This window comes from Natator depressus, chromosome 4 (assembly GCF_965152275.1).
Source record: "Natator depressus isolate rNatDep1 chromosome 4, rNatDep2.hap1, whole genome shotgun sequence".
Lineage (NCBI taxonomy): Eukaryota > Metazoa > Chordata > Testudines > Cheloniidae > Natator > Natator depressus.
In genome coordinates this window covers 61,011,134-61,072,081 of record NC_134237.1, presented here as the reverse complement: position 1 = coordinate 61,072,081, position 60,948 = coordinate 61,011,134, and the positions used below count along the sequence as shown (strand labels likewise).

General features: G+C 40.1%; 1 protein-coding gene across 9 annotated transcripts; it reads right to left on the bottom strand.

The window, feature by feature from the left end:
• Positions 1-402: 402 nt before the first annotated feature.
• GUCY1A1 (guanylate cyclase 1 soluble subunit alpha 1) lies at positions 403-50,574 on the bottom strand. Of its 9 annotated transcripts, XM_074951048.1 has the most exons (12): positions 50,408-50,574; positions 49,885-49,958; positions 27,696-28,093; positions 24,450-24,869; positions 18,708-18,769; positions 17,012-17,070; positions 14,971-15,680; positions 12,965-13,256; positions 12,771-12,877; positions 12,057-12,200; positions 9,570-9,724; positions 403-5,549 (listed from the first exon to the last, which is right to left on the bottom strand). In XM_074951048.1, the coding sequence occupies exons 4-12, from the start codon at positions 24,702-24,704 to the stop codon at positions 5,348-5,350; spliced, it is 1,986 nt and encodes a 661-aa protein (XP_074807149.1). In that variant the 5' UTR covers positions 24,705-24,869; positions 27,696-28,093; positions 49,885-49,958; positions 50,408-50,574; the 3' UTR covers positions 403-5,347. The 9 variants fall into 9 exon arrangements, with proteins under 9 accessions (XP_074807149.1, XP_074807141.1, XP_074807146.1 ...); XM_074951040.1 differs by having other exon boundaries at positions 2,787-5,549; positions 12,771-13,256; positions 50,408-50,573; XM_074951045.1 differs by lacking the exon at positions 27,696-28,093 and having other exon boundaries at positions 2,787-5,549; positions 12,771-13,256; positions 50,408-50,573.
• Between the last annotated feature and the right edge of the window lie 10,374 nt (positions 50,575-60,948).

Sequence of the window (60,948 nt, the reverse complement as noted above, 5' to 3'; positions counted from 1 at the left end):
TTTAATATAAAATGCAAACAGGCAGGGCAGTATTGTCAGGTATTCCTATTGCTCTTATTTTGAGTCTCAGGCCTGAAACTGGTGGCTGTACATCCAGCTGTTAACCCTGGAGGGGGGTAGAAGTTGTTTGTGTAGTTCAGTGTCTGTTGGCAACGAAGTGCAACATTACAGCGATCCCTATTGTACCTTGTCTCTTTGCCTACCTATGTTTGTAAAACCTTATGAATTCATGCAAATTTAATTTTTTTCTGTGTAAAATGAACTGTCACCTCCTTATGAATGCAATTTTAAAGGTTTTTAGTATTAAATATTATGTAACAAACAGAAATAAACCATCAACTGACACGAAAATGAAAAAACAGCTTTTAATTAAGAAACAAAACAATCTTATTATCTAACTGCGAAGAACCTATTTATTACACCAGCAGTGAAACAAAACAGTAAAGTGTAACAGTACAGTACAAGGCACAACACAAGATGCAGGAGGGCTTAAAGTTACAGGCAAGTATACCTCTTCTGGTTCATGGCCTTCTGGCATGGAGTGCTGAGACTTGAATTTACCAAGGGTGACAGAGGGTTCAAAAGAGCTGGGATCCTAGGTGCCACTGTTCTTGCTGCCCTGATTTGCGTGGGGAATGGCCTCTAGGAGCAGTGCTGCGGGGGTACAGGGAGGAGGAGATGCTGTTATTTCCAGCAACCTGTATTGTGCAAGGGCTGCATAACATGGCTGCGTGCTGGTTTGCAGTACTGCATTGCCTGCCTCCCCTAACAGCAACATGTGCTACAACAGGGCACTTCGGCTTTATATGGCCTCCAGGAGTCGCCTCTGCACCTCCCTTTTTCCGTGCTGTCTCTGGCCATGGCAATATTTTCCCTAGCAACTGCTATGCTGTCCTTTGCCATTGCAAAGATCTCCATGGAAAGCTCCTTATCAGATTCCCTTTCTCAATCCTCAGATACTGACTCCACCTCTCTACATTTTTCTATTTGTTCTTTCTGTAGTGATGGCTGCAAACGTTTCATCAAAGTTTTCCATTTTCTCCCCCTCAGGTTTGCTGGCTGTACAGCCACTGATAAGGGCCTGGGATGGGGTGTACAAACTCCACACTAGAGAGGAAGGGTTAAGAGCCACTCTGGGCCCAGGCAACTCTGCCCTGCCACACCTGCAACGCATGCACAGGCTGGAGGATGAGCTTTAAAAGGGAGCAGAGTAGCTCACTTGCAGGCAGCCAGAAGAGGTTAGCAGACTTGCACTGTGGGAGGCTCAGCTGCCAGACCCACTGACTATGGATGGCCTATGGACTATGGATGGCCTACCTGACCTGCTGAGGGACTCAATTGCCTACCTTTGGGCCCTGTATTGGAAGCTGGGGGAGAGGGTGCATCTGGGTTCACCTACCGAACCCATCATGGGGCTGGAGGCAAAAAGACTATCTCTAATACTAGAAACTTGGGACTAGGAAGAGCCCATATCTCAAGAGTCCCGACTCTGGGACTTTAGCTGGGTGAAGCCTGAAGCCCCTTGCTGGGCAGCAGAACTAGCATTTTTTGGACTTTTCACATACCCCAGAAGGGTTGGACACAACTTATGGCCCAGGCAGAGTGCCGAGTCACAGAAAGGGAGAGACTGCAGCATGGCCAGAGCAGCTGTCAACAGGAGGCACAAAGACAGAAGAGGTCCTGTCACGCCCTTGCCTAGCCACTAGGCAGCATCTGTGGGGAGCAGGCCCCCTTCATGGGGCCCTGTCTTTTGAGGGTCTGGCCAGTGCTGTGGGAGTAATAAAAATGCCAGATGATTATTGTTCATGTTCTAGGGAGGCTGTGATAGCATTTTTTTTTTTAATACTAGGTGACTAAGAGGCAGAGAATGGCCCTATTCAAAAGGCAAAAGATCAGGGAGATACACAGTGAAGTTATTCCCCAAGATGGTCCCCCCAGAAGTATTACCGGAGTGGAAGGGAGTCCCAAGCTATGCCGGTGGGAATGGTTGTGTAGATATTTCTCAATCTCTGAACAAAACCTGAGCAACTTCTCAGCTTGAGATTTTTGCTTTATCTCCCCTGCAGACAAATTGAAAGTATAAAGAAAAATAGATAGGTTTCTGCAATGACTGAATGCTTCAGGAACTGTTACCCATCAGTGAAAATGAGTGTTACAGGGCATTTACTGGGTAGCCATTCTTTGTGGCTTTATGGGCATGAAATGCCCATGTCTACCTCATGAAAAGTCAGACCATGAACCAAATTTCTCTTCCTGTAATCACTGTCTGAATAAACTTTTACATTTCACATGAAATAATGTTTTCCTTACTCGAATCTGGTGCAGACGGGCATGGTGGCTGCATCATGCTGCCTGCCCTGCTTCTGGAAGTGGCTAAAACAGGGTTGGGGAGTGGGGGCAGCATTCTCCAGGCAGGACAGCTGAGGGAAAGAGAAAGGAAAATAGGGGACATAGTATATGTACCTTCTGAAAACAGCGAGTAGCTAGGGCATTAACATGAGACACAGGCTGACTGCCCCCAGAGCAGCTGCCATTTTGGAAAGATGTATAAGGTGGGGGTGGCAGGCAGTGAATGGACAGTGTGGGCAGAGGGAGGGAAGTGGGACCTTGGATTCGGAAAAGCTTCTAGCTCACATCTGCCTACAATGGCTGTGGCCATGGCGCACCCAGAACAGAAGATAGCATGGCAGGATAGCATAATAATAAATAGAAATGTAAATAGTAAATTTATTTTAAAACAATAATACAAAATTTACATGCTGAAGCTCCCTCCATGGGATCAGCCCCCTCAGCCCCAATCTGGGTTACAACCTGGCAATCAGGGTTGGTTGCTACAGAGCAGGAACTGAGCTCGATTCTACCTGGCCATCGTCAGGGTCCTGAGTCTTGCACAGATCCTGGATTTCTGGGGAGATCTCTTCACTGGCCTCCTCAGATTCATCCCTCAATGAGTCCTGCTGGCCATCCTAGTGGTGGTAGGGGGAGGGGGGAAAGGCAGCCAGCAGACTCCACAAGCTGCCTACGTTGGGTGGGCTTGTAGTTATATAAAATCCTGTCCAGCTCCTCAAAAATGGACAAGTTACATGTCCCCCACTGGAGTTTCTCAGTTCTCCGTCATTTCAGTGGAGGTGCTCCAGAGCGGTCTGCTCTTTATCCAGCACTGTTCCGCATTCTGGTCATGGTCCCTCATGGACATCTGCCTAGCAATGGCTACAAAATGGTCTTTATTCCAGTGGCTGCCACAAGAGCTCCCTGCACTGACACCTCCCCAGAAGGCGATGAGACAGGATATTGGTGAAGCTGCTCAAGGCATGTTGTAGGTCTTCGGTAGTAAACTGGAATCCAGGGGAGAATGGCCAAATCTGACTGTGTGCCAGTTTATAAATGAGGGAGGGGACATATGGTCAACTTGACCCCAGAGCAGGGGAGGGCACAAAGGTAAACAGACAGGTCAGTAACGGTCACCCACAAAGGAGTGTGGGATAGCCATTACAGACTGTGAAAGTATTTTGCCACAGCATTGTGTGCACATGAACAATAGGCTGGACTAGCTTGCTTCGCAGCAAAATTAGTTCACTTTGAATGAGCACTCCAGAGTTTGCAATAAATGTAGAGTCAGTGCGCTAAAAATGAATTGCATCATGTGTATGCAAGTGTTTTCAAAGCAGATTAACTCGAAAAACTGTGGATTAACCTTCCCCTCCCCCTGACATGTGGACACGTCCTTGGTGTCACTTTTAAAACCAGCAGGACTATACAGCTGCAGAATCTTAATGGTGCCACTTAGCATACACATATGATCCCAGAAATACCCACACACAACTCTTTTCCAAAAATCAGAAGGGGAGTTGGAAAGTAAAGAAGTCACTTTATGATATCTGCCAACATCCTGGATAGCTCAGCAGTGATTAACCATGTTGTTTTCTGGGGCAGGATTTCTAGTACCTGGGCAGACTCAAAGCCCACTGATATTTTCTGTTGGATCAGCCCTAGAGGAAAACTGAAATGCTTTTTAAATCAGTAAGTAAATACAAAAGAATGTTTATGAGTTCAGATATCAGTGTCTCTCTTGCAAGGAACTGATGTTATCACAAATACCCTAGGTCAGTGCAAGGTATGCCGGTCCCAATCTGCTATAGGGGCCAAGTTGTGTGTCTCAGGAGAGTGACTGTGCAAGGTTATTAACTTGCAGTAGAAACAGAATCCTGAAGTCAAGTCTCAATAGCTAAAGAAACCTCTGTTTACTTTTAAAACGTATGTATTAGTAATATGAAGGCTGCAGATGTGTACTCATATATTTCAAAGCATTTGTCTTCACCTTTAGTTCTCAGTGACAAATTTTAAAGTGAGTGAACTGTACATATTTTAGAGTCCATTTCACCTCTACATTATTTCTAGCTGAAGTATAAGATCATATGTTCAAAGCAATATGTTTGTGTCCTACACACGATACAGTCCGCTTGGAATTTCCTTTCTATGTAAACACTCTACATTACGTACTATTACTTCCCTCAAAAGAATTAAAAATTAATTGACAACAAAAAGAAAACATTTATTGCTATGATACATAGTATCAGAGGGAAATAATTTTTTAAAATAGGGTTTAAAAACTCCAAAAACTAAAATCTGATTTGATTACAGAGGCTTTAGTGTGTGATTATACAATATTTGAATATTCTATAAATATTTATTTTATGCACAAAGAAATCAAAGTTCAGGGAAGAGTAAGCATCCATATTCCACTGTATATACTGGCATTAGTTACAAGTAGCAACCTGATACATCAAGGTGCTGAGTGCCTTCAATTACTGTTGACTTCAGCTCCCTCTAGGAGATGGGCAGTACCCCATAGGACTGTAAAGATGCAATGGAAGCTGCAAAGATGCAATGGAAGGAGTTATTACAGTAATGGTTGTTTCCTTTTTCATATGGAGCAACTAAGAAAACTGCATTTTAATAGTCATTGGTATGCACCAGCGAACCAAACTGCATCTGACTGCATCATTTGTACACAACATTTTTTGATACACTGTACGTACAACATGTTTGGAATTTTCAGGACAGGTAGAGTTGAAATGGTCGTTATGTAGCACAGATTACCATGGGGGAAAAAAGTACTCTTAAACAGTGTTTTAAATAGTGAAGTTGAAATATTGTTTTAATGACTATATATCTTCTGGAAAGTAAAAATGAAAAGTAGTATCTGACATACTTCCTGAAATTTTAATACTGGCTTTCAGGTATTAACAATCTAAAGTGCTTTCATGTTTCATACTTTTTTAAACTCTCAATTTATACAAAATTAAAATATTTATAAAATTCTTTTGTAAATGTGTGAATGTACAATTTAGTCTACCCCCGTTGCCTTGCCCAAGAAATTTGCATTACCATCTTCAAACTCTCTCTTTTGAAACCAAGGCTTTGAATTTGTTCCTTGAAGATAAGCGTCCAGAAAGTAACAAATACCAGGAATATCACTGGGAAAGTTTGGAGGAAGTTCTTCTCTTGAGCGAGGTGTGAACACAAAATCTGGATATTCTTTTAGCAGCCTATGAGACAATTAAAATGACTTGATTAAATATGAAATCAAACACTAACTGCTACTGCTAGTGACAACATTCTTCTTTTTACGTCTTGTAAATTGGAGCAGAATTTGTTCCAGTATCTATATGTTATTTTAAAAGAGGATATATTGTCTTGCTTATTTAGCATAACCTTTGCTCATTGATTGACATGCTGGTACATGAGACACTCAAACAGGAACATAGTCTCTCCTTTTTTGTCCATACAAGGCATGTTTGTATTTCTCCTTGTTCTGAATGTACATGATAGATTTGTTGTTAACATTTCAAAGAGACTATTTAGCATTAAATAATAAATCAAATTATTATATAAACCTGGCACCAGAAGTCATCTTTCAACCAATGAGATGCTGAAGGATTTGTCAAGTAAAATATTTAGACCTAATATTAAATATAACCTTTATGCTATTTTACACAAACTTCCACTAAAGCCAGTCATCTCCTCTGGCATCTGAATTACAAACAAAAAGTTTACTTCTACATTTTAGAGATAATTATTGACACAACATATGTGAAGTTTTAAGACACCTTTGTGTGTAAACTATTAAAAGGCTGCAAGAATACATGTAATCAACAACTTACGATAGTGCTGAAATGATAGGGAAAGGAATTCTCCATCTCAGCCAAATCCCTGCCATCACAACAAGCCTGACTGAAGGTCTTACTGAAGGTCAACAGATCTGGGCTCCTTTGCACCAAGGGAGGTAGCAAATTCCATAATTAAGTGCCCCGCATTGAGAATGTCCTTCCCAATGAAGTTGGAGAGACCAGGTGGGTGAATCATAGAATCATAGAATATCAGGGTTGGAAGGGACCTCAGGAGGTCATCTAGTCCAACCCCCTGCTCAAAGCAGGATCAACACCAACTAAATCATCCCAGCCAGGGCTTTGTCAAGCCTGACCTTAAAAACTTCTAAGGAAGGAGATTCCACCACCTCCCTGGGTAACGCATTCCAGTGTTTCACCACCCTCCTAGTGAAAAAGTTTTTCCTAATATCCAACCTAAATCTCCCCCACTGCAACTTGAGACCATTACTCCTTGTTCTGTCATCTGCTACCACTGAGAACAGTCTAGAGCCATCCTCTTTGGAACCCCCTTTCAGGTAGTTGAAAGCAGCTATCAAATCCCCCCTCATTCTTCTCTTCCGCAGACTAAACATCCCCAGTTCCCTCAGCCTCTCCTCATAAGTCATGTGTTCCAGTCCCCTAATCATTTTTGTTGCCCTTCGCTGGACTCTTTCCAATTTTTCCACATCCTTCTTGTAGTGTGGGGCCCAAAACTGGACACAGTACTCCAGATGAGGCCTCACCAGTGTCGAATAGAGGGGAACAATCACGTCCCTCCATCTGCTGGCAATGCCCCTACTTATACATCCCAAAATGCCATTGGCCTTCTTGGCAACAAGGGCACACTGTTGACTCATATCCAGCTTCTTGTCCACTGTAACCCCTAGGTCCTTTTCTGAAGAACTGTTGCCGAGCCATTCGGTCCCTAGTCTGTAGCGGTGCATTGGATTCTTCCGTCCTAAGTGCAGGACTCTGCACTTGTCCTTGTTGAACCTCATCAGGATTCTTTTGGCCCAAACCTCCAATTTGTCTAGGTCCCTCTGTATCCTATCCCTACCCTCCAGCATATCTACCTCTCCTCCCAGTTTAGTGTCATCTGCAAACTTGCTGAGGGTGCAATCCACACCATCCTCCAGATCATTTATGAAGATATTGAACAAAACCGGCCCCAGGACCGACCCTTGGGGCACTTCACTTGATACCGGCTGCCAACTAGACATGGAGCCATTGATCACTACCCGTTGAGCCCGACAATCTAGCCAGCTTTCTATCCACCTTATAGTCCATTCATCCAGCCCATACTTCTTTAACTTGCTGGCAAGAATACTGTGGGAGACCGTGTCAAAAGCTTTGCTAAAGTCAAGGAACAACACGTCCACTGCTTTCCCTTTATCCACAGAGCCAGTTATCTCATCATAGAAGGCAATTAGATTAGTCAAGCATGACTTGCCCTTGGTGAATCCATGCTGACTGTTCCTGATCACTTTCCTCTCCTCTAAGTGCTTCAGAATTGATTCCTTGAGGACCTGCTCCATGATTTTTCCAGGGACTGAGGTGAGGCTGACTGGCCTGTAGTTCCCAGGATCCCCCTTCTTCCCTTTTTTAAAGATGGACACTACATTAGCCTTTTTCCAGTCGTCCGGGACCTCACCCGATCGCCATGCGTTTTCAGAGATAATGGCCAATGGCTCTGCAATCACATTCGCCAACTCCTTTAGCACTCTCAGATGCAACGCATCTGGCCCCATGGACTTGTGCACGTCCAGCTTTTCTAAATAGTCCTGAACCACTTCTTTCTCCACAGAGGGCTGGTCACCTCCTCCCCATGCTGTGCTGCCTAGTGCAGCAGTCTGGGAGCTGGCCTTGTTTGTGAAGACAGAGGCAAAAAAAGCATTGAGTACATTAGCTTTTTCCACATCCTCTGTCACTAGGTTGCCTCCCTCATTCAGTAAGGGGCCCACACTTTCCTTGACTTTCTTCTTGTTGCTAACATACCTGAAGAAACCCTTCTTGTTACTCTTAACATCTCTTGTTAGATGCAACTCCAGGTGTGATTTGGCCTTCCTGATTTCACTCCTGCATGCCCGAGCAATATTTTTATTATGTGCAAAACACTGCTAAGAAAGCAAGAAGACATAATCTGCACTAGCTGAAGTTTCCAGGTGGTCTTCAGGTGTAACCGTAAGTAAAGTATATTGCACTAATCCAATCTAGAAGTGACACAGACATGAATAATCGTGTTGAGGACTACATCTGATGTGTGACTACATCCTCACAACTTCTTTGCCATGTGCATATAGAAAAAAAATCATTCTTGGCCACCAAGGTTATCTTGACACTCTGAAGAAGCTAGGGATCTAATAGACCTCCACTGTGAGCTACAGGAACAAAAGGCAGGGTACCTCCTTAATAGAAGGAACAAATATCACTTCCCTGTTGTCTCTGGTTTTTTCCCCCACCCAACGTCATCACCTCAGACTTTATCTGAATTCATTTTTCAACCAGCCCACTATTATTCAAGCTGTGATCTTGGCCAGATGCTGGAAAAGCCAACAGATTATATCGATCTGGGGATGTGAAATAAAGACTTAGAGCTGTGTATCATCAGCAAATTCAAACAAACCGCATTATTTCCCCTAGTGGCCTCAAATATACATTCAACAGGAGGCGTGACAGAACAGGATCCTTCTGTATCTCACAAGGGAGAGCCTTCTATCTGACTGATTGAATAATCTCCTAACCCTGTATTCTGGGTCCTCCCTGTGAGAAAACAGCAGAGCAACTTAACTGCAACTCTGTGTCTCTCCAGTAGTGTCCACAGAACTGTCAACAATGCCTTGGGGTCAATGGCATCAAGGAAATTTTTATAAATCAGATGTCACTAGAGTTGCTTTGCTACAATCTTCTCAGTTATCCTTCTTAAACAAGGAACATTCAAGATCTGGTGATAGTAGCCATGCTTGTCAATGTCTAGAGATGTTTTCTTAAGAGCCTACCAACTGTTCAGTTAGGCTGTTATTTTCAAAGGTGCCTAAGTGAGTTAGTTTCCTAGCTCCCATTGAAAATCACTTAGCTCAATGAAGACCAGATACCAGGAGATGAAGAAAAAGTACAAGATACAAAGCTTCAAGGTTAGTAGCAAAATGTATTTAAGTTATCAAGACTTTTTATTGTTCTAAATAGGGCGGGGAGAAAATACATATTAGCTACTCAGCCTCACTCCACTCTTCGCTTGTGGCTGTCCAGCTCCTGAGTAAAAATAATCAAGGTACAATCATGAGCAGTAAGGTCAATGGATAAAATAGGAAAGCAAACAATATTTTGAAAAGAAAATGAGGGAAACAATTGTGAAAGTACTAAAGAAACAGTCACTAGTTTTAGATTATTTTTTTGGTAACTATACGCTGTAAATTACTGTACCTGTAAGTTGTTGGACTGACATTTATTTTCCTAGGTATACTGCAAGACTCAAACTTGTTGGCAAGGGTTACATTGTTTCCAAAGAGACAATAACGTGGCATTTTAACCCCAACAACTCCAGCAAAGACGGATCCAGAATGGAGGCCAATACGCATCTTTAAATAAAATACATAAAACAATATTTGTTAGCTAAAATAGTTTAATCTATTGAAATCAGTTCATTTTATTGGTTCATCCTTAATTAGAATGATCATGAGGTGGGGGTCATCTCCTTTAGATGCACGTATTCGGTTTTCATTAGAGGGAAGTAAACCTGCTCAGGGAGAGACTAAACTGCTTAATTTTACTGCCATAAATATTAAACAGACATTCATTTGCTTATATAACTGTGATCAAGTTGGTCTCTACAGCCCTAAATTGATCTAGAAATGACATCAGGAGACACAATAACTCTCAGTTTACCTTCCTGGGTATTTAGAGGGAAGGGGAATTATACAGTGGAAAGATGGGCTGGTGACATGATTAAATAAATGTAAGAAGCATTGGGTTTTGTCTTAAGGTCAGAGTTTGAGCTCTGAAGAAGGAAAATTATGACACGTACACCACAGTTCCAGTGGTAGAAGTGGGCATACCTAGAATAAAGCCTGGTTCTGAGACATGGGAATTGAATAATTGATCAAACAAGCAGGCTATCGAATGCATAGGTCGGTTGGAGTGTGCAGGAGTCTCTTCTTCTGTAATTAGTATTAGGGTTTGCATATTTTGCTTATTTGATATTGTTTTTTGTGTTCCTTCTGTTTTATTTGTTCTCCCTTTAAAGGCCCTCTTATATGAACTATTCTCTCGCACTTAGAGAGGGTCTCTCCAGAACAGTGTTTTGGCACAGTGGTGGAACACTGTGGAGAAGCTTGCACTACTACTACCTGTGTTACACCATTCTTTTGCGTCTCTACAACTCTCAATTCTACACCTTTAACAAGAGCTGAACTGATCTTCTGTATAGTTTTAAACAGAAAAGCAGAGCTCTCTGCAACAAAAACAACATCCACCACACATCAGAGCCCACGGATGTCTGACACTAATGGACACTAATATAGCAGGCTAGCTTAAAATAAGAAATTTGCAGTCAGGCATCTTTTTTAGAAAATTTATTTAAAAAATAGAATAATAAAGCTGAGACACAGTGCACAAAACAGCCAATAATTCTATTAAGAGATCAGAAAAGGAGGAAGCTTCACTTTCATTTATAAAAAGCTTCCATTTGATGCTTGTAACTTCTTATGCAATACACATTATTTTCTGCAACTCTTAAATGACTTTTATAAGTTTAATAGTATCTGTCTTTCAAAACTATGACATCAGCATTTGTGATGGAAATTGTGAAGTTCTTCATTAAATATTGTTAAAATGTTTCCAGCATCTTTCTAACTACATTTTATTTTTTTTAATCTGTTGTGACTTATAATAAATAATGGGACATGTTTACAACAGCAGGGTGGCGTTCTTGCTGATAAAACATGGAGTACATAGCCATCTCAAAATAACTTTTCTTGGACTTCTATCTCAGCCACAAGAATTATTCTAACCCATAAAAGAGGAACTGGATTTAAAAACAAATGAATAAAGATGCAAGGAAATGTACTAAATAATAATAATAATGACTGGGGTCCCAGAGGCCTATAGACTTAATAAAAACAGGATCCAATCCAAATCTCATTGAATTCAATAGAAAGACTTCCCTTGACATATGTATTTTGGATTAGTGCCACATTTAGTACCTCCTGGTGAAACTGATAAAATGTTTAGTTGACCATTCTTTTAATGCAAACATGCACAGGAGTAAATTTGTTCATACTAGTCCCATTTTTTTTAATGAGATGTAAACCCATGCCTAAAATTAAGCACATGCTTTGTTAAATTGGGGCCTTACTTTGTTGTAACCCCACCGTAGCTGACTGAAGTTTTGCCCAAGTTGATGTTAATGGTTTAACAAAACTGGGATGGAAAAAACTGTCATGTTTTAGACACTCTTGCAATAAGGATTATTGTTGTCCTTTTGGTGATTCATATTCACCCACTGCCTCAAAACAGTCCCTTCCAAATGTAATTTTCTCACTGATTTCATTTGAGAGAGACAGGCTTAGTCTCCTAAATAAAGTACCATAGCAGAATATTGCACATCCATGGCAACTTTATTGCTACTGAAACACTGAACAACAGTACACTAATGTTCTGCGAATGATTTCAGAGAATTTCAGCCCTCCTAATGGATTTTTACATTTTTGGTTTAATCTTTCCTTCCTTATAGAACCCTAATCCCTAAGAGAATTAAAACTCTGGTCCTCAGACCATTCCCACACTCTCCCTGTTTGTTCCAAGTTATTAAATGTTACGTAGGTGACATTTCATTGATGACAAAATAATAAACATTTCCACCCCAGCAAAAAAAATCTATACATGAATATGTTTCTAATATATTTGCCTGACCTTGATAGGCTCTCCATGGGGAGACATCACCTCATCTGACAGCTCCATCATCTTCAGTGCCATCAATGCTATTTGAACAGCGTGTGTCTCGCTTTCTTTGTGTAAACCTCCAGCCACACAATAAGCATCTCCAATGGTCTCCACCTAAACATATACATTTGTCTCTTACTGTCTATGCAGTCTGAGATGAAGAAGACATATGGCATAGTTTTAAATGCTCTCAATAGGCCACACCCTGCAGTTCTTACTAAGACAAAACTGCCACTGGATTCAATTGGAGTTTTATCTGAGGAAAGACTGAGTCCTAAAAGATAATTGGATCAAGTCCTGCAAAGAGCAATTGCAAAGACTGCCTTGCACTGGTGATGGTAATTGCTTTATTATGCTAAAATACTTATCCCCTGTTGTGGGACTCTGGCACCTACTTTGATCAAATGCTTACCCCCAATTCACCTGAGAGTGTACCTGAGAGCAGAACTTTAACCTAAGGCCTCTAACTTTCAGCAAATTTCCCACATGTTTGCACAATCAGCTGACTTTGTAGACAATCTCTGTTTCATTTTGTGACCTGTCAAACTATTATAGTTAAGGTCTGTGTCAAAATAATTTTTCAAATCCTATTATTCTCTATACCAGCTTAGTCTCCCTTTCCTTCCTTCCCCCCCTCCTCCTCTGACCCCCAAGATTGCCATAGAAATGCAATAAATTCTCTACCTTGTAGACATCTAGCTCTCCGCACTGGTAATCAAAGCGAGTATAGAGCTCATTAAGCATGGTGATAACCTGCATAGGTGAGCACTGGGCACAGATGGCAGTGAATCCTACAATGTCAGAGAAAAGCATTGTGACATTATTAAATTTCTTGGCTTGCACAACTTGTCCCTGCCACAGCTGCTGAGCAACCTCACCAGGAAAAATTGAGCACAAAAGATCTACTGTCTTCTTCTTCTCCTCTTCCAGAGCTTGGTGGGCCTTCTCAAGAGTAGCTTTAAGCTTTCCTAATCTCTTCTTTAGTCCATCTTGAGCTCTGGCTTGTTCTCCTATCAAAACAACATCCCTCAGAGCATTATGAATTGGAATATCAGAAAGGTATAATCCACGTCCTGTAAAATCTTCTAATCTGTCCACACAGGGAGATCCCAAGAACAAGATGGCACCGGATTCAAAAATATAGATCATTTGGCCTTTAAGATCCATTACCTGAGACAATAAAAGAAAGAAGAGTCATACACAGCTATGGCAATAATTCAGGAAGGGGAAGAATCAGGGCAGACAGGCTGTATCACACAAGGAACGGTTTGGTCCTATGGCCTTGTATTTTTTAAAAATAATTAAAGGGAAACATATGGTGCTAAAGTTCCCTTAAAGCCATCCAGTGGACCCAGGCAATTATCAGAACTACTGTTGGACTCCTAGGTGCCAGGGTAAAGCAGTACTTACTGATAAAATGCCTATGTCTGATATGGCATCAGTAAGTGTCAGTGTATACTGGGGAGAAACCAATAGCCAAGAGCATAATTTTGTGCATTTTTGGTGTGCATCTGTTGATCAGAAATCTATAGATCTGAGTTAACAACTACATTATCTGTTTCATGCACCAACTTGTTTATGTTTGTCTGTGTGTCTGAAGGAAGGGGGGGAGGGAATCCGCTTCTATTTCAATAGAAGAACTTTACAAACTAGCACAATTTAAAAATAAATAGGCATAAGTAACATGAGCATCATGTTTTAATTCTTCACAAAAAAAAGCAAAATGTTTTGCATTAACTATTTTCTTTTGTTCTCTTTCACACCTAATCATATAGTATATGAAGGTATTGCATAGCTTTCATTAACATTGCTTTTATGGGCCAAATTTTCAAAGAGCAGACACCCTATGTTGTTTGCAAATGGACATTTGCATGTGTATGTACCTGCAAAGGCAAATGTATCTTTTGCAGGCACAAACAAATACACATATTTCTGGAATCTGTCATCTCTTGGAGTCTTTAAGATACTGTCTATTACTGTATTTGAGCTACCAGTAAAAGAAACAAACCTTAGATAAACTCACTAAAGCAGCATTGTCATTTCCCCCCACTTTAAGGTAAAAGTTGATTAAAACCTTTAATACATAGGGTTCTTCAGATGGTGGGGCTGAATGGCTCAGTTACTCATTAATGGGGGTTTGGAGCCCATCTCATTTAAGTCATAAGTTCGAACTGAGCACAGGCCAATCATGATCAAAAACCACTGTCTGAGCTACAGTGTCTCAGCCTGTTTGCCAGTGACGCAGTGTCCACAGCACTAAATAAATAAATATATCACTAATTGGTATACATGAGGACACTGTCAGCAAAGGTATCAAAGGCTGAATGAATCTGGAGAGTGAACTATCCTCTCACCCTCTCCAGATCAGGGATAAGGCAGACTAACAGGGCACTGTGTAAAGCTTTCAATGCCACTTTCTCTGCCTCTGTTCTGCAGCTGCTCTGTCCCTTAGCGAATGTAACTGTCTCCAGAGGGACAGTGCTTCCTTGGCTTTACTTTTCATCTCAACAACCACCTGTTACATTTTCTTAACATAAACAAATATAGGGCCAAATCTTGTGGTCCTTATTCAGATTAAATTCCTAGGGAAGTCAAAGAGTTTTGACTGAGTAAAAGCTTCAGGATTTGGCCTACATTTTGTTACACAACATTCTGCATCTGACTAGAGATGACAGTATAGTCTCCTGTTTCCTGGAGATACTCAAGTTTAGAAAATATTATTATAATCATTATTTTGTTGTATTAGCTATTGGGAGGCAGAAAATCTAGGATTACAGACTGTGCCTTCTTTATAGTGGCTATTGATTTATAACCCTGCCTCCAATAAAGAAAAGAAAAGCAAATAAATGCTTCACAGAAATAATGCTTATGCATCAGTTCTTACCCTTGATGACTTCTTAACAGCATTGTCCCATCTCTTCACTCGTACAGTAAACTGCATATTGAGCATTGTCATGATCCCACTAAATGTGCAGTTTATTCTAGGGGTAAGAATTTCAAAGTACTCCTCGAAGTTAGGATTTGCTAGAAATTCTCTCCAGTTCAAAAGTCTCCTTATCCCATTGCCAACTTGCAGAACAGCCATATCCTTGTCAAACATGAAATGAAATGGGAAAGTCTTACAGAACAGAGAGGCGGAAATCACAAGAGAGGACTGTGGTTTACATGGAGATAAGGAAGGTCTTGTGCTTTTGACTAGTACAGAGTACAACAAATATGGCTGGTTAATAAACTCCGTGCAGTCATTACGAAAGCAGGGGGGCATAAGCATCACTTCCACTTCGGTTTCATACAAAATATGAGCTGCTGCCTTAATAATGCCAGGCAGAATGAGACTAGTCATTTTCTTAGGAAAGAAACAGTACACATTTAAGAAGTCTTGATCTTTTTCCAGGCATAATATGGAGGCTTCCTCAAGTTTGCTCTTTTCGTCTGCTTCTTGGCAATGGCCACTCTGCTTCAGAAAGGTATTGAAACTGTTCAAGAAGTCCTTAAGGGTTCCTCCAACAGCTCCTAAGATGTGTTCATCCTCTTCATAACATATTTTGAATAGCTCTTCACCAAGAGATTCCTTTACAGTTTCAACTGGAACACCTACAAATGTAGACCCACATTTCAGTCAATCACTTTGAGTTTCAATCCCCTTCTCCCCCCCAGCACGAACTCATACCCTTCTAGCACTACACTTCCCCATCCCAGCACAGCCATCAAAAGAGACTCTGGGTTAGAATTAACTTAGTTAAGTCATAATATCCAGTGACTGGGAAACACAGAGTCTGGGTAGAGCTTGCACCTTAACCTCTTGTTTTCTCCTTATATAATCTCCCTTACCAAATACAAGTTTTGTCTCAGCTAAACATCTTCTGCGCAGTAGTGCTGAATTGGGCTCCTCAAAACTTTGCCAGTGTCATTCCTAACCAGTTAGTAGGTCTTGCTATTGAAGGACACAAGACTCCACCTTCCCTCCAGAGATGCAGAAAGAGCCGCTCTTGGCTTCAAGAATTAAAACATATTTTGGCACAGCACTTACCTCTAGGTCAATAAGCTAGTCCTATATACAGCACAGCTAAAAACAAGACAGGGACTGTTCTGGTTAGAAAAGAGATGACTAAAGGGGATATGATAGAGGTCTATAAAATCATGAATGGTGTGGAGAAAGTGAATATGGGAGTGTTATTTACCCCTTAACATAACACAAGAACCAGGGGTCACCCAATGAAATTAATAGGCTGGCAAATATACAGAAGTACTTCTTCACACAACCCATAGCCAACCTGTGGAACTCATTGCCAAAGAATGTTGTGAAGGCCAAAAGTATAACTGGGTTAAAAAAAGAATTAGATAAGTTCATGGTGGATTGGTCCACCAATGGCTATTAGTCAAGATGACCAGAGAAGCAACCCAATGCTCTCTGAGTGTCCCTATACCTGTGACAGCTAGAAGCTGGGACTGGTGACAGGGGATATAGATCACTTGATTAAATTACCCTGTTCTGTTCACTCCCTCTGAAGCATCTGGCACTGGCCTCTGTCGAAAGACAGGATACTGGGGTAGATGGACCATTAGTCTGACCCAGTATAGCCATTCTTATGAATTTCATGTTTTAGATCAAACTTGATCTGTTCTCCCCAGACTGCAGTAGGCTGCTAGTTATTTAGAGGGTAGTACAGGTTCAAACAAATCTGGATTTCAATTTCAATTGAAAATGTTTGACCAGCCATATCTGTAATCCACTGGTGAGTATGTGTAACATGTCCCACTCTGATATGAGTCTGTTACAGCCCTACATAAAGCGCTTTGGCTCTTTATCTCAAGTTGTACAACTCATGCTTTTAGTTCTTTTAGCATTTAGTCCCCAGTTCAATCCCAGGTGTGTACAACCAAGATTAGCGATTACTTAATATTATTTAATGGTGTCATATTACCTGCTGCATTTGCATGATCAGTGATTATTTTTTCAAAATCTTCTCTCGCCTCGTATTTCCTGAAAAGACCATAAAAATGTAAATTTAAAAAAAAATCTGCAAAATCAACAATAAAACTTAATGAAGATCACAGTGCAATGAAAAAAATACTAGGAAAGTAACATAAAATATCTTCCCCATGCATGCTGTGTAAAGATTGGCTCTGTTGATCAATATGCAAATTTTCATTTAATCACAAATGGGCCTTGGTACAATATTACATTGCCCTGTAAACTTGTGATACATTCATGTTTTAAGTGGTCTGATCTTGAATTAAATGGTAAGAAATATAGGTCAAATGCTATGGACCTTAACTGACTGAAATTCTCATTGACTTCAGCATTTGGGCCTATGGTGACATTTTCTACTTACCTGTACTTGTATTCTATAATCTATAATATAATCAGGCATTTATTGAATTTATGCATTTCTCTGAATTAATTTACATTAAAAATGCATGTCAGAAAATATTTCTATTTTACTGATAAATATCAGGGGTAACGCCATTGATTTCAAAATTAGTTAGTTCAGTGGAGTTGCTCCAGATTTGCACAAGACAAGAATTAGGCCCACTGAATTCTCTTGAGGTAATCAGGATTCACTGACAAACTTTGAGCTAAACTAAGGATTATCCTTACCTTAATTTAACCAATACATTTTGAACACATTGTACATATACTGTTCCCTACATTCTGAATCTGAAATACCTGGAAATATATATATCACCATAGTACTGGAAGTGTCTACATTCTTCATTATCATCCAGATTTTCAATAGCTTATTTTTTTTCTGTTTCAGACTAACATTCTAAAAGGAATATAAAATTAAAGATCAAGAAAAAAATAATCCCCACTGATGAACCATTCAGGAAGCAGCAATTAACATATACTATCCAATTGGTTAATTTTGGATTAGTCAGTGTTTGTAAAGTACGTTTAAAACGTAAAATATTATTTATATGCTACATAGGAATTGTATATTGTTGTTAGTAGCAACATTTTCCCCTAATTCAGTATTGTTTTCTCCTGCAGATATAAACAATAAACACTTAGGCCAACATTTTCAAAAATATCCACTAATTCAAGAGGCCTTGCTTTTTGAATAGCCAACTTGAGAAACCTTGAGGGGCCTTATCTTTTAGAGATGCTGAGCACAGTTAGCTCCCATTGACTTTGACTGAGGGTATGTCTACACTGCAGTTAAACACCTGCAGATGACTCGTGTCAGCTGACTTGGGCTAGGGGCTGTTTAATTGCAGCATAGGCATTTAGGCTCATGCTAGAGCCCAGATTCTGGTACCCTCTTGCTCTAACCATAACCCAAACATCTACACTGCAATTAAACATCTACACTGCGCATATCTGCTGCAGCCTCTGCTAGCTGGGCTCCTATAAACACTCCTGCTTACCCTACCCAAGGGGTGGTCCCTGCACCAATGTTGTTGAATTATCCCATTAGTTATTTAAGTCAGACAACACCTCTGTAAGTATTTTTAAATAAACTGTTGCACAGAGAAATTAAATGACATGAACAAGACCACATATCAAATCAGTGGTGGAACTGAAAATAGATCTCAGGAATCCTGATTCACCTTCACTAACTACTCCTTTCCACTCTCCTTTACCAAGTGTTATTTACACAAACACATTAAACGTACCTGCTTTCTTTTATTTTGTTCTTTGCTAATGTTCTCTGAAGTGCAAGATGTAACCTTTCAAACTGGAAATGAAAAGTGATAAGTTAATTAAAATGTCAGTTGCTTAAAATTGTAGCTGAGGCCTGTCCTGACATGAGCAATTAACACTTAGCAGGAGGTTTCATTTCTTGGAAGACAGAATGGGAAGTAAGCATAGAATGTCTGAGTCAGCTAAGACAAGAGGGAGAACACTCAGAGAACCATTCACTAGGAATGTAGGTAAGGAATAGGTAGAGCATGTACAATTCAGGGACGGAGCATGCTGCACTGGGAATTTTTCCTGCAGAGTAATCAAGCCAATTCAAAAATGTGTGATGTAAGGTATATTAATTTGAGTGAATGTGTAAATGTACGTAAAGGGAGAGAGTTTCTGTATAACTTTGGAGCTGTGATTTACCCTGCATTCACCCCACCACCCCACCCCCAGGTTTGAGTTGGATCAACTCAGCATAGTGTTGCTGTATGCCAAATAAAGGAACCTCAGTGACAAACTCTGGAGTTGAACTGAGTTTTCTGAATCCCAGAGAACTGGATGAAGTGTTCTGGATAAGCCGAGTAGAGAAGGTCTCAGAGGAATCCCAACAAAAAATGTAATAAAAAGAATTATATTATTATAAAAAGGCTTTATTTTCTTTTTAAGAATTAATATTCCCTTTCAAAGAGTGAAAGTCATTAGAAAAGCATAAAATATCAATTTTTAGAGATTAGTTTATTTTGGTATCTTCAGTTCCAGTAACACTGTAATCAAGTTATCTGTGTCAATGTGCCACTATGGTGGTGTATTCTAAATACTGTGATGTGGCTTTACTTCCATGTTGCTAGATGCTGATAACGAAAACACTGTTTCTAAAATGTAGCTTTTGACATAATCAGCTCTACTTTCTATTGCCATAAATTAAAAATGAAAAAGACTAAACACCATAGCTCAAAACTGCCATACAAAATGTGGCTGTAAGGATAAGAAAAATAATCATAGAATCATAGAAGATTAGGGTTGGAAGAGACCTCAGGAGATCACCTAGTCCAACCCCTTGCTCAAAGCAGAACCAACTCCAACTAAATCATCCCAGCCAGGGCTTTGTCAAGCTGGGCCTTAAAAATCTCTAAGGATGGAGATTCCACCACCTCCCTAGGTAACCCATTCCGGTGCTTCACCACCCTCCTAGTAAAATAGTTTTTCCTAATTTCCAACCTAGATCCCCCTCACTGCAACTTGAGACCATTGCTCCTTGTTCTGTCATCTGCCATCATTGAGAACAGCCTAGCTCCATCATCTTTGGAACCCCCCTTCAGGTAGTTGAAGGCTGCTATCAAATCCCCCCTCACTCTTCTCTTCTGCAGACTAAATAAGCCCAGTTCCCTCAGCCTCTCCTCATAAGTCATGTGCCCCAGCCTCCTAATCATTTTCATTGCCCTCCGCTGGACTCTCTCCAATTTGTCCACATCCTTTCTATAGTGGGGGCCCCAAAATTGGACACCATACTCCATATGTGGCCTCACCAGTGTTGAATAGAGGGGAATAATCACTTCCCTCGATCTGCTGGCAATGTTCCTACTAATGCCATGTTTTCATATTGCAGTTAACTTTTTCCTAAAAAACTAATTATATTTCTTATACATCCCACATTGAAGGACAACAGATAGTGCTTCTCTTAAGCAATAACGTTTCTATGGGCATTAAGTGCTGCAATTTTTTTCCTGGCAATTTTAGGAAGTCACGTTAAAGGGGTCAAGATGAAAAGTCATAAAATATAGTTTCCAAAATAACCACCAACCAGTGCCTCAAATAACCTCTACACCCATTTTTGTGATGATAAAATACCTGAGAAAAGAGAACAGTTTTGAATATAGGAATTCCCATAACCCCAGCGTGACTCTGCCCATTCTAAAAAAGGCATCCTAAGGGTGAAATTCTGGTTATTTAAAGAGCCAGGTAAAAAGACTTGGTGAGAATGGCCAACTAGGGTGCCTGAAGGATATAATCCAACCCCCCTCCAGCCCACACTTGCACATCCACTCTGCAGTTCCTACTCCAGCCTCCAATCTGGAACACAGGCCACAGCTCTCTGCACACACCTAATATATGGCTCCAGACCAGTGAATCTGCCCTGTGACTGGATCTATTGACCATGCCCCAGCACCACTCAAAACCCACACCTCCGTGGTCCAGCACAGAAAACCACCAGGGAGCATGCTATCCTCTCATTTCAGGGTCCCTGTGTGCAGACTCTCTTTGGTCTGGCCTGTCCACCTGCAGTGGAAATGTATCAGTTCCACTGTAATTTCCACTTTGTATGCTTCCAGAAAACAGGCCAGGACGGAAGGATACTCTGCTGGAAAAACAAATATCATAAGGAAGGCAAATAGTTTGGTTTTCAAATAAACCCAAATAAACCTCATTTAATCAAGATGTAATTCACACGAGCATATCAACAGGAACAGATTGTGGAGGGCCATCCAACACTTCACTCAACTCCAAGTACTGTACTCTATCATTAAAAAAAAAAAAAAAATCCAAACAAGCAAGGAAACAAAAAACCCACATGCATTCTCTTTTATCTTGAGCCTAAAGAAAAGTTATTTTGGGCCATATTGTGCTCTTGATTCCTACGCATAAGTCTCACCGACTTCAATGGAAGCGACACGCTTTGATCAGGGACACAATCTGGCATTTTGTTTTGAAGTTTTCATATTGAAAAAAGGGTGACATAAGTCACTGTTAGGCAGGGAAGCACAAGGTAATCTAGTAAGAAATAAGCTTTTAAACAAACTTAAATCCATCTAGAAAGGAGGATGATTGGGAAAACAGGGCCTGATCCTGCAGCTGATAGGATGAAAACAGACTGCTGTGCCTGCACAGAGCTCCACTGATTTCAACCACTGTCGAGTCCTGTTGTAGTAACCTTGGGCCAGGTCCTCTGCTAGTGCACATGGTCACAGCATTAGTGGAGCTGCGCCCTTTTCACCCAACGAGGATCTGGACTATGGACTTTCTATATGGAAGAGCTGTGTACACTTACACCATTCTCCAAAAAACAAAAAATCTATTTTGTTAGAGAGAGAGAGAGAGAATTAGCAGCAGCAAATTAAAAATAAAATTAGCCAAGCAAAATATGCTTGGGTCACAGACAATGTGTTAACAAATGACTGTGGTGGGACCACTGCGAGAAGGCACTGTGGCCAATACATTTGCCTGCAGGATTTAATTTCCTCTGAATTTATTTTAAGTGATGGATGTCTTTCATGTTATGCACCAGGCAGAAAGTAAAAGAAGAGAGTCTATTAAAAATTGATAGGCTGAGTATAAGAACTGGAAGAGCTGTGAAAACAGACATGCAAATAGAATGAACAACATTCCATCGCTTGCTGCAATGTGTGCTGAATGTCACCAGCCAAGCTAACATAGACACTCAGCACATTAACAATTGAAAATTTATTTCCCCCTATTAAGACTTCATGACAACCAACTTAACCACTGATCACCAACTCCCCATCCACTAGAAGGTCCCAGCATGCACTATACACATGACATCACACCTATCATGGTACTCAGCCTAAGCCAGACAATTGGACTATGTTTACACTGCAGCTGGGAGTGTGTCTCCCAGCCTGAGTAGTCAGACATGCGCTAGCTCTCCTCGAGCTAGCATGCTAAAAATAGCAGTGTGGATGCTGTGGCATGGGTGGTGGCTCAGGAAAGCCACTTGAGTCCACGCCCATCCAACCCCCTGGGTCCAATCTTGGGTGACTAGCCCAAGCTGCCACCTATGCTGCAACACCCACGCAAGCTAGCACAAATCTGTCTATATGGACTGGCAGTCTCCCTCTCATCTGCAGTGTACATATTGCCTTGCAGGTCAAGCAGATGCTTTCTAAAATCTGTTTGGTGCAGGTTCACATAGCTCCTTTCATTGAGTCAAACCCTCAGGACTTAATCCAGTTCTCACTACTATTGAAATCAATGGAGTTTGCCTGTGCATGGACCTCACTATTTGGGCAATGTTTAATTATTTATTTTTAGTATTTAAAACAACTGCTATCAATACTTTTTGAAACCGATATTGTGGCACCTGCCTGCTCAGCTAGTTTGAGCAGGGCATGTGAATCCTCTATTTCTTTTTGCACTAGGCTTTAAATTGCACCTGTGAAAATATGTCTTTACTATTTCTGCATGTCACTATTATTTGTATTATTAATTTAGCACAAAAAGAAAAGGAGTACTTGTGGCACCTTAGAGACTAACCAATTTATTTGAGCATAAGCTTTCGTGAGCTACGGCTCACTTCATCGGATGCATAAAGTGGAAAATACAGTGAGGAGATTTATATACACACAGACCATGAAAAAATTGGTGTTTATCATACACATTGTAAGTAGAGTGATCACTTAAGTTGAGCTATTACTAGCAGGAGAGTGGGGTGGGGGGAGAGAAAACCTTTTGAAGTGATAATCAAGGTGGGCCATTTCCAGCACATTTCCAGGAGTTAACAAGAACGCCTGAGGAACAGTGGGGGGGGGGGAGGAGGGAGGAGGAGGAATAAACAAGATTATCACTTCAAAAGGTTTTCTCTCCCCCCACCCCATTCTCCTGCTGGTAATAGCTCATCTTAAGTGATCACTCTCCTTACAATGTGTATGATAAACACCCATTTTTTCATGGTCTGTGTGTATATAAATCTCCTCACTGTATTTTCCACTCTATGCATCCGATGAAGTGAACTGTAGCTCACGAAAGCTTATACTCAAATAAATTGGTTAGTCTCTAAGGTGCCACAAGTACTCCTTTTCTTTTTGTGAATACAGACTAACACGGCTGCTATTCTGAAACCTGTCATTAATTTAGCACAGACATTCGGGGGGAGGGATAGCTCAGTGGTTTGAGCACTGGCCTGCTAAACCTAGGGTTGTGAGTTTAATCCTTAAGTGGGCCATTTAGGAATCTGGGGCAAAAATTGGGGATTGGTCCTGCTTCAAAGCAGGGGGTTGGACTAGATGACCTCCCGAGGTCCCTTCCAACCCTAACCCTCTATGATTCTATGTTCAGTTCAATACAGTAAGAAATGCTTCAAGTAGTTTGGAAGCTAGGTGCTGTAACCCTTAATGAGGCGAGTAGGCCCACTGGTTTCAATACTGCACGCAGGCATCCTGTTGACTTCAGAAGGACTATTTATATGAATAAGCATTACAGGTTTGGGCCCTAAATCAAACACAGACAATATAGTTTAAACAAGCAATATGCCAGAAGGGCCTTCAGGAAAGAAGCAGTATGGAAATAGCTATTTTGCATTTTTATTAAAAGGATTTATTTACCTATCTGTAGTGGATTATGTGTAACGATTTGCAGAAGAAACATATTTTTAAGGAGTGATTTAAATGAAGTGATGGAGGATGATTAATGTAAAAGGCGAAGGGAGGCCTTTGAAGAGTACAGGGCAGCATGGAAGAAGGGATGAAGCGAAAGAGGCACAATGATTCAAAATGGATTTTGGCACAATTACATCCAGCAGCAGTGGGAGAATGAAGAAATGAGAGCAGAGATGTAGGCAAGGACAGAGCTAGGCAAGGCCTTGAAGGAAGAACAAGGAGCTTGAACTTGATTCAAAGACTTATATATACTTTAATGCTTATTTAAAATGCATTCTTTGAACGTTTATCCGTAATGCTCTAATAAAATATCATTATCAGTACACTGTAATCATTTACCTCAGGAAAGAGCAGTTTGCAGAGGCTTTCAGCTAACGTGTGCAGATACACCCGGCTTCTACTGGTTTTCCTTTGTGGAAGGTTCCTGTGAGTGTCTTTTTCACTGACTTCTTTGCAGATTGGCAAAGCTGCTCTAGAACTATTTGGCACTTCTCCACATTCCTCCTCATGTTCATCAGATATATGACTCTGGGTCAGTAAGGAGAAAGGACATTCCCCGGTGATCTTCAGGTCTTTCAGTTTGGTACAGAACATACTGTACAAAGTCTCTCTGTCTATTGAGATTAAGAGTGCTTTGCTTTGTGTTTAATTCTCTTCTGCTGACTAACAGTAGAAGCCAGAACAGTAGATGAACGCAATTGCTGTGGAAGATTATTTGTCGTTATAAATCACTGCAAGAACAGATGTAGCTTTATAACTCTACAAAACAAGAGGAAAAAAAAAAAGAGAATCAAAACATGAAAGACTGATAGTGTACACTAATTTAGTTTGCCTTATGGCTATGGGAATGTCAAGTTATGGTAAGGTCAGTCTTACCATAACCCGGAGGCTCTCACCCAAGAAAGAACTTAAGTACATGCCTAACTTTAAGCCCATGAATAATTTCATTGACTTCAACTACTCATGTACTTTATGTGCATGTTGGATTGGGGCCCTGGTAGCTATTACAGAAACATATTTTATCTGAACTGTAACTGTGCTCATGTTGAAGGAATAGGTCTCTGTTGAAAAACAAACAAAGACACACTGACAACAGTCAGAAAACATGTTTCATTCCTGTTCAAAAAAACTACCTGAAGTGGAACAATGGGATTTGTTTTTACTAACGTGGGAATTTAAGCCTCAGTGCTCTTGCTACTCACAGCATCACATTCATATGCGGTGCAAGTATGACAGAGTTGGATGTACTTCTGGAATGTAAGACCCTGGATGCCAAGATCCAGCCCCTCAGCTCAGGGCTGTTGTCCTGGCCATGCAGGTAGAAAGGCAAGCTGCAGTGGATGTGGTTGAATTAGGCTGCAACTGTTTTCACTTAACTCATCTGGGAATATGCAGCAATACATTGTACGTTGCTGGTCATCTTTCTTTCCTTAATCATTTGAGAGGGCTGCCACCAGCTCTCCCCATTTCCAGTCTGGTCCAAGCCTCTTGCTGGGACCCCACAGTCCTCCCCTCGTATGAGGATTAAAGGGGGGTAGGATAAGAATAATGTTGAATCAGTTTAATATCAATACTGAAGCACTTTGTATAAACACTATATGAAATACACTAGGGTTTAAGAAAATTTTCTTTTTGAAAAGATCTTTTGGAAAACAATGTAGCATTAAAATAAAGTGACCCTTGGAAAGTGGCTCCTGATGAATGAAATTCTTCATTTATACACACTGCCTCTGATCAGAAATGAACTGTATGAAAATTTTAAATTCTCAGCTTTTGAAGAATGAAGGGTTGTGTTAATCCCAGTAGCATTTGAACCTATGGCTCCAGTAAGTCTATTCCAAACATGAGGTTGATCTTCTTTCAACTGAAGTCTATGTCAAACCCTCATAGATTTTCAAGTGAGAAGAATCAGAGCCTTAATTACTCCAATAATATTAATAAAAATATTATTACTGTACTAATATTTAAATTTCAAAACAGTTTAAGAAAAGGCTGAAGCTTACTCCTAACAAAGGTATTCCTAAGAACTGATTTGTTATTACTATCGCTAAGTACATTATCTTTTTTACAAAAAGAAACTGGATGGCCTTTTGGTACACTATATCCCCATTCAAAACCACAGTGCACTGAATTAGCCTAACAAAGTAGGGCCAAACCATGAACCTCTACATTGCCTTACACAGAATCAAACCTTTAATGAAAACAAAGTAGGAAACATAATTCTACAATGTCTTGGCAGACTCATGTACAGTAACATGCCAGCATCCATACACCAACACCTTATAAAAATCACAGAGAGAAATTATAGGAGGACATCATCACATGCATCTTTTACACTCCCAAAACACAAACAAAACAAACCCCTGAATTCTGACTTCTGCTGGAGAAAATATGGGCAAGTGGGATATCAGGCACTCCTGATACTGTTAGAAGACAAATTCTAGTCATATGAACATGAAAAGTTACATTATGTATTTGGCACTCAGTTTGGTAAAAGTAAGAAAATGAAGTTTGTTATGTTATGGAAGACACTTCCCTAATTCAAACAATATAGAGATATAGGTATTTAATATACTGACAGTAGCAAGACAATTCATTATCATGCTACTGTTTACTGGGGAAATATCATCAGTTATAATGGGCCTTAAAAAAGTATGAGAAATATGGGACATGGAGTACATCACAGCCTGAATCAGACAGTCCCAATACTTGTTTGAAGAATGATGGTTGCTCACAATACTTGAACACACCCACTGACAGCAAATAATAATTTAAAGAGATATGAGGAAACCTGGAAAGTTTCTAGCCCTGTCCTTGCTGCCCAAATCTTGCTCTTACAGAGTGCATCCCAGGACAATGTCTAGTGTTAATTCATGTTCTCCCTCTGTCTCATATTAACTGTCATCATATTTACCTTTGGAAGCAAGTTTAAAATAAAAAAACTCACAGCTCCCAGGATCAAACAACAAACAGTAAATGTGTTGATCATTTGACTCTGTCCAAAATTATACCATGCTATGCAGAGGAAAACACTGATGAATTAAACAGGATATTTACTGCACTGCTCAAAATCTTTTGTTTTTAATACTTTTCAGTATACTTCCATCTATACTTGCCTGTATACCAGGTGACGTGCCTTCCTCTGTGCTCACTTGTATTATTTACCTGTGAATTCTTTACTCTAGTAATAAATGTCCATGAAAAATAAATGTTAAGTACAGTTAAGTACAGTTAAGTAATCTTATTTCATGCAAATAGGACAAAAATCATAAGCAAACTGTCTGTAAACCAAAAGATTTATTTTATAATTATGTTGAGTACAGACATATAGTGAAATATGGGGATTTATGGCATCTCTTATCCTCAGTGATTTGAAATTAAGTGAGAGTACTTTGTTTAGTCCCAAGCATCTTAATCAAGTTTCTGTTAAAATACACACAGAGAAGAACCCCCAAACCCACAACAAAAAACATGTTCATCTTTTAAGAACTTTAAAGTATTTGTTTAGTCTCATTTAATCTCATTAAATCTCATATGTATAAAAAAATTAATTGTATTTCTTCATCTGCTTTGTTGTTAAGTTACCTTATGAAGCAGATGCAGACTTCACATATCAGGGAAACATTCATTTGTTTTGGGTTGGTGACTGCTTTCAAGCGCACAGCAGCTCAACAACTGGAGGATATATTCACATCTGCATACAGTATTCTCAGTGTCAGTAAGAGTGGTTTCAGGTGGACAAGTGCCAGTTGCTGTGTTAGGTACTGCAGATCTTGGAGAAGAGTGTGACCCATGTGATCCCAAACGTGCCCATCTCCTCAATGAGATGTTTGTTAAACCTTTTTGCGTCTTTTCAGTATGAGATTAACTCTCCCATTGAGGTGTTCGATGACACCACACCTTGCCTCCTGCCGATAATCTGGTCCTAATTTTAGCAGAGCAAACACATCAGCCAACCTGCCTTGAGGCAATTGCATTAGTACCTAGAAATCATGAAAAACAATACAAAAATTTAAAATTAGGCCGATAAAATACACTTCATAAACATCAGATCCTCATCTGGTATTAACCAGGGTAGCTCATTGATCCCAAAGGAGCTACACCGGTTTACACCAGCTAAGAATCTGGCCCAGAAACTTCTTCATACTCACACTACAGAATGGATATCCAATTTAACACTGGCAACACTACATAATCCTATTTTTATATGTCTATAACATACAAAAGAAAACAATATTAAAAGATTGCACAATTTAGCACTCAAAAGTTAGGAAATGCCACAATCAAGTTTGCTTGTGCAGAACTTGGAGAGAGTTGAGAATCTATCCTTGAGTGTCCTCATTCCTTGCACAGAACTCTCATTAGCATCAAGAAGAGTTTGGCATACAGGCATTTTATGTGTACATATAACATAATCATGATTCCTAGATGAAGGGCAGAATACAGCCTTTAAAAAGCATAACATCTATTCTATATCATGTGTAGTACACAGAGGTTTAGATTCTGGCCAGCGTCCACACTAGCACCATACTCCACAAGGACTGGGACTGTATTGTTTTATTAAATGTAAAGAAATGTGATGAATCCGCTAAGCAGAAAAATGCTATCTGCCTCCTGGCTGCCCTGTGACCCTCCAGGATGGACACATAGATGCAGGCCCTCTGTCTTGACCAATATGGGGAGGGACAGAAACTCTATAAAAGACTCTGACCCAAGAATTTGCTGCATGATGAGCCAATAGCAAAATAAAGATGCTGACTACAGGGAAGAAGTTGCTGAGGAACCACATGGCAAGCAGGGAACAGGCTGCAGCAGAAGCTGGAGAACCAAGTGCAGAGCAGACTGTGATGGGCAGACTCTGCTACCAGATTCAGGGTTCTGCAGAACCTGCAGGGAAACAGCAGAGACTAGGTATGGGACCTGCAGCCAGATGACTGAGCAGGGAGGGGGCCTGGTGGCTAGCTCAGGCTCTTAAATAGACAGGCTCCAGAAAAAGTCTATTGCAGACAAAGTGCCTTCGATACTGGAGATTAGTCTGAGAAGTGGTCAGTGTTTTGTGACCAGGTGTTGGATACATAAGAAGGGCTTACTGACCTTGTACAGGACAATTACATTCAGCCAGGGAGTATGTGGGGGGAGGGGAGAGGAGGTGTATAGCATAGCTGCCACTGTTGTTGAAGCATTCCCTTATCAGAAGCTGTGCAGAAAATGCTGCCACAGTAGCTGTGAACAATGTAAAGGGGCCCCCGATGAGACACACCATGGACTGATTTTATTCAGGAAACCTGCAAGTTTGCTACCTGCTGTTAGCAGGGCACTGGACTGGAGACGGCATCCCAGGCACTAAGGCCGAGCCTCCCAAAACTTTTATTGGTCTGCAAGGTATTTGTAACCTTGCAAGTCCTAGTAAAATATCCCTTGGCATTTCTTGCCTAATAAAATATCCCTTCATTTTAGTCACTTGTCTGAGTACTTACTGAGATCCACCAGGGCTGGTGACTATAGGACCTAACAACTGAAGCACTTTCAAGGCTTGCCTCCAAGGCATGGTACATCCGTTGCTACTGAATACCTTAAGAGGTTGGTGTGCCACAGTACTAAGTAGTCATAATAATTACTGAAATATTTCAGTGTTTACAAACTAATATTTCAAAACATCAATAGTGAAATTTAACATTCATGGGATTACCATTACTTTAAAAGTCTTAATGACTTCCTGCAATAATGAAACCATATTATGAAATCCAAATTGAATACTGAACATCATTCCAGTTACTCCCCTGCTTGATATCTCACTCTGAGCCACAAGAAAGACCTTATCTCAGCCTAGTGTGATAGCTCCTCCTAATTTTTAATATTTTATTCTTTTTAAAAATCTGTTACGTCAGAGAAAACAGGACCAATAATTCTGCTACTGCAAAATTAGCCAGCTGTCCAGCCAAGAGATAGACCATAAGGGGAAGAAAAAACATTGGAGGTGGAGGGAGGGTTTGGGGATAGGGAGTTTTCTAAATCAGATTCTTCCACCACAACTCATGCTGAGTAGCACCTTAGTCCTCAGTGGTTCCATTGCAATCAATGTGAAATGAGGGCTCCATAAAATACATGAGTAGACTTTAAAAATCACAAATGTGTACATTTTAAAGATAAAATGAAGGGCTTTGTATCTAACATGTGACTTATGTTTCTGCTGCACGAATAGTTGATGAACTATTAATATAAGAGAACAAAGATGCATATCATGATTTATCAGTCAGTCTTCTCAGAGATGGACCCAACCCAAATCCAAGTTTCAAAACACCACTGAACTTTGGGAAATTGTATTTTCATACTTCTAAGTGAAATACATAGACTTATATATAATATTTTCCTCTTATTCTCTGGATTTGCAATCTGTCAAAATGCAATAAAGCTTTTAACTGAATAATTGTAATGAATAATAATGGGGAGTCAAAGAAATAAATCTACGAATAGTCCTGTGACAGAATCTTTTCTTGATCTTATAGTGCAAAATCCTGTCCTCAGGTACAACTTCCATGGTAATCAATGGGAGTTATATGCATATGACTGAGAACAGAATTTTTTCCACAGTTCAAACAATGTAAATTGGAATCAACAAATGAGAAAGAGATTGCAGGTCCAAAAACATGAAGTTATTGTGATGAAAACTGTGACATTCAAGTGTTCTGTTGGTTGGCTCCCTCTTCTCTAATTGCATACTTACAGCCTGGCCCCACAAACTTATACACACCCAAGTTACTTTACTCACCTGAGTAGTCCCATGACTGCTCTCAGGAATAAAGTTAGTTGTGTACATGTCTACAAAATCACTTGACTTGCAGTGATACAGTGAATACTTTATTATAATAAAATATGAACATTAATAGCCTTCATCTGACAGTGGCTATAACTATTATTTTTGTTCGATATTCATGATCTAACAGATTTGTTGTTTCTTTTTCATAACAGTGGATGAATTTAAAAACAAGCCATTAAGAGATTCCAAAATCCTACAGCCCTTGAAACAAAAAAAAAAACCCTCTTTTTCATATCAGTAAAGTTAAACATGTATGTTTGCCGTATTAAGCCACAAGCTTGCACAAGTACAATTGCCATTGTTTTATCTAAGGCACTGGTACACTACGTGGTGGTATAAAACATTGATTGTATTAAGACACTAAATTGCTAAATATTTCCTGGTACATATTGTTGTGTTCACTGTTTTAAATTGTAATGAACAGAAAGTTTAAAAAGCAATTGTGTACCAAAAGTTTCCCTGAAATCTATAGATCCCACATATTTGTTCGAAAACTAAGCCCTTTCGAGCAAACAGTGTTTTATAAACAAATTCTAACCGCAGATTTTTCTGACTCAATGTTTGCCACCTGTAGCACTACTGTGTCTTTCACACAGAATAATCACTAATAACTATGAGTAAACACGAAAGGCAGTTAAATGCCCAAGCCAACTCCCATGGAAGTCAACAACAGTTTTCAGAATCCAACAGTAGTTGGATCAGATCCTAGTAGTTTTGCCACAGTTGTCACGGAAATAGATTCAGAGATTTGCATGTTTTCTTCTATTTGAAAGAAAACACATCCATGACTTTTGACATTCTGGCACTTTTGCAGGTGAATGTGTTAGACATGATAGTAGCAACTGAACCAACTCTTCTGAGATCCTTGAGAGCTGGTAAGAGGTAGGCTGCATGGGAGGCTATGTAAGAGTAGGAACTTTCCTAATTAGAGAAGATGGTTTGTCATGTGGGCGGGAAGGTCATGGGTCCATGATTTCTCTGGTTTGGGGGGAAAAGGGGTATTTGAGGCTATATACAGTAGAACCTCAGAGTTACAAACACCTCAGGAATGGAGGTTGTTTGAAACTTTGAAACGTTTGTAACTGAACAAAACGTTATGATTGTTCTTTCAAAAGTTTACAACTGAACGTTGACTTAATACAGCTTTGAAACTTTACTATGCAGAAGAAAAATGCTGTTTTAACCATCTTAAATGAAACAAGCAGAGAAACAGTATCCTTACCTTGTCAAATCTTTTAAAAAACTTTCCCCCTATTTTTTTAGTAGTTTACGTTTAATACAGTACTGTACTGTATTTGCTTTTCCTTTTGTCTCTGCTGCTGCCTGATTGTGTCCTTCCAGTTCCAGATGAGGTGTGTGGCTGACCAGTCAGTTCCAGATGAGGTGTGTGGCTGACCAGTCAGTTCCAGATGAGGTGTGTGGCTGACCAGTAACTCTGGCATTCGTAACTCTGAGGTTCTACTGTAGCTGGTTTAAGAGGTGTTCTCAGAGCTGGTGTGCTGCTGCTTTTGAAGAGCCTGAGGCAGGAAAGCAGCTCTGAAGAGGAGGGAGCCAGGCCCCGGAATAGCACTTTTTCACTTTTATTCCATAGTTCTGAATTGTTTTTTTAGTACGTTGTTTAAAATCAGCAGTTTATACTATAAACCAGTGACCTTTGTCTTTTGTTTCAGTGACCAGACTGACTATTCACATAATACACCATGAAGCAAACCTTACATTACTGATAATATGACAATTTGGGCCGGGACCAACAGTCCTTGCACACCTCAAACTCCCATTCATACCAATAAGAATTTGGAGTATGCAAGTACTGCAGGATCAGGCCCTATATTTGTAGTCCAAAGACACAAAGGCCACCAAAATGGCACCATTTAGGAATACGGTAAGATAACATTTCACAGTTTGTGTTGTCATCTTATTGCGTTTTTAATGCTCTCCTGGAAAAATCAAGGAGATACTTATTGTAAGCAGACAATGTTTCTCACAGAGCTTAATAATTAAATGTATGTCTACAATATGTGAAAAAACCAGGGTGGTTTTTATTCTTTCACCAAATTTATGGGGAAAACAGAAAGTGAAACATTTTTGTGCAGATGAGGCAGGATTAAATTTATCACAGAAACATAGGGCTTAAAGGGATCTTGAGCGGTATCTAGACCATCTCTGGCAGGTATTTGTCAAATCATGTTTTTAGAAACGTCCAGTGACGGGGATTCCACAACCTCCCTTGGAAGCCTGTTCCATTGCTTAGCTATCCTTATACTTAGAAAGATTTTTTTCTATTATCTAACCCAAATCTCCCTTGCTGCAGATTAAGTACACTACTTCTTGTCCTACCTTCAGTGGACATAGAGAACAATTGATAACAGTCCTTTTTGTAACAGCCCTTAACATATTTGAAAACTGTTATCAGATCCCTCCTCCCCAACCCCCCCAGTCTTCTTACCTCAAGACTAAACATGCCTGGTTTTGTTTGTTTGTTGTTTGTTTTAAATCTTTCCTCAGCCACCAGGTTTTCTATACCTTTTATTTTTATTGCTCTCCTCTGTCCTCTCTTCAGTTAGTCCACATCTTTTGTAAAGTGTGGTGCCCAGACCTGGACACGGTACTCCAGCTGAGTTCTGACCAGTGCCAAGTAGAGGACAATTACCTCCAGTGTTTTATACGGCACACCTGTTAATACCTCCCAGAATGACATTAGCTTTTTTTGCATCTCCATCACATTGCTGACTTGTATTCAATTTGTGATCCATTGTCACCCCCAGATTTTTTTCAGCCAGTTATTCCCCATTTTGTAATTGTGCATTTGATTTTCCCTTTCTACATGTAGTATTTTGCACTTGTCTTTATGGAACTTCATCTTGTTTCCAGACCAATTCTCCAATTTGTCAAGGACGCTTTGAATTCTAATCCTATCCTCCAAAGGGCTGGCAACCCCGCCTCCCCCCACGCCCCCTGCATCTTGGTGTCAGCTGCACAAAAGCATACTCTCCATTTCACTATCCAAGATGTTAATGAAAATATTTTATAGTACTAGACTCAGAACAGACACCCTATGGGACCCCAGTTGATATGTTCCCCCAACCCCCCCAAGTTTGACTGCCAACTATTGATAACTACTCTTTGACTATGGTTTTTCCACCAGTTGTGCATCAACCTTATAGTAATTTCATCTAGACCATATCTCCCTAGTTTGCTTACGAGAATATTGTGTGAGAGTCAAAAACCTTACTAAAATCAAAATTTGCCACTTCTACTGCTTCCCCCATCCACAAGGCCAGTAGCACTGCCAAAGAAAGAAATCAGGTTGGTTTGGCATGATTTGTTCTTGACTAATTCACACTGGCAATCACTTATACCCCTGTTATCATCTAGGTGCTAAAAATTGATTGTTTAATAATTTGTTCTGATGTCTTTCCAGGTATCAATATATAATTCCTCGGGTCTTCTTTGTTCCCCTTTTCACAGATAGGTATTATGTTTGCCCTTCTCCAGTCCTTGAGATCTCACCAGTTTATTATCTTGCACACATAATGTTAAGAGAAAGCAGCATAATGGATTGACCGCAGTAAATGAACAAACACTTTTGTTGTCAGCCTTTGTATTAAGGTGTATGCAAAACAGGCTTTACTGAACCTCTGCAACAAATTGGAAAGTAAATAAATCAGAAGGCAAATCTTGGTATTTCTTAGGATATTTAATCTCTGCTATGCTGGCCATTGTTTTCAGTGGGACTTCTGCAGTTATCTCAGCTGCTTTTCTGTGAGATCCTTCCATTCAAAATATTCTGCTTTCTCATCACTGTGGAAAGGAAGAGCTACCGTCAAATGGCACAGTATGCTTCTGGAAAGACTTCTGCACAGGAAAAGTCAGCATATGCAAATGACAGCAACAGGGAGAGGACATGTAAAATGATCTCCATGCTAATTGCCATGTTCTGCCCTTGTTCTGTATTTGCAACTCTCCTTGACATCAGTAGGAGTTTTGTGCAAAGACTGAAGTGAGAATCTGAAAATAATAATAGTAATTCTTATGTGACAACTATATTTAAAAAAATATGTGCAACAGCCTGCAGTAGAAACACAGGTTATCTAGGTCTAAAAATCTGAGATGTTACATCAGAAATAACTAATCATTTCTAAAACTGGCTTCGTGTTTTAATAACACTTTCACTGAAAACCAGATCCCTGAAAAGTCAGTCAAAGAGGACATATATATTACTTTGAACTTTCAGAATTCACTGTCATATTTTCCAAAGTATAGCCAAAAGATTAATTAAGAGACAAAGTGGGTGAGGTAATATATTTTATTGAACTATCTTCTGTTGGTGAAAGAGACAAGCTTTTGAGCTCCACAGAACTCTTCAACATTGCAAATATTGCTGCAAACATTGCCCCAAATATTGTCAAATGCTGATTAACATGATTGATCTATGCTGCTGTCCTAATTATAACAACTAACACATTTAAAAATATTTAGCATATTACAAACTACACCTAAAACCACTTCAAGTAAGTGTAAAAACTTCAGCATTTCACAGAACTACTGAATTTGCATACTGTATCCCACAGAACAATAGACCATCCAGCCTTTTAAAATCTAGTTACTACATTCAGTTCTGGGCATCTTAAGGCCTTTGTTCAGGACAGCACATAGACAGGATTTAGGTATGTAATTAAGCACTGTCCTGAGCAGGGATGGTTTCCTGAATTGGACAAATATTAGCACTCCCTAGAGTTTGCCTGCAAGTGGAACAAAACTGATAAAGGAATTTGGTGGGATTGAAATATGAGGGAAGACCAAAGGACAAGAAACTGTAGAATCATGGATTTAGATGTACAAAAATACTGGACCCCTAAATCGGGACACAAAGTATGGACTTAAATAGGAAGGCAACTGAAATCAAAATAGTTCATCCGGGTTCTATTTCTAGCACTATCACGAACTTCTTGTGTGACCTTGGCCCTCTAATTTTTGCTGTATGTTTCTACATGTGTAAAATGGGGACGATATTTCCAATAACTCAGGGGGGTGATGTTGACACACTAGTGTTTACATGGTGCTTTGAACCTTCAAAAGGAAGGAACAATATTTATTATAAATTATTAAAATAATTGTGTGGTCTTGTAGCTCAAATAAATGGGGTTAAGGTACAGAGCCTGCTGGGCCTCCACTCCGGAAATGCTTCTGCTTGGCAGGCCCATCACACATAGTTGGCATTTTGATATCAGTGTGTTGTGGTGGACCTCACCTTAAGTGTAAGACAATCAGTCAGTAGCTGAAGCCAAAGCAGCACTCCAGACCAAGAGCACTTGGCACATGGAGCAAGCTGCAAGAGGAAATCTACTAGAACTGCATAGTCCTGCACAGTCCTAGGCCTTGATGCAACACTGTGAGTAGTTCTACTGAGTACAATGGGACTATTCACATTGTGTAATCCACATACAGATCAGAGCCCTCGTCATTTCTCTACTGTGGTTAAACTTTTTCCCAAGTGTAAATTATTATTGCTTGACAATAGTTCCTGCTGCTTATCTCACAAGGGAGAAAAAAATGGGGGGAAACAAGGGGGAAAATAAAGGAGAACAAGGAGAAAATTAAAACAGCCAGAAAAGGATACAATGGGAAACAGGTGGGAAAGGACAGAAAAAAGCAGAGAAGAACGATCACAAAATGGCAAAAAGAGGGAGAAAAAGATATGGGAACGGAGAGGGGGAAAACATATGGAACAGAGAAAAATAAAATCAAAAGGGCATAGACAATGTGGGGGTACTCTTGTTATTTCACATTTTTCTCTACTGAGAATTCTGTGAAACACCAAAGCTTAAACAGCTCCAAACAGCTGTGAAACACCAAACAGCTCTCCTACCTCTGAAATGTTTGTTTGCTTCTGTTAACTAATCTAGTTTAGGATACAAGTAAGCTTAAAGGTGAAGTGAACTGCATCAAGGCCTTCGAGTTTCTTCTTCTTCCTTCAATAGATGGTTGTTTCACTAACCAACACCATGGAGCTGGGAGCTGCAGTCTCACAGACTACCTTCCAGAGATATTAGTGAGGTCATTTGCTGCAGCAGGGAAAACACCAAACCCAGAACTCTGGTCTTGGCAGGTAAGTTAAGAAGGAAATTAATTCCTACTATTTTGTTTTAAACTGCATTGATTTGCAATTTAAATGTAAGGCTATATACTGTTACTGATTCGAGATTGTACAGCTTTGCATTTCATTTTTAACATATTTCATTCCACCTTTATGAAATGTCCACAGAGAATCTCATTCCTTTCTTCATCTCTCCTTTTCCTCCTCTACATTTCCTTTTTTCGCTAGCACTTGGATGACACTTCTTCCTGCATCTGAAATCCTGAGAAGGAAACACTGTATATGGGATTTCCTTAAAGATTCTAACCTCCGTTGCCGAGAGTTCATGTGAAACTTGCAAACTCCTGTACTGCAGTCAAGAGTCAAGAATGCACATTCTGTAATATTCTGCATTTCACACCCCAACTCTGCCAGATACTAGGGGAGCCAGATTCTGTCACTGTTACTCATATTGTGTAGTATCTTACTCTGTGAGTTGTCCTATTGATTCAGAAGTATCTGAATTACTTTTTATTAATATTGTGCATAGTTCTGTGTGTTTATGTACAATGGATTATTTGCTATAAGGTGAGATAAAAAGAGGTTGTTAAAGGAATCAAGTAGGAAAGGCAAAACAATGACAAAAATAAAGTAATATCATAGAGAATACCAAGGCTCCTTAAGCAAACAATGGAGGGTGCCTGGCTCCCTCCAATCTGGCAAAGCCTCCTCTTCTCAGGCCAAACCTAATATCAAAGGGGATACTAAAAGCTTACAAGGTACTAGCCTGCAGAAATGGAGGGAGAAGTTGTCTGCTATTGCAAGCTGACACAGACTGAGGTAAGCTGGCTATTACTTGATCCATAAGTGAACAGGGAGGAGCACCAAGGCTAAATCCCATCTACCTAGGAGAGTTTTGGGGAGAATGCCAGGTGTAAGTAAAACAGCATGCATATAGGTCTCTTTGTTGTTTTAAATCAATTTCCCTGAGCAATATGTACATTTTAGAAGTAAATCACACTTTGCTATTAAGAAACTGCTTCTGTGTCTCTGCATATTATTACTTTCCACAGTCTCCCAAAGGAAAATTTTTCAGGTGCCAAATCCACTGGGCCCACTAGGTATCACTGTTGGTAACACCAGGGGTGTAATCCAGAGACCCCCTCGGAGAGCAGCTGGATTACGGGATCCCATCCCAAAGAGAAGTGAAGTGCATGGGGGACTGGAAGAAGGTCTAAGAAGGGACAGCCTACCTAGGGACTTTGACAAGAGTATTATGACATGACATAGAATTGGCAGGCTCCTTTTTTTGTCTGACCCAACAGCTAATGAAATAATAGATGTACTGAACAGAGATAAAAAATTAATTTTAAGCTTTATCAGACTTATAGCCATTCAACACTATTTCCCACTCACCGTTTTAAAAATAAAGCAATTTCTGTGCTTACTCATTATTTTCTTAAGATATAAATTGGGTAAGTCATCTGTTGCCGAGGCACTTATTATTTCATTACATTTAGAGACAGAATGAATTTCCAGAAGTCTCATTACACTGGAGACTTGGGTAATAAGATAATGACTGTTTGAAGACTCTGATATTAAGAGACTAGATGGCTCTGGGAATCATAATGAGGTATGTAAACTTTCTACCTATTTATCTAGTTTTTTTTACCATGTTCATCATAGGTTACCACTTAGATTCCAGCCAAATGATCAAAAGCTGATTTTAATTTGATGGCTCTTTGGTGGTCTTGTAACAGGAAGACCGGTTCTAAGAATCTATGCGTAGGTTCACAGCTCCTCTACTGGTTCACACTGGCACTCCTACAATTAGCTCCAAGCCACGATATAAAGCAATGTGAGTGTCTATCACAGACAGAAGGGAGTAGGGATGGAATCCTGAGGAGAACAACCCTAAAAACAGCCCAAGAACAACCCCGACCCAGCTGCAGGAAAGCATTTAGACAACCGCTTAATCCATTCCTATTCAGGACAGCACTTACACATATGCTTAAAGTTAAGCATGTAATTGAGTATTGTCCCAAATAGGAATGTTTTACTGAATCAGTTTCTCTGGTAGGAAGTTTACATTAGAAACCCCATAAAGGATGGTTAAACCTTATTGTGTGTGTTATGTAAGGAGCCATCTGTTTATAGACACATATCAAATGACACAATGAAAAATCCAAAATTCAGACTACACACATACTTGCTAGCAGGGATTCTATAAAATCTCTTAGAGACAGCTTATGGTTGGAGAAGACATAGCAGCTCTGCTACTTGGTGTGCAGGAATGCTGCGTGAGTGCTAGTTCCCAGAGGACAGAAGCGCAGGGGGAAAGCATGCTAAGAAGCAGCTCTTACATCTCTTTTGTGAAGGGCGGCACACACTCCATTCCAGCGCTGACCCTAGAATTCCAATGGGTACCACAGTGGAGCAGGATGAGGGCCCAACACCACCTCTTTTGGAGTATCTAATGCTGCTGGCAGTATTCTGAATCTTGTGGTATTTATGCTCTAGGATTTGTGACTGTCCCCTATGTAGGTACATAATACAGGGAGGAAAGAAGTCTTCAGCATCCTCTCCAGCTTTGTTCACTCATACAGGTGGAGCCAGAATCAGAACCCTGCTATTTCTTTGTTTTGAGCCCAGATCAGACTGGAATTTTTGTAATGTATTTAAAATATTTGCACCATGAAATTTCCATCGAGACAAAATATCTAATCCCCAAGGGTGTCTTAGGGCGACAGAGAAATGAAGCAGCGGTGCATAACCACAGCATTACAACTATCTTTATAACACATTAATATTAAAAATCTTTGCACAGAGTTTTCAACTCTGTTTATAACAGAGGATTAAATCCTCCGTTGCTAGTAGTACATCAAACTGACAACAGGAGTGAATTCCAAAGTAATGCAGCTCTGTAACTAAAAGCCAAACCTAAGTTTAGCATTGAGGCTCAGAAAGCAGTTGTTAATATTTGACTTAAGATTATGAATGTTTTCCACTAGTTGTACAGTAACTGTTGAAATAAAATAGTAGTGATATGTTATATAAACATTTACATAAGAACTTCGCCTATCACATTCTTCTTCTAACATCAGATAGACCAGCCATCCACAGTACATAAATTACAGCAATAGCCATAAAATTCTGAATACACCATTTTAAAATGGCATTGATTTTTTAAAGATAAGTCTCATGTTCAAGAGTATTAAAATAGGCATATATCTCAATGTTCTTGTTCAGTTAAGAATTTTCAGCCTCATCCTGCTATACTGGAAGAGCCACACAGTGACTGCTCTGAGCAGTGGTAAATCCTATACATTGGTAAAAGTATTGACTTTAAGCATCATCTTTCAAACAGAGAGAGCAATGTTTTCAGATTTGGCGTTGGACAGGTTTAAGTGCTGGGGAGCTACACTTCCCATGTATATGATGCAAACTGTACCAGTCTACAGACCTGTATACTATAATAAGCAAATGGTAAAGAGATGCGTCCTTTACCAGTATACACATAGCTTTTTTCCCTTTGTTTTATCTTTTGGAAGATTGTGCAGTTTTATCTTTTAATCTGGCATTTGGTAGATATTTTTCTCCAATTACTAAAGATAAAATCTACTTCAATGCCTATATCTCCTCTCATCTAGACTATTAATGCAGCTGTTTCTTTCACTTCCCCAAAAGCCAGTTCCCAGTATGTGCAGAATACTTCTACCTGCTTCCTCACATGTACAAACAGTCACATCATACTTCGGAATCAAACATGCGTGGCACTTCAGAATCAATTAAAATTGCCTGCATTCCTATTAAAACTCTCCATGGACTTCCTCCAGCCTCCTACATAGAGCTTGTTCCTGCTTACTGTTCTTCTCACTTCCTCATCTCATCTAGCTCCACAGTACTTCGTCCCTAACCAAAATCTGGCCACAACTGGAACAAGAGGAATCTTCTCTAGTTACTGCCACCTGGAATCTTTAAAGCCAATCTGAAAAGACATCTTTTATTGCTTCCCTTTACCTTTTAATTCCTCCCTTATCTATTATCTAAAATTATAATGGTATTACTTAACACTGTAAAGTGTTCTCAGAAAAGGTTTGTGGAAAATCATGTTCTGCTGTACTGTACGGACCAATGCTAAAGCAACACAGACATATTTTTCTAATGCCGTTCTGTCCTCTCCTAACGGAATAAGATCTACTATGTTAATCTGCTCTAGTCAGTGGAATGCCTGTGGCTTAGAAAGAGATGATTTAATTACTTTTCTCTTAATTTTGGCTAGGCTTACATGCAATCAATGTGTTTTGCATTCAGTCAACAAATGCAAACTCTTTTCTAGCTTTTGCTTAAATGGAAATGCTATTGATTACCCTGTTGTCTAGCCTCAGCTGTGCTTCTTTGACTGAGATAGTGCACTAAAGTTACCTTGCACATGTTAGTTTTACTGTTTAAGGCTGTCATGGATTGTATTATTTTTTTGTATTAGTACTTAGCAAGCCCCGACTGAGATCGGAGCCCTGTACAAATATATTATAGTAAATGACAATACTTGCCCTGAAGAGCTTACAGTCTCAAATAAATAAAACAGATAAACATCAAGAGAAAGGAAGTATTAGTATCCCCATTTTACATATGGGAAACTGAAGCACAGAGGAACCTGCACAAGGGTACACAAGAAATCTATGGTAGAGCCAGGAATTGAATCCAGACTTCCTGAGTAGCTTTACCACATGGTTGTCCTTCCCTTCAGAGCATTCTTCCTGTCTGGGAAAACCAAAATTCTATCTTGAAAACCACACTGTAGAGGTCAATGATGTTTGTGATTGGTTCTGATTGGGTTTTACAGGAATGTCTGTGCCAAACAGCAAGCACGGTCTCATTCCACCACATTTCAATTAGTGCAGCACTTTCAGAACACAAGTTGAGTGATTTTGTACTTTCAGCAAACTAAATGGACAATAGGGGAAACAATTTAGGGAAAACGGGAGCAGTCAAAAGTTGGGTTGACACATATGTTCTCAAAATACATGGAACTCTGGCCATTTTCAGCAGTGAAAGTTAAAGAAACTGGCCCTGCAACAAATATTTTAGGCTTTGGAGTCCATGCAGTGATGAATAGGGAGCTGCACAGCTTTTAGTGAAAGCATGCAACAAAACCCATAACCAAGAAAGGAGAATATGATTGTATATTGTTCTGTTTTTTAATCACAGAAATAATTACACAAAAATGCAGAACTAGCCATTTTTCCATGTAATAAACTGAAAATCTTGCTAAGGTATTCTGCAATCATAAAGCTCTTCCACATGTAAACAGTTTCTGCATTTGATGCAGAGAGAAATCAACTTTCCCTGAACAAATTTGACAGTTTCCACCTACATCAATCCAAAGTGAAATATAAGGCTAAAATGAAAACTAAGTTAAATACATATTTACCTTGGTCACAATTAAAATATCCCTCACTATCACACAATATATCCCTATACTGCAGTTATTTCCTGACCATAGTATCTCAATAACCACCGTGTTATAACTATTGCTATATGATGGCTTTTTTTAGTAGCAACCCCTGTTCTTGTTATGACATCACAGATTCCAGAAGTTTCACTGTAATCTCTGGAATCTGTGACACCCCAGCATGTCACTGAAACAAAGAGCCAGGAGGATTTCTATGAGAGGAAAAAGCAAACTGTAAATAATTACCGGTAGTTATTTTTGTGCTGATCATCTGCCATATTCTGATTGGTGGAGACTTCCATTCATAAATGTGCATTTAATTCAATTTTAATTTCAGCTTTACATATAGAACCAACTGGAGAGGGGAAATAACTAGAGGACTGATTCCAAACCTTTTCCTCACATTGACTAGTTTTTACTCTCACCTAACTTCCTGGATTACGTGTATGAGTTGCTCTACATGATAATAAGCAGTGCAAATGAAGCCCTAAGGGCCAGACTCTGCCGCATTTAATCAAGTCTTTGGAACTGGCTCACACCTGCCATGATGGCATACATACCCTGCTTTCTGGGTCACTGTGTACTCAGCTAATGCACTCTCCCAGAGTTCCTCCACTATTGGATTGACCAATTTTCAGTAGAGTGTGCCAATACACACAGCTGTGAGTAGAGTGATGCATAGATGACACAGACCCAGGGGGAGCACCAGGCACTACTGTGCCTTACAGATACCCTTCTATGGCACAGTTCTTCAGGGTGTCGATCCCTTTTTGCAGCTGGAGAGGGAGAAAGTTGCTGCATCTCCTAAAAAGATACAGTATAGTCACCCCATGCACTCAGACAAGGCACAATGCCTGAGAGGTGGAGCCAAGTCCCTTACACAGGACATGGCCTCCGTGAAATAATACATAAAGTCACTACCTTCTCTTCATTCATATCCATCCTCAAGGCTCACCTCTACTGTGATATCTACAAGAAATCAGCCCAGTAACATTGGCTAGAATGAAGGACAGTCAGAGACTGCTGATCTTATTTATTAATTTAAAAAATCCTTCAAATGAACCCCAACTATCAAGTTATTCATATCACTTGACTACATAACTGGTTGAATGTAATTGTGCTATCCTTACTCTCCCTAACCGCACTTGTATCTTGTTTTCAGTTAGATTGTAAACTCCTCCTGGCAGGTATTGAATCTTCATAGGGTATATATATTTGTAGAGCATCCAGCACTAGGGAGTGTCAATGAGGATTGGGACCTTTGGGTGCTACTGCACTACAAATAAACAATAGTAGTAACAGGGCCCTAAAAGGAAAATGTAACAAACTAAACTGAGGAGTTAAATAAAAAAACCTGGCTCCTAGTCAAGAATAAAAATTATAAATGTCTCTATACAAAGGCAAGAAGTTTAAAAACAAAAACAGGTGAGCTAGAATGCCCTGCAGTAGAGCAAGTCATTGAGATAACAGGCATTACGGAGACCTGGAGAAAATGACAAAAGCCATTGGGATACTGTAATACCTCGCTATAAACTACATAAGACAGACAGACTAGGTTAAAGAGACTGGGGAGTAGCTGTATTTAAAGAATTTCATAGAATCCAGAGAGATAAAACTTGTGAGTGGAGAGGACCACACAGTTGAATCTATATGGACAAAACCCTAAGCTGTAAGAATGTAAATACACTAGTAAGGCTATACTACTGGCCTTCAGATCAAGTAAAAGCAACTGAGTACCATCAAAGAGGCAGCAAAATCTAACAAAATGATAATAATGATAAAAACCCCACATATAAACTGATCTAATGGCACAACAAGACAAGGTTCAGAGAAACAATTTAATGACACTTTAAGTGATTGCTTCTTGAAACAACTATATCTAGAGCACACACGATAGGAGATGCTAATTTTGACTAAGTCTTAAGTAACACACAGAAGTGTTCAAGAAGTGACAGTAGCTGAGTCACTAAGTAATAGGGATCACAATATAATTAGGTTCAACATCCAATGGTCAGGTAAGATACCAAAAAGTAACAGTCTTGCTAAATTTTAGAAAGGGAGATTTCTAGTAAAATGAGATCAGTCAAAAAGGCCTTGTGACAGAATGGGAGTAGCCCAGAGCTGGGTGATCATTCTGTGCACTTTGTAAGCATTCCACATAGGACAAATTGTGAGATAATTGATGAGGATTGAGTAATTAACCAATTAATAAGGAGATTCAGCTCATCAGCTGGGGGCTGTTAAATAAGAGACTGGAAGGGAAACAGAGGGGGTTGGGAGGGAGAGCAGGCAAAGAAGCCCATGATCTCAGAGAAGTGAGATCTCTTTACCCCTCTCCCCGTACCTAGAGAGTAGGTAGAAGCTTGAGGAAAGTCTTATGCTGTGGGGACACAAAACTGTACAAAGACTTTGTAAATAAAGCACACTGCGGTGAACTTACTCAGGAGTGTATGAGGACTGCTTGCAAAGTAAGAGGCAGAGTGTGGGGCATCATACCCTGTGACAGGCCCTAAAGCTAAAAATAAAAGAAGTAAAAAATGTTTAGAGGTGGCATGGATGCTACTTTAAATAAAATAAAGGTCATAACATAATATTAAAGAAAAAATGATAAGAGCAACTGCCAGCAGGCTCAGTTGTTAAATAAAATCCCCTCCCCCCTCAAAATTCACACATTTTTTTGCTGTGAAATTCATCTAAAGATAGACGGCCTGTGCAAGACCCTAATCATCGTAAAGCCTAAAAGTCATCTTATGGAGCTGAAATGGTGCACAGAACCTTGTGTGGGCCCTCTGCCCTGAGCTGAAATTTACCCCTATAGAATAGTACGGCTCTGACTTAGACTATCATGCAGTAAAGCATTTCACTTTGTTTTCCTTAAGAGAAAAAATCCCACTGCATCACACACTGCTGGATGTCAGATCAATCTACCATCTAGAAATTATTACCAGAAAATTCAAAACAAAACAAAAGCTCCTGCAAACTCCACATATGGAAGAATGAAGACGTACACAATACACATTATCTGAAATAAATGAGGAGCCAAGAATGTCTAAAGAACACTAGCTGTGTATCTCAGAATGACATTAGCAGGAGCAACAACTTTGGATAACAGCACATTACTTAATCAGTAGTAATCAATAGCTGTGCAGCATGTATAAAAGGCTTCATTAGAGATGATAGAACAGTCTCTTCAATTGCTTCGTACTAGCAGAGCAATAAACAAGAATTTAAATTAATACTACTAACTGCTGTCTTCAGTAAATTCTGGAGTCTTTACTAAAGGAAAACAACCAATAACTTCAGGGTTTAGGTCCTGGTACAGGAAAGCACTGATGCAAGTGCTTAAATCCATCATACCTGTTTGATTTTAAGAAGGTGCTTAAGTTCCAATAGAATTTTAAAGTTAAGTGTGTGTTTAAGCTCTGTATTCAAAAGGATGCGTTCTTTCCTGAATCGAGGCTGTAGCTCTAAATATTATTTTAAAGTATCACATTTATCTAATAAGTATGATTCTGTACCATTGGTACAAATAGTCCATTTAAAACCTACTGGAGCTCTACATTTTAAAACCACGTCAGGTTATTGAATACCTGCTAGAAGGAATCTTCAAATGTTACATCAAATGGCTCGATTTTTTTGTCCTTTAAAATTTATTTGGTGCAAAACTTCAATATAATGCTAAACAATTGAATAAATGTAATGTTGTCATAACTATGTAGACAAAATGGTTTGAAAAGTGATGATAGAACTGAATGTATGACTAGCAACAAAAAAGTGTTAGCATTTCATAACTCAGTTTTGAATTGCTAAGAAAATATGCAACATGGCACCTAAAGATTTCTAGATATATCTTACTTTAGTTTCCAATAAGCCTTTCCAGTAAACCATTTACAAATATTTTAAAAGCTTGTATTTTCCATTCCGAAGCTGTTTTAAAAAAATAAAAAGTTTGTGTGTATGCTGAATACACTTTCTGAATCTCTACAAAAGCTGCAAAATCCAGTCAAAATATATCTGCCTTATGAAGACAAATGAATTTTTTTAACTACTTTCTTTGTACTGAATTTAGAATAGCATTCTATTTGTTTCCCAAGGTTTCCAAAATTTCTGAGATACTTGATATTTTATAGAATAATTTCCAAAATTATAACATTTCACAGCCAGTTTTTAACAAAACAAACAAATATAATTTTTGTAACACAATGAAACATTTTATTGGTTTCTGGTTGGTTTGTTTTTACAGTTTTTAATCGCAATATTTCAAGTGCATAGCATATGTATGTATGTCTGTGATATTTTACATTCTTCTCCATTACATAACAAGGTTTCAATTGCCTTCCAATGTGTTCCGTCGATCTAGCACTGTCTACACCTGGAGTTAGGTTGGCCTCGCTACGTCTCTCAGGGGTGTGGACAGACAATAAACCAAACATTACTCACAGTAAGACAAATATCTATGGACTTTTTCCTTCTTGTATTTCCTCTTTACCAATGGGACACAACCATTAATATTACCCTGTGATGTCCTTTATTCTTTTCGTCAGAAAACTTTTCATTATTTTAAACATATACGCAGACATAGCTAAGTCAATGGTAGAAAAGATGGGGAGCCACTTTATCAGCAAAGTCAAAAAGACAATAATCACTGCACAACATCCTGACATCCTGTGATGGTATTTGCTTCATGCCAATCATTGCAGACTGACATAATGCCATGAGACAAACATCAAAAACATATTTCCTCTCTCCTTTCTCCTCATCTTCCCTGGCTGCCTGTAGATCAGAGGAATTTCAGTAATTTCATTGCTGTCCTTACATAGTGGATACTGATGGCTTCCATATAACCAGTCCAGTTGCTCAATACTCCACATGCTACCTCACATTTATTTAGTGGTTCATCTTATGCTCTTATGATTGGTAAAGAGACGCTGATCAGCGCTACAGAATCCACAGCCATATGTACAGCCCTGATGAGCCACGGGCTGTCTCAAGTACTTCTATATAGTAAACTGAATTTCCCATTAAGTGTATTTATATCACATTTGAATGGCATAACCCAGCATATTCACCTAGTTTTGCAGTTGATTTCAAGTAGAGAAGATTTCCATTATGGAAATCCATGTTTGTCTTGTACTGTCACAATTGCTGGAAAAATCAGAAGGATCACCTTTCACTTAGTTTAATTTACATGTTCCCGCACCCCTATTTTCTGCAATTGGGGGGTGATCCCATATTCCTAACTCAAGGAAACCACCTAATGACTTCTGTGGGAGTTTTGCCTGAGCAATGGTTGTTGGATTAGGCCATTTAGAAAAAAGAAAAGGAGTACTTGTGGCACCTTAGAGACTAACCAATTTATTTGAGCATAAGCTTTCGTGAGCTACAGCTCACTTCATCGGATGCACTCACGAAAGCTTATGCTCAAATAAATTGGCTAGTCTCTAAGGTGTCACAAGTACTCCTTTTCTTTTTGTGAATACGACTAACACAGCTGCTACTCTGAAATACTCTGAAATAGGCCATTTAGAGTTACTAATACCCCACGTTGTTCACTGCCTAACGAATGTAATGAATAAACAAACACCAGCATCTTTTGTTTTGTTATTGCTTTACATTTTCCGATGAAGAATTCTTCATTTAGATTATTCTATAATTGCAAAATGGAAAGTCTTTGTGAGCAAATACGCTGTTTTCCTCAAAAAATTACAGTATCTGTCAGAAGTCTTATTAATTTTGCCTAGACTAACACAAATGCAGTACAGTGTAACCCATAGATCAACAAGCACATAATACAAGCCATCATACTGTGACAGAGACTAGCTATGTACACCTTAACAGTTCATTTTTTATTAATGTTAAATCTCTAGATAAGACTTTTCCCGCTGTTAATTCAGCCACAGAACACAAGAAAGCCATCTCAGTGCATACTTGGCCAAACAGCCACCTCTGAAAATACAGCCATTTTAGGAGCAGCTTGACAGAGTACATAAGATGCATAAAACTACTCCTTTATATTGGAGAGAAGCTTTTCCAAGTGTTTATACATTCATCTGATTTTTACAAGTTAACTACTAAGCCCTATGTTAGTCTTAAATTAGTGCCACTGAAGCAAAAAGAACTCCATCAACCCAACAAAGAAACCATAAGCATATAGTCATAAACAAAAACAACTTTTTAAAATTAAAAATAGTGAGGCTGAGGAAATTAACAGAAAAAAGCAAACTTTTAGTAAAAATTATTATAAAACAGTCTTTGGGTTCAATTTCTTCACAGAAAATATGCAATAAAAAGTATAAAACTGAAGAAATAGTGTAAAATTATATACAGTATAAAATAATTATGTTGACTAAATCCATGTTTGTACATTTATTTTATATATAAATTCAGAAAACACACCCAGGAAAAGAATGAGATAGCTACCCAGTCTGATTTCACTAACTTGACATCTCCTATCAATTGGTGAGGTCTTTTACAAAGGCACAATGTACAAAGCTCCAGTAAGTGCACATCCTATTTTAATATTCTAGTTTGCTTGGAGATTATTTCAAATATTAATCTGAAATAAACATAAGCCATATATCCTATGTGGACTCCTGTTGGATTTAGTATACATTTCTCAGTATATAGTCATGGGCCTGCGTTAAGCAAAGAGAGTGTTACAAATCGTTATTTTGTCAGCTAACCTAGCTTCCCATGTCCCGTACATATTTCAAGCCATAGGGTTAGTACTTACACATTTCTTTGCAGAGTGATGAATCTTCAACCGTAATGCATGCGCGCAACATACATTTCTCCCTATGCACTAATAAATATCTTGTCCCTCACTGCACGTAGCCTAGCTCAGCAGCCGCGCTGTGTGAAAGGAGGGATCGGGCTGCGAGCGGGGATGCGCTGGAGCCCCTGGACTCTCACCCGAGAGCTCAGCCTGGGATCAGCGCTGGAGGCTGCTGGCGCGTTTGCAACATTCCCACGAGCAACTGAGCTCGGATCGGCCCATTCCGGAGGCTGCTGAGTCTGTGGAACCGACCTTGCTCCTTCCTTCCCACGAACCTGAGCGATGCTGCCCAGGAAGCGCCAGCGAGCCGGGAGCTGCCTCTCGCCCCGCGGCCCTGACCCGTGTCCCCCGGGCTGCTGCGGCTGCCTCCGCTCCCTCCCGCCCTGCTCAGGAGCGTGGGAACCAGCCGCGGCTGCCGCTGAGAGTGCCCGGGCGGGGGGATCCCGACGGGGGAAGGGAGCCACGATCCGCACGGGGAAAGATTCCTGCTGTCGCGGGGCCCCCGGGGGGACCCGATGAGGGGCAGGCCAGGGGCGGAGCGGGGCGAACAGCGGGGGCGGGGGGCGCATCTTGCCCCGAGGAGAGGCGGCTCCCGGACAGAGCGAGCGAGGGAGCCGGGGTCTCTCGCAGCGCGCTGGGGGCGGCACTTACTTGATGTCCTCCCAAACCTCCGGGCCGTAATTCCGGATCACCAGCAGCTCCAGGGCGTGATTGACGAATCCGTACTGCGGACACGGAGCGGGGGAGGGGGCGGGTCACGGTCACTTCTCGGGGTGCGAACAGCGAGGGGGAGGGGCAGGGGGTGAAACCCGGAGAGGGACACGGGGGAGAATCAGTCTGGGAGGGGGGTCGGGCTGAGCCCCTTCCCAGCGCCGCTCCCGACGGGGGTTGGGGGTAACACACAGACACCCCGGAGCCACCTGTTTCCCTTCCTCACCTGCTGCTGCACGGGAGCTGCTCAGCTCTGCAGGCGGGACTCTCCCCACCCCATCCCCGGGCGGCACAAGAGGGCGAATCCCCCCCCCCCCGCCCACACACACACACACACACACACACACACACACAAACCGCCCTGCTGATCCCCGCCCCGCTTCTGGTGCGCCACCGGAGTTTGAGTCCGGCCCCACAGGAGAGAGACTCGCGCATCTCGCTGCCCGAAATTGCCTTCGCTCACCATAGCGCGAGCGCTGCGCTGCCCCCTGCTTTGTCCCTGTGCCGCGGCCCGGCCCGCTCAGAGGCTCTGGAGAAGGCGCCGCTCCGCTCCCAGAGCTTCTAGCTCCGGCAAACTCATGTTTGAAACGTGTATTTGGCCAGCGGACGGCAGCCGCTCCCCCGGTGCCCTCCCCAGCCACACACTCTGCGGCAGGTGGGGCCTCCCCCCGGCCCAATCAGGGCTGTGCTGAGCAGGGCTGCCAGGGAGGGGGAGAGGGAACCAGAGACAAAGAGACAGGGAAGGAGGGAAGAGAGCTGGGAAATAGGCTCAGAGAGAAAGAAGAAGGTCTAGGAACAATTTACCAAGGGTCCCCGTGGACTATTCATCTCTGGCAATTTTCAAATCAGGATGGGATGTTTTTTCTTACAGAGATGCTTCAGGAATTATTTGGGGGGGGGGGGGGGGATGTTCTATGGCCTGTGTTGTGCAGTGCTCATACAAGATGATCACAATGGTCCCTTCTGGCCTTGGCATCTGTGGGCCAGGCTAGGTCAGTGCTGACCAAAGGCCTTATAAATGTATTCAGATAATCTGGTTGAGCCCTAAAATCTGATTTCACTCTTGACATTCCATCCCCTGTGTCTTGTTACTAGTATTTACATTCATTTATTATAGTCAGAGCTGACAGGACCATCTGTAGTTAAGGTTGCCCAGCACTTTCCATTATAAGCCCCTGTTTTCAGTTGCTATTAACATCTAACTTTAAGTCTGAAATTTCCCGTACCAAGTGTGTGCCTCAGGCTGGACTTTTCTGGAAAGTTTCATTCCCAAGAATGAAATTAGAAAAAAAATACATTGTGTTGCCCATGTGAAAAAAGTCTTACAACTGTTTTGTTGAGAAGTTCTAGCACCTCCAAAGTTTTGGAGCAGGGACTTGGAATTTGCCTGGAGGGGTCACCCTGATCCTACTGGATTTCGGGCAGGGTCACGCTGGTGTCAGGGATGTGACTTTTCCTTGTCCCTTTGAAAATCCACCCAAATTTGTACAAGTTACAAGCCTTTGAAAAATCTTGGTTCACAGTGCTCAGTAAAGACATTTGAGTTTGGCAGCTAAATTCTCCAAACATGCCATCTGAACCCAGCATGCTCCAATCCAGAATTGCAGGGGCTACACAGGACTTTCCCTGCAAGTAGGTGGGAGGGATAGCTCATTGGTTCGAGCATTGGCCTGCTAAACCCAGGATTGTGAGTTCAATCCTTGAGGGGGCCATTTAGGGAACTGGGGCAAAAATTGGAGATTGGTCCTACTTTGAGCAGGGGGTTGGACTAGATGACCTCCTGAGGTCCCTTCCAACCCAGAGATTCTATGATCCCTGCTGCTATGGCACCAGACACCAGAACTGTGAGTAGGAAGACTGCGTCTCTTCTCAATGCACAGACAAACTTAATTCTTGCATTTTCTACTTTGGAGTGGTTCACTTTGCAACCTTAGCATTCTTTTAATATATTTAATTATTATTTATACATGTAGGTGCTCATGGCACTGTATAGACAAATAAAAAGGCAGGTGCCTGCACTAAGGAGTTTACAATTAAAATTAAGCTTTACAATTTTAAGCAAAGAATGACAATAACAAATGGAGGGAGAAGGGGATATGGGAGGCTACAAAAGTAATGACAGATACTGCATTTTTTGGAGAGCACTTTCAGCCCAGATTTAGAGTCAAAAGATGTGTTGCAAAGTGGAGGGTAATTTAACTTTAAAATACATATTAACTTTCTTTGCCTCCTGGCTATATTATTATTGTTTCATTTGTCTTTGAAATGGGAAACTGCAAGCACTGTGTTAAATAGACTTCCACTGATGTGCCTGATGTGTCATATAAAAATTATATCTAATTCAAAAGAGGTTTAGGTGGTTGACATGCCTTCAGTTGAATTTGCCCCTTTCTGAGTACTGTTAATTCATATTTGCCAGAGCTTAAGGATCAGAAATACATTCCTGAAGAACACATTTATCGCCATGGGGATGCACTGCATTTCAAAATGGTAGATATTTTAAAATGTATTTCCTTTCCATATTCCTCTCTAAGGCTTTCTCCCCTGTTTATATCTTCAAATTATACAAGACTATACTGTCAGTTTAGTCAGTGGGGCTGGTTCACCACTATGTTACTCCGGTTTTATGCTGGTACCAGAGTAACGCAGTAGTAAATCAGTCCTAGTATAGTTTTCGGGAACAAAGCCTAAACTTTTTATTAAAATATGATTTTTGCAAAGGGAGTTTCCTCCCCATTGGTTAAGGTTATTGAAGAGAATTTTTGTTTAAATTGGAGACAAATGTATAAACTCCCCATTCCTCCATACAGTTTATTTACAAGCATGCACATTCTTGGGTCCCATGGTTTATCAGAACTGAAGGAATTTTTTTTTTTTTTGCAGGAGTTCCTTGTTAAAATATTGTCCATGGATGGTTGTCTAGAATTACTTTGTTCCCTCTGAAGGTACCTCTACATACTCTGTTGAATACTCTCTTTTTTTTTTTTTTTTTTTGTAAAGAAAAAGTCTTATGGCAATATACCTTAATGAATCATGGATGATATTCCAGCAGCTCTAACAGCAACAGCACACATGCAAGACTATTCCCTCTTTTTGCATTGGAGGAAGCACACTGGTTTTACCAGGCATTTCCTGCTATTTTACTTCCTGCAGAACCTCCACCTGCAATTCTGATTGGCCTTCTTCCCCCGCATTTTCAACCAGCAAGTCGGTGGTTTCTCCCAATCCTAGAGCCCTTTTTTGTCACTCTGCTTCTATTGCTGAGCAAGTTTGGCTATTTATCAAAATTAATCCCGTAATTTCAGTTGCTATGCCATTCTTTACTTCCTGTCCCGACCAATTGTTAAGAAATCTTTATTGTGTTGTTGTGTTTCTAAACTAGGGTGACCAGATGACCTGATATTATCTGGACCATCCCAATATTGGGGGCTTTATCTTATATATGCTACTATACATCTCCTGCCCTACCACCCACCCCAAAAAAGTGTCCTGATTTTTTACATTTGCTATCTGGTCTCCCTGTTCTAAATATTGCCGTGTTTCACCCTCTGGTGAGCGAAGTGATTCCTATATGTACAGTCAGATAGTAAAGGATCTGTTTGGAGGAAAAGTGGTATACACATGCAAGATCATTCCTTTAACACATTTCTTATATTCAGAGGGAAACACACAAATAACATTAAACACTTGAGGGAAAGCTGGCATTTAGGCAGCATGACCCTTCCATGGTTATTTCTACATTTTTGACCTTTCACTTATATCGTAAAATGGGTTTGATTTTAGGAAGAATTAATTTATTCCTAGATGCCTCAGTATTGAGAAAGATGTATCATAGCACACTACTTTACTAATACACTTCCTATATAAATCCTCAACATCACTTTAATGGAATCCAGTTATGAAATCTGTTGATCTGTGATGAAGAAATTGCACACAATATGACATTTGTATCTTAGTTGGTCAATCCATCTGCCAGTCTGGAATAACTGAAAATTAGAGATCGCTGGTAAGATTGTGCACAACAAATTTTGGATGTCTCATTGAATATCTTAGCTCTCTGATCTTCTAATTTAAATAAAACCTCATAATTATACATAACCAATTTCATTTTCCCTTTGGTGCAGATACTCAGTGCTTGTACCCTGCCTTATACAATGAGGAGGCAATCTTTTTTCACGCCAAATAAATAGTAATAATAAGATCCAACTTCCTATATACACAATCTCTCAATTTCCTACTAATAAACCACTCATGAAAACATTCTTGGACAATGTCAAGAAAATTCTCCTTTGGACACTTTTACCAACATCTGGATCCACTCTTCATTGTGTGGGAAAATGTTATGAGTGGTTAAATGGACTCTATTCCAAACATCTCTCCTCGTCAAAAGAAAATGAAACACAGAACTAAGCCTTTTCCATTCAGAGGACTACAGCATTATTTGGAATGAAATTAGATTGACCTCAGCTTTGCAATCACTCTGATTTATACAAATAAAGGCTCCAGTCCTACCCCTATTAAAATCAATGGCAAATTCCCATTGACAACACTGTGAAGAGTTTGCTCAACATTTGCTATTGGACTAGATCTCCTGTTCATTTAGGCCTGGGTGCTGATATCCTGTTTCATGCTGAGGTAAAGTCAATGGGACTGCTTGTGGAGTAAAATGCTTCTTAATGTGAGCAAAGGAATTATCATTAACAGAATCTGGCCCTTAATAGATACTAGTGACTGCTGGAAATGGCTGAGTACAGCAGCTACTCTCATATATACTGCAGGACCGCAAGGAATTGATTAGGGTTTTGGCTTGGAAACTGAGCAGAAAAACCATGTGGAGCCCTCAAGCAAAGTGCGTAGTTTAGTTTTAATCAATGTTAACAAGTACTTGGTGTGACTTTGCACTCCATATGCTTTATGAAAATGTGCTTATGAATGTGAATATGATGTAACTAGAATATGCTTTATCCAAAAGGTCTCTTGTAAGGTATCATTACAAAGCTTATAATCTACTGAGTGTGTTCATCCTATTTGTTTGCATGTATTATTTCTGTGTCTGAAGTTAGAAGAATAAGATATACACTTGTATTACTGATGTAAACATATTAAGTGGAAGCCATTAAGGGTGCTTCAGAATCAATGAACTCTAAATGGCTCTGTTTACTTGCAAATCTTCCTGTGTACCTGTGGGCCAGCCCAGGAAGAATGGAGCCTGGGGTCTCACAGGATATGTGACCATGTCACATGATACTGGAATCCATCTTAAATCTGGTACTTTTCCATTTAGAAGGAGGGGTGGGGACCCAGAGAGACAAAAGAGTCCCGTCTTGTGCGAAAGCTATAAAAGGGGGTGGCACAGGACGAAGGGGGCTGCCAGTCATGAGAAAACCCCTGCTTACCACCTGAGATGGCTGCTGGACTAACAAGGACTGTACCAGGGGAAAGGATTGGGCCCAGACTAGGAAGGAATCTAGTCTGTGAAAGAAGCTTATTGGAACATCTCTGAGGGTGAGATATTACCTGTAATCAGTTTTTTAATGTATTAGGGTTAGAGTTGTGTGTTTTTGCTTTATTTTGCTTGGTGACTTACTTTGTCTGTCTGTTATTAATTGAAACCACTTAAATCCTACTTTTTATACTTAATAAAATCACTTTTGTTTATTAATGAACCCAGTGTAAGTGATTATACCTGGGGGAGCAAACAGCTGTGCATATCTCTCTATTAGTGTTATGGGGGTGGACAATTTATGAATTTGCCCTGCATAAGCTTTATACAGAGTAAAATGGATTTATTTGGGGTTTGGATCCCACTGGGAGCTGGGTGTCTGGGTGCTGGAGTCAGGTAACCTGCAGCGCTGTTTTCACTTAAAGCCTGCAGCTTTGGGGGCATGGCCTGGGTCCTGGGTCTGTGTTGCAGCAGGCTAGCATGTCTGGCTCAACAAGACAGGGTTCTGGAAGTCCCAAGCTGGCAGGGAAAACGGGCTCAGAGGTAACTTCAGCACATCAGGTGACAGTCCCAAGGGGATGGGTCTCTGTGACCGAACCCGTCACACTTGGTAACGATCATTTGAGCTATATTAACCTCATTAATCTCACATTTTTAGTCAAAAAAGTTATCATCAAATACTGAAAACCCAGCTTAGTGTCTACAGTTGTGGAAAAGTTAGTGACTAGTTGTTACTGAAATTCTTTTAAATTATTCTAATGAGAAAAAAATACAAGAGTCTCAAACCAGAAAACAGGTTTCAGAGTAACAGCCGTGTTAGTCTGTATTCGTAAAAAGAAAAAAGAAAAGGAGTACTTGTGGCACCTTAGAGACTAACCAGTTTATTTGAGCATGAGCTTTCGTGAGCTACAGCTCACTTCATCGGATGCATAGCATATCGTGGAAACTGCAGAAGACATTATATACACACAGAGACCATGAAACAAAACTTCCTCCCACCCCACTGTCCTGCTGCTAACAGCTTATCTAAAGTGATCATCAAGGAAGGCCATTTCCAGCACAAATCCAGGTATTCTCACCCTTCCCCCCCCCCACACACAGCCACACATACAAACTCACTCTCCTGCTGGTAATAGCCCATCCCTCTTTGAAACCTTTCCTCACATAACTAGCTCCTACATATGTAAGAAGTCCAGTTTTCTTCAGTGGGACTCCTCGTGTGAGTGACGGCTACTCTCATAAGAGTTTGCAGCATCAGCCCCACTCAGTACTTTTTTTAGATAGGTCTCATCTATTTCTACTTTTCTTTTCTTCACCAGAGACCCTATTTTTCTTTCCTTTCTCTCTCCCTTTCCTCCCTGTTAGTCCCTCTGCCTTTTTCTCTCTCATCTCTCTTTTCATTTGCATGGATTCACTCATCTCTCTTTTTCCCCCTCCTTGCTTTTCTTGCAATATTAATGTCAACTGAATCCTTTTCTTTATGCACTGCCTCCTAGAACCTCTCTTCCCCTGACACACTTTACATACAATATAGAAGTGGAGGAGCCAGGAAATCACAAACAAATGAACCAGCTGAGTACTCTGCAGCAACAGAGCAACGCCTGCAATGTGGCAGTAGGGACTAGCCGCTATGGTCTGCTATTTGACTCCCTAGGCATCAGAGCAGACCCCTACCTGAGCAGTAATTGATAGTGTGTATGTGTAAGGTGGATCCCCAAATAACCACATGTTTAATTGGCCTAAGACTGACGATGGCTGCGGGAACATCATCTGTAAGTTTTTTGGCTTTTGTGGATTTAATACATTAACCTGTGGCTTGCTTTAATGTGTGCGGATAGTTATTTGTACTTATTGCACCTATTCTAAAAACACCCAAAGTGGTTTTTAAAACATCAGACCACTGCCAGAATACTTCCGTTTTTGCCATTTTAAGCAGGAACATTTGTCATTTTCTCTTTACAATTGCATTTAATCACAAAGAACTCATTTTAGCAGTATGTGTTGTCCTATAATGACTCTGATATCCCCTTTGTTCTATAGACCTTTCCATTCTACTATCCAAGTATGCCTATGATCATATTCTTTATATGAAATTAGTACAAAGTAATCATTATTATTATATTGTATTAATACAGTACAGTCTGAATTTTGAATCTTTAGATCTGGTATTAAGAAGACAAAAAGAGAGATTCTGAAATGGGGTTGATTAGAGTCTGAATAATTGGGGCTAAAAGAGGAAACATGTGATAGTAAGTGGCAACAGAAGAATGAATCAAGGTAAGAAAATGTATGTGAACAGTAAGAAGGGAGTAATCGTATTGCTTGGATGGTTTCATTCTTTCACCACTGAGGCCTTGTCTACACACTGGCTTTTTTTTTTTTTTTTTGGATGAAATCTCCCACTGTTGCATTATCAAAAGTGCAGCTCCCCTGGCTACAGGAGTGGCCAATGATAAAAGTACCTGTGCCTGTCTACACTAGTGTTCCTCGAATTGCTGCTAGCCGTGGAGTTGTACCAGTTGAAATGCAAGTGTGGGGAGTTCCCTTAAAAAGGGTAAGAGCACATACAACTTGAAAGGTCACAAGGGCATTGGTCAATTGCTAATCTGCCCAGAGGAGTTCCACAGTACTGGTTTGTACTGTTTTATTCCCTCACCTGTTCAACCTTTATGTGAGACTGCTGTGGGAGTGAGTTGACTTGTGCTGTAGTCTCATCAGTATGCACACATATCTGTGTCTCATTTTCATTAGACCCAGACCTTATTTCTAATTTCCTTGACCGACCTTGGATTTCGATGGAAGAATATTTCATCATTTGTAGAGACTAAATAAGTTTTGCAGATTGATTCTCTCTAAATACTCAGGATCCAGATGAGAACTGCAATGTAGTCATAGCTACTCCTCTACAGCAAGGCAAGGCAGAGAGCACAGAGGAAAAAGTGCGCTGGTTTTTCAAACAGCGGGAGAGTTTGTGTAACTTGAACTCTTGTTGCTTATCTTTTCTTTAGGTGGAAAGGTCCAAAAAGAATGAAGTTTCTTTATGTGAAGGGTTTTTGTTTTTTAAAAAAAAGTGGTTTATTCAGCAGTGTCAACAATATAAGTTTGCAGAGTTTAGACAATGATAATACCCCCTGAGTTGCTAAGAAGGGGTAGGGAACTACTGCTGGCCACATCTGATTCTTTAGGAAACTGATTCACAGGAAAGTACCAGCCAATGAAAGCAATACTCTCCACAATAATTATCTTTCTACAAATACCTGAGGGAGAAAACAAAGCAGCCTAATGAAGAATTACACCATAAAATGTCTTAAATTAAATCAAAAGGAGAAAAGTAAGGAAAATAAAAACCAGAGGTTGAAATGGAATTCAGAGCAGTCATCTGAGAGCTCAGTCCTGGTAATGCTATAGGTGTTATAAGTGCTCTTAGAAAGGCTGCAGAAGTGGACAGCCTATCATTCCAATGAAACAGATAAGAGAAAACCCCTATTTGCACTTGAAATTGCTGTCAGAGGGTCTTAAATCCCTCTGCTTTGCTCATATTGAAGGGTTAAAGTTGACGTAGACCTAACTCAAAATACAGCATCAACAAGTTTCTGAAATGTTTGTTGATACTGTCAACCTGATTAGCATTAACTTTGAGAAGCAAGGTCCTGATAAAGCTATTTCAGCAATTTTGCATCACTGGACCATGCATCTTTAAAGGTAAGAAAAGCATCTTCAATCTCTAAATATCACAAAGAGGAGATATTCCTATCTGAATAGCACTTAATTACCTGCAGATAACCCTCAGAAATGACAGGTTTCAGAGTAACAGCCGTGTTAGTCTGTATTCGTAAAAAGAAAAAAGAAAAGGAGTACTTGTGGCACCTTAGAGACTAACCAGTTTATTTGAGCATGAGCTTTCGTGAGCTACAGCTCACTTCATCACGATATGCTATGCATCGGATGAAGTGAGCTGTAGCTCACGAAAGCTCATGCTCAAATAAACTGGTTAGTCTCTAAGGTGCCACAAGTACTCCTTTTCTTTTTTCTTTTTCCTCAGAAATGAGTCACCTCAGTGACTTACTGTTAACAGCAGTCCTTGCTATTGCATGCTATTAGGCTTAATTTGGTTTCCTAGGAAGCATCGCAGAGAAGCAGATTTCCAGGGTAAACACATCACAAGTAGGTGCAGTGTAAGGTACATGACAGTTTGTGTTACATTTTCTTTTCTATTTCTTTTTTGATTGCACACAACACACTGTAAGTTGTCAACGAGAAGAAGTTAGAAGCACAAACACAGTGTAACAAAGGAGCATATGCTATTTTATATTTCCCTCCAGTACAGTAAAATATATAAATATGGCCACTAGACACACAGGAGTAGCTTGTAACAGAACCACTGACCCCCTACATCAACTTCTAATTAATAATCTTCACTGGAAATTGCTTTTCAAGACTCCTTTGTTCAGGCTATAAGGGAAGTAGGTGCTGAGGACACAGGGGCCTCAGAACTGGCTATGATATACAGATCTGTTCAATCCATAATGGGTATTGGAATTAATCTTCTGCTGAGGTTTTTGGGTGGGTAAGGAGGAGTTGGGTGTCACTTAGCAGGCTAATCTTGCTACTGAAGAAAGCCATCTGCTGCACAATCACGTAGGTGGCATTTTCAGCAATTTGAACAACTCTGAACACTATTAATTTTCAGGTGGGTGGAGTTCTATATAGTTACATTTTTAGCTTAATTTGTATTGTTTGGAGGTGGTATCCTTATTTATAAATGCTTTCCTAATATTAGGAATGCTTTTCATTAACCATTTCACAGTTTAGTTTATCCTTCTATATTGGAAAAAATCACTTATAATATTTGTATTATTATAGTCTATTCTGGTCTCCTTCGATTTGATTTCTTGGTCCACAGGCTTATTAATAGGCTTTTCCAGCACATAACCAAATATGGAAAAAATGTTTCAGAATCCTGAAGAAATGGTTCCAAAAGAATGTTTACCTGCCTCTTTTTTAAGAAAAGTGTGTTGTTCAATAAGTGCTGAAATTAAGAAATAATTCTTGTACTATAAATTGAGTGCTGAAATTGGTGACTCATCTCTTTGAATTTGATGCCTGTCCCTGGGCTAGTGACGGCATGTAAAATGTAGTTACTAGGATGGCCTGTCAAATGAGGAGGCAGACATCTGTGTCAAACCACAGGCCAGACTTGTGTAACACCCATCCTTCTATGCCTAGTCAAGTCAAGTTTATTAACAGGGACTTAGCCATAGGCTAATGCGCCAAAAATTAAATTTTATTTACCATTTTAGTTAAAACGAAATCTAAAATTTTAGCATTTTAAAATACATATAGATACAAATTTAAAAGAACATAAAGCCAATTAAATCATGTATAATCATCATGACATTTGTCTTTTCTTTATTTTAGCAGCTGACCATGCAAATAATGCAAGCGCTTGGATCACAGATACATTGTCAATTCCTAATGAATATTCTATTTTTTGAGTAGTCATAGAAAAAGGCATCCAAGACAGAAACATGGAAAGCCATTTTGACCTCAAGTAGCAATAC

Bases quoted from the DNA above. Each gene is read 5' to 3' on its own strand.
- GUCY1A1 (XM_074951040.1), bottom strand. From the start codon at position 24,704: ATGTTCTGTACCAAACTGAAAGACCTGAAGATCACCGGGGAATGTCCT. The intron at 17,071-18,707 runs GTACGTTTAATG...TGGTCTTTTCAG, and splicing joins AACAAAATAAAAGAAAGCAG to GAAATACGAGGCGAGAGAAG. The intron at 15,681-17,011 runs GTAATATGACAC...CTACATTTGTAG, and splicing joins TGATCATGCAAATGCAGCAG to GTGTTCCAGTTGAAACTGTA.